The sequence below is a fragment of the Lontra canadensis genome, unplaced genomic scaffold (assembly GCF_010015895.1).
Source record: "Lontra canadensis isolate GAN:19392208 unplaced genomic scaffold, GSC_riverotter_1.0 scaffold178, whole genome shotgun sequence".
Taxonomy (NCBI): Eukaryota; Metazoa; Chordata; class Mammalia; order Carnivora; family Mustelidae; genus Lontra; species Lontra canadensis.
The window spans coordinates 483,172-544,885 of NW_022631172.1; the positions used below are offsets into that span (position 1 = coordinate 483,172).

The window sequence follows — 61,714 nt, forward strand, 5'->3', positions numbered from 1 at the left end:
CACTCTCTGATCTTTTTCTTAATTTGTGATCCAGCAAGACACTCAGGCTCATCTTGTACTTTCCTTAAAATCAGCTACTTCTTTAAGAAAACCTGATTCATCTTCGTGGGAAATGGTGTATAGAAACAAAGATCTGAGTGCTAGGCGTGTTCACTGCTACTGGAGAGTTTTTCTTCTTATATCCCTTTGATCAATGTACAGAGATAAGGGGAAATACATGCCTAAACATACGCATACATTTTAATCATGAGTTCAGAAGACTTCTGTGATAGAGGCTAGCAGACCAATATTCTAACAAGAAAACTAGAAAAGTCAGGTTTTAAAGAATATCTTTTGTGAAGGAATCAAAGGACCACTGAGGCAGCCAAGATTTGAGAAAGCAAATCCAGAAAGAAGAGAAGCTCATTAAGGTAAGCCTTACTTTCTGCATACTATTTTCCCCTCAGGCTCTTTTTGGCATAGGGCATAAGACAAACCAGAAGATCAGCTTTAGTTTGCCTCATGGGGCTCAGAAGTCTAAAAAAGTAAAGTTTGGAGTCGTCAAGGTAGCTAACAGTTGAGGGACCAAGATCCTAGAGAGAAAAGGAGGACACAAAATAGAACATAATACATGGAACCAATTTTCTTCTAGAGGTATTTACGGTTTAAGCTGCACAGAAAATAAGGGCAGAAAGCATCAGCAAAGCAGAGCAGGTTTGTGACAGGCTTACAGTGCTGAGAGAGCAAAAGAAGTTATAAAGTGCTACGTAGAAGAAGCCCTATCAAACAATCCTGATTTTTATTTGGAACTCCTAGAGGGCTACCCCCTAGAAATGGGAGTGAACCGGAGGCAAACCTGGACATTTAAGGACTGCAAACTACCCTAGAGTCAGCAAAGTCTATAGTTGAAATAAGGTGATCAGAATCTCTGCTTCCTGACAGAAGGGAGGGGTAAACCTCTCTGGAGGAAGATAACATGATCTGGAGCCCTTATAATTTTCACACATAATGTTGGGCATTCGATCAAAATTTACTGGCATACAAATAAACAAGACCAAGAGCAATAGAGAGAGGATAGAAACAGAAACATAGGTGATACTGAAGTTATCAGACACAGACTCTGGAATAATTGTGATGAATAGGTTCAAGAAAATAGATGGCAAGAGAGAAATTTTCACCAGAGAACTGGAAACTGTAATAAAAAGCCAAATGGAAAATCTGGAACAGAAAATAAAATAACTAAAACTAAGACCTCAACAGATGGATTTAACAGTAAATTGAGCAAAGTTGAAAACATGATTTGTGAACTAAAAGGTCAATAGATAATATCTAGAAAGAAGAATGGGGAGCAAAAGGGATGGAAATGAGACATATGAGAGACATATGAGATATGGTAAAGAGTGCATTTGGGAGACCCAGAAAAGTGAGAGAATGGGTCAGAAGCAGCCCTTGAAAAAGCAGACAAATTCCTTGAGAAACACAATTCAATAAAACTGACACAAGAAGAAAAGAGTCTTATATGAGTGTAAGAAATGAAACTTGTTATTAAAAAGTTAAATTGCAGACCTAAATGTCTTCACTGGTAAGTTCTTTCAAACACTTAAAGAAGAAATAACACTGATCTTTAACAAACACTTCCAAAGCTCAGAAAAAAGGGGATATTTGTTATCTTATTTTATGAAGCCAGCATAACCAAAACCTGAAAGAAATTATAAGAAATGAAAATCACATAATAATAATAATAAAAGGTGCAGGAAGGAAATTTGGGAGGTGATGGATATGTCTTTGGTCTTGATGGTGGTGATTGTTTCACAGGTATATACTTATCCCCAAACTCATCAAATTATATACATTAAATATGTACAGCTTTTAACATGTATGCTATAACTTAATAAAGTAGCTTAAAAAGAAATGAAAATTGTAAACAATGATATATATCTTTGAATCTAATCCAGTGACATTTAACAATGATTATACATCTCAACAAAGTGGGTTTATGGGAAGATCAATTAGTGTAATTAGGCATATTAACAAGAAAAGCTAGAAAATTATAGATGCAGAAAAGGCATTTAATAAATTGTCCTCCTACTTGATGTTAAAAAAAACTCATAGCCAAAAACAAACAAACAAACAAAAACAAAACAAACAAACTCATAGATAACTTGGAAGCAAAGGCAACTTTCTTAGTCTGAGTAAATAGTGGCTCCAAAAAATCATTAATTTTTTATTTAAATCATTATTTTTTAATTTCCCCTGAGATCATGAATAAGACAAGGATATCAGCTAGCAATGCATCTATTTAATGCTGTCCTGGAGGCCCTAGACAGTGTAATCAAGCAAGGAAAACATAGAAAAGGCAAAAGGAGTAAAAATGAAGAAAGAAAAACTATCATTTACAAAAGACATGATTATACATAAGAAATCCAAAAGAACCTACAAATAATGTGAACTAATAACTGTACTTAACAATATTGATATAAAGTTAAAATGTAAAAATCAATTTATATAGATCAGGACGAGTAAGTAAGAAAAATTTTTAATTTATAATACTACCTAAAAGACATCAAATAGTTAAGAAAAAATTTAACAAAAGATCTGTAAGATATTCACACTGAAAACTAGAAAATATTATTGAGAGAAATTAAAGAAAACCTAAATAAATATAGGGATATACCATGTTCATAGGCTAGAATCTCAATATTGTTAATACTGTTTTTTTTTATAGGAAGTAGGATTTATTGGTGGGCATGAATAGGGAGAGGGCAGTGCCAAAGTTCTCAAGAGTGCAGAACCCGCCATTTGTCCAAAGGGACATGATTTGACCCCATAACCATCTTGGATGAACCGATTTAAAAATTGTGTACTTTAATATCTTCAAATTCATCCACATCAAACTTAGTAAAGCCTCAATTCCTGGAAGTGTGGATCTTCTGGTGGCCAAGGAATTTGAACGTGGTCCTGCATAGGGCCTCAATCACATGCTCTTTGTTCTGTAGCTTGGCACTGATGGTCATGATGACTTGGCCAATATGGACCCTGGCCACTATGCCTTGGGCTTTGCAAAGGTATACTGCATACCTGTCTGGAGCCTAGTTTGGAGATAGCATAAGGTCAGACATCAATGTCCACTGGAAAGGGCTATCTCCAAGGGGAACCCATACAATCAACAAGCTGTTGTATAGGGCAACCCATACAATCAACAGGCTGCATAAACGATCAAGGAGGGTAGTGTTTGCTGCCATTGTACACTGGGACCCCATTGGGTACACTGTTAATATGCCAATTCCTCCTTGATTTATGGAGTCAATGAAATCCAAATAAAAACTGTAACTGGATTGTTATGAAAACTGACAAGCCAATATTGAAATTTATATGGATACACAAAAGGTCAAGAATAACTAAGGCAATTTTAAAGAATAAAGCTGAAGGAATTACACAACGAGGTATCAAGACCTACTATCCAGCTTTAACAAGACAGTGTGCTTTTGGGGTCAGCATAGATAAATACATCAGTGAAACAAAATAAAAAGTATAGGAACAAACCACAATTATATAATCTCCTGATTTTTTATATCTTTTTAAAACAGATTTTATTTATTTATTTGGCAGAGAGAGAGAGAGAGGGCACAAGCAGGGGGAGAAGCAGGCAGAAGGAGAGGGAGAAGCAGGCTCCCCACTAAGTGGGGAGCCCAATGTGAGGCTTGATCCCAGGACCCTGGGATCATGACCTGAGCCAAAGGCAGACACTTAACAAACTGAGCCACCCAGGTGCCCCTGATTTTTGTATATTTAGGTTATATACTACTGAGATTATTCAGAGTCAAAATTTACTTGAATTCTTTCTCTGTGATTAAGTTATCAATCTGATACACAAGATCATTTGTTTTTGTCTTTCTTCTGTGATCAAGTTATCAATCTGATACACAAGATCATTTGTTTTTGTATGCATTCAACTTAAGATTTGCTTTTCTTAAATCTTTTTTGGATATGTCAGATATGTACATGATTCAAAAGTCAAAACTATATTAAAAGAGTAGAAATTATTATTTTTTAAAGATTTTATTTATTTTAGAATGAGATAGAGAGTATGAGTTGAAGGAGGGGCAGAGGGAGAGGGAGAGAGAGAATTCCAAGAAACACACTCTCTGCCTTCTTGCCTATTACCATAGGTGAGTCTTCCTTGCTCCTGTCTAATGCCAGTTACATATCAGATCCCTCCATTCTCACCCACTGAAGCACATGATTCCAAAAAGTTTGCCTCTCTCTCCTGTATCATCAGTGTTTTATTCTGCACCAGGTCTTTCCCATCAGCATAAAAACATGCTGTTATTTCTCCCATGAGAGATACAGAGACTCCTTTAGGATGAAGATACTTGAGCAACATAGAGATGGGAAGGGAGATGGGGGAAAAAAATACACCTTCTCCTCTTAACGAAGAAATGGAGATATTCTCTGTTGATTATTTTGAAGTACACTCACCTGATAATGGTGCTTTCACCAGTGGTTCTCAAATTTTGGTGTGCAGCAGAACCACCTGAGGGCTTGTTAAGTAAAGATTTCTGATTCTGTAGGTCTTGGAGTTGTGTGTAGGTGCCAAGTTCTGCATTCCAACATATCCCCCAAGTGATACTAATCTTGCTGTCCCAGGAACTTCACTTTCAAAATTGCTGCTTAACTCCGTCTTTTTCCATTTGATATACCATGTCTTAACTCAACACAATCTGCATTAATTGAGCATTTGTAAGTAAACTTCAAATAGGAAAATGATCTCTTTCTTTTCCCATTATGAAATACACTATCTTAAGAAAACCACACTTCTCTTTATCTCAGTCCCCACCACCTACCAACTACTGCTTGATTTCTTTATTCCTCTCTGAAACACAGTCTCTCAAGAGTTGCCTATATCTGCTGTCTCTAATTCCTCTACTTAGTCTTCCTTAAACTCATGTGAAACAGACTTTGACTCCATCCACTCCACCACACTGCTCTCATCAAAGTCTACAATGACCTCAGTATTGATAAGCCTTCAAGTGTAAGCTCTCATCTTATTGACCTATTGGCAGTGTTTAGCCATGGATCACATCTTCTTCTTTTCCTCCAGATTTCCAGAACATCATACACTTTGGGTTTCCCTCCTACCTCACTTGACATTAGCTGTCTCCCTTGCTGGTTCTCTTTTTCCCTACATCAATTTTGGTATGCCCCCAAAGATTACTCCATGGTCTTCTTCTTTATCTTATTCATTCTATCCTGTAGTTTTCAATAACATCTATAGCTGACAATTCCCAAATCTTTATCTTGCAGCCCTGGATTCCTGACCCCTATATCCAATGACATAGTCAACATCTCCATTGAGCATCTAATAATTATGTCAAATTCAACATGGCTAATTCATGTTCATCCCTTCAAATCTGCTCCTCCTGCAGCCTTCCCTAGATCAGTACTGAGAAAAATTCTATCCTTCCAGCTCTTCCTGGATTCCTCTCTTTCTTTTATACCTCACATCCAATCTGTTAGGATATCCTATCAACACTTCCTTCAAAATATCCGCAGAATCAGACCTTCTTTTTTTTAAGATTTATTTATTTATTTGACAGAGATCACAAGTAGGCAGAGAGCCAGGCAGGGGGTGGGGAGCAGGCTCCCCACTAAGCAGAGAGCCCAAAGCAGGGCTCAATCCCAGGACTCTGATATCATGACCTAAGCCGAAGGCAGAGGCTTAACCCACTGAGCCACCCAGGTGCCCCAGAATCAGACCTTCTTAACATCACTTCTCACCTGATTCCACTCTGGTTTGACCTACCTACATTGCTGCAACAGGCTCATCACTGGTGCCACTGCTCCTCCTCTTGCCATTCTAAAGTTTATTCTCAACACAACAACCTAAGTGATTCTATTAAAACACAAGCCAGGTCCCACCTCTCTTCTGCTCAAAACCCCACACCAGCTCCCATCTCATACAGAGAAAGCCCAAGTCCTCACCATGGCCTAGAAGACCCTATCTATCCTCTGGCCCTGCCCACCCCTCTCACTCCTCACCTCCTACCCTTCCCCTGGCTCTCTGAATCAGCCTCCCAGGCCTCTTTGCTGTTCCACAAACATCAGGCACATTACTATCTTATGACCTTTGTTGTAGCTGTCCCCTCTGCTGGAATGCACTTCCCATGGATATCAGCTCAGCTAATGCCTTCACATCTTTCCTCAAACTGTCCTTGCTTAATGAATTCTATCTTGACTATTCAGTAAGTGCAATCCCTTCAGAGCCACCCTGAACTGCTCTCCTCCTACTCTACTTTTTAGTTTTTTCCATAGTATTTATGACATCCTAACATACCACATTATTTATTACGCCTATTGTTTCTTCTCTGTTTTATCCTTAACACATTCTACATTCCAAGGAGAAATAGAAAGAAAGCTCTTCTCTCCATAAGACTCTGCCTGGTCTATGGGGCCAATCACAGGAATAGGGACTCTACTCACTTATCCATCACTAAGATTCTGCCCCTAGCAGCCAGACTCAAACCTAACCAGGCCCCATGCCAGATGTAATGAACCTATGAAAATGGATGCCTAGTTATGTCTAAATCTTAGTTTTTACTCAGATACTAACTTCTACTACATATAAAAATGTTCCATGCTCATGGATTAGAAGAATAAATATTGTGAAAATGTCTATGCTACCTAAAGCAATCTACACATCTAATGCAATCCCTATCAAAATCCCATCTATTTTTTTAAAGAAATGGAACAAATAATCCTAAAATTTATATGGAACAAGAAAAGACCTTGAATAGCCAAAGGAATATTGAAAAAGAAAGCCAAAGTTGGTGGTATCACAATTCCGGACGTCAAGCTCTATTACAAAGCTGTCATCATCAAGACAGTATGGTACTGCCACAAAAACAGACACATAGATCAATGGAACAGAATAGTGAGCCCAGAAATGGACCCTCAACTCTATGGTCAACTAATCTTCAACAAAGCAGGTAAGAATGTCCAACAGAAAAAAGACAGCCTCTTCAACAAATGGTGTTGGGAAAATTGGACAGCCACATGCAGAAAAATGAAATTGGACCATTTCCTTACATGACACACAAAAATAGACTCAAAATGGATGAAGGACCTCAATGTGAGAAAGGAATCCATCAAAATCCTTGAGGAGAACACAGGCAGCAACCTCTCCGACCTCAGCCGCAGCAAATTCTTCCTAGGAATATTGCCAAGGCAAAGGAAACAAGGGCAAAAATGAACTATTGGGACTTCATCAAGATCAAAAGCTTTTGCACAGCAAAGGAAACAGTTAACAAAACCAAAAGACAACTGACAGAATGGGAGAAGATATTTGCAAACGACATATCAGATAAAAGGCTAGTATCCAAAATCTATAAAGAGCTTAGCAAACTCAACACCCAAAGAACAAATAATCCAATCAAGAAATGGGAAGAGGACATGAACAGACATTTCTACAAAGAAGACATCCAGATGGCCAACAGAAACATGAAAAAGTGCTCCACATCACTCGGCATCAGGGAAATACAAATCAAAACCACAGTTAAATACCACCTCACACAGGTCAGAATGGCTAAAATGAGCAAGTCAGGAAATGACAGACGCTGGCGAGGATGCAGAGAAAGGGGAATCCTCCTACACTGTTGGTGGGAATGCAAGCTGGTGCAACCACTCTGGAAAACAGCATGGAGGTTCCTCAAAAAGTTGAAAATAGAGTTACCTTATGACCCAGCAATTGCACTACTGGGTATTTACCCTAAGGATACAAACGTAGTGACCTGAAGGGGCACCCAAATGTTTATAGCAGCAATGTTCACAATAGCCAAACTATGGAAAGAACCTAGATGTCCATCAACAGATGAATGGATAAAGAAGAAGTATATATACAATGGAATACTATGCAGCCATCAAAAGAAATGAACTCTTTCCATTTGCGACAACGTGGATGGAACTAGAGGGTATTATGCTTAGCGAAATAAGTCAATCAGAGAAAGACAACTATCATATGATCTCCCTGATACGAGAAAGTGGAGATGCAACATGGGGGGTTTTGAGGGAAGGGAGGAAGATAAACCATAAGAGACTCTTAATCTCACACAAAAAAACTGAGGGTTGCCAGGGGTAGGGGAGTAGGGAGAGGGTGGTGGGGTTATGGACATTGGGGAGGGTATGTGCTATGGTGAGTGCTGTGAAGTGTGTAAACCTGGCAATTCACAGACCTGTACCCCTGGGGCTAATAATACATTATATGTTTATAAAAAAATAAATAAAATAAGGTGATTGGATTAGACAACTTTTGGTCTTTTCCAATTCTAAATATTCTTATTACATTTACATTTAGCTCAGATGGTTAAAGTCCATTTTCCAATGCACTAGTTATTGCTAATGCTTTTTCCAAGTATGACCCTCTACTTAAAAAAAAATGTAAGTCAAATTGTCTAAAAGCTATTCTGTAAGCTATTTTATCATGAACATGCATCCCAAGTCTGTCTATACTTGAGTGAAGGACTTAACATTCTGACTGATCAATCATTCAGTTCATTGGGTGATTTTTTCACCCTCCAGTGAATCAACTGGTCATTTGACTAAATAGTCTAAATAAACCAAATATGGAAGAATGTTCTGGAAGTCATCTCCTAACTGCAACAAGACACTGTGGCCTACATAAAAGTGAAAATGAACAAGTATTTTCAGGCTATATTTACCTATCCATTGTCTAACACATTACTTGGCAAGGCACACAAATGTCAGTCAGCCCAAAACTCTTTTCCCAGCCTTGTTGCTCAACTAAGACAAAGTAGACCGAATATTTGGGAGTTACAATGCTTTCCCTAGGTGATGCTAGTCTACATGACCTAATTTTTGGTGTTATTTTTTTTTTAAACTTTTATTTTGAAATAATTATAGATTCATAGGAAGTTGTAAAGATAGAACAGAGGGGTCCTACATATCCATCACCTAGTTTTACCCAATGGTTACATCTCACATACCCATAGTTCAATATCAAAACCAGGAAATTCACATCAGTACAATGTGAGTGCATATTTCTGTCATTTTATCACACGTGTATGTTCACTGTTACCATTACAGCAGTCCAGATACAGAACTACTTCCTCACCCCAAAGATCTCTTAGTGCTACTCCTTTATGGTTATAGTCGCCCCCTCCTCTCTACATTACCTGTGTTCAATTCTTGAAAGAATAAACTGCCCCAGGGGCACCCAAGTGCCTCAGTCGGTTAAGGTTAAGTGTCTGCCTTCAGCTCAGGTCATGATCCTGAGGTCCTGAGATGGAGACCTGTGTCAGACTCCCTGGTCAGCAAGGGGTTTCCTTCTCCCTCTCCCTCTGCTCTTCCTCTCTGCTTGTGCTCTCTCTCACACACATGTTCTCTCTTTCTCTCAAATAAATAAATAAAATCTTAAAAAAAAGAAGAAACTGCTGCAGATAGAATTTCCCTACTGTGACACACATATCTCTAAAAATTCCAAGAACAGATCTCCTTCATTATCAGAACCAAGAAACCCCTGACAACTCATCAAAGCTGCTTTGAACCGGAGCTCACAGCTATCAGTCTGTTTTATTGCCATTTAAAACAACAACAACAACAACCTGAAATGTATCAGAGCCTTTCTAGGAATATTTAACATTCAAATATATCTTAATTAACTTATTATATTCTTGTTCTGGTTGAAGCATGGATTTTACAAAATCCCCTTAGTAAGTGATTGTTTAAAATGCCTGCTCCAATGACCTAGTTACATGCTCAATAAGACAATGCAATCTGGATCCAGGGCTCTGAGGAATAACATTTGATCCCTTTTTCTCTCCAATGTGAAAGAAGAGTCATACAGTGTAAAAAAAGAGAAAGAGCTATGGGTCATAAGTATCTAAAATACAAACCATCTCATTACAATGAGAACATTCCCTCTGGGTTACATCTCCCAATCTCCACCAGTTTTCTTCTCTTCCCCTACTCTACATCCTTCCACTTTTCCAACCTATCAGATTTCTTTTCTCCCTTACCCACAATAATCTACCCCACTAAAGACACTAAAGTCAATTCTATCCACAGAAATTCTATTAGCTATCTCAAACATTTCAAAGATATGCATATATGATATTTATTTATAATAAAAATGATACTCAAGTATACATAGAGTTGTATCATCTTTTTCACACTACACGTGAATATTTTCCCATGTCATTAAACATTTCATTATTCTTAAAGATTTAATATGGAAAAATCTGTCAAAAGAGTAGATTGAGCTGAAGTAGACCCATGCCTTATGCTAAAAATATATAAGAATATTGGATAAAATACAATACTCAAATTTCAATACATAGATTAGTTTGAAAGGAAAGTAAATTTCCAGGGTTATAAGGGAAGAAAGAAATCAGATCCAGAGTTAGGGTAAATGCTTGGGTTTAGCAAGTCCTGCATCCAAGAAAACCCCTCTGTTCTGGACAACCAGGACAGTGGTTTTCCTTGCCTAGAGCAGTAAAGTTAAGGGAAGCTGATATACAATAGACTTGTTATAGACTCTAGGTGCTGGATATAACACTCTTAACTGTCTTATTAGTCCCAATTGTTTGTTAATTCCCTTGTATTTTCTATGCAAATGAAAATATTGTTTGCAAATGAGAGATTTCCTCTTTTAGTCTTTAAAGGATATTTGTTTCTCTTAAATGATTTCCTTGACTAGGTGCGCCAGTATTATGTTAAACAGCTGTGGGAGTGTCTGGTTGGCTCAGTTGATGGAGCATGCTACTCTTGATCTTGGGGTCTTGGGTTTGAGCCCCACATTGGGGATAGAGTTTAGTTAAACAAAACAAAACAAAAAGTATATAGTAGCTGCCGTACCAGCCTTCATTTCCCTGTTCCTGACCTTAAAGGGAACACCTCTAAGTTGTCTTCATTAATACTTACTCTTTATTTTCTTTTAAAAGGTTAAGGGAGTTTCTGTCTATTTCTAGTTTGCTAAGATTTCTTTAAATCATAAATTGGTGACAGGCATCTGGGTGGCTCAGTGTGTTAAGCATCTGCCTTCAGCTCAGGTCATGATCCCAGGGGTCTTGAGATGGAGCCCCAGGTTGGACTCCCTGCTCGGCGAGGAGTCTGCTTTTCCCTTGCCCTCTGCCTGCCATTCATTACCCACTGCTTGTTCTCTCCCTCTGTCTCTCTCTCTCTGTTAAATAAACAAATAAATAAATAAATAAAATCATATATGGATATTGATATTTATCAATTGCTTTCTTCTGAAAATCATGTAATTTTTCTCCTTCAGTTCATTAATGTAATTATATTCTTATGCATTCCACCATTGAAACATCCTTGTACTGCTGGAACAAAGCCTACTTAATACATAGTTGGCTTCAGTACACACACACACACACACACACACACACACGTGTAGGATTTTTGTCTCTATGCCCTTAAGTTAAATTGGCTTCTAATATTCTTAATATTCTTGTGTTATCTTCTGGTTGTGATCTCTATAGCACACCAACCTCATAAAGATGGACAGCTTTTCCTGTTATTCTACTTTCTGAAACAATTTGTGTAAGATTGGGATTATCTGTTCCTGAAATTTTGGTAATACTCCCCTTTTGAAAATGGGGCCTGACTCTGGGGGCAATAAGGGGAAAGTAAAAAGTGCAACTAGAAACCCTTACCCTAACCATCTGTAGGCCCTGGCCAACGTCTGCATTTCCCTTCATGTATTAACCTTGCCCTAAGGCTTTTGAAGATTTGACACTGAGTTCCATTAATTTCTCCATCACTTTGTTGGCATTGGCAGTGAGTAAGGGACAGGGGGACTAGGTAGGTAGAGATAGAGGGGCTACGTGATCACGCTCACAGAAATCCCAAAAATGCAGAGGTGTAAGGAAACCAGAGATAAGGGAACATACCAGACCACCTTGCCCCAGGTGTCTGAGAAGGGGAGTCTTATTTATGATGGTCTCCTGTGGTCAACAGAAAATAACCAGACCCTAAAAAAGAAGTAAGCCATCAAAAATGTTATCACTAGTCCTCAATCAATGGTGCAGCCAGTGGAGAAGTTAAAAAGATTTGAGTTCCCTGGTTAGCTTTCAATAAAAGACCAACACTACAAGTCCTCAGGGCAACCCCGTTGGGACCCCTCTCAACCTAACTTTTTCTGTATCCTTTCTTAATAAAATTCTATCATTTTATTCACTCCCTTTGGTCTGCGAGTTTCATTCTTCAACATCATGAGACAAGAAACTTGCTTTCCCTGCTTCATTTTGGAGCCAAAACCAAGGATCACTCCCACTGAAGGGTGAGTAAAAGCAGCCTCTTTCCTCAAAAGAAGGAAATGTTGGCCTAACCCTACCCAGTTCTCTTTTCTGTTCATTTGCTTTTCTTAAATGGCTCTCTCCCACCTCAGGGACTTTGCCTATAGTAGGGCCCTTCCAACCTTTGAGGATCAGTATTCCCTTTTAATCAGGGATTCATTTCAGGATTTAGAATCACTTTTTATCCTCCACAGTTCCTTTTCAAAGCACCTGGGAATTTTGTGGGTTCAATAGTTAAATAGGTCCTGCCAACTTCGTTATCTGGGAGAAGAATGTTGCCTAAGTAGATAAGACTTTCTCATTTAAAAGTGTCTTTGGCAAAAACTTAGTTCAAGAGGAAAATCTTTTCCTCATTTAGGTGGACTGGTAAGACATATGTTTTTCTGTTAGGTATAACTTAGGTTTAGTCACTACCAGGAATTATAACCCAAGTTATCAGCAAGCAGGATTAGAGCTCTTTATATGATCAATTGGAGGCATCCCAATATTTCCTGGGCATTTACTCTCCTTGGAATACTTTGGGCAGTTAAGGAAGGAATTAGAAACCCCAGCCAATGTTTTGATTGGTTGTATTAGCAGCTGGGGCTTTAATGGGTCATATAGATGAGTTTTTCTTGTTTCAACAACAAAAATATCAAAGTATGATGATGTTAAATCTCAGGGTCTGCAACCCTCAAACAGGGCCATGCTTACAAATGGGATCTCAGGTATAAGGACAGGAAAAGCCCTCGAGGGGTAAGGCAAGGACTCATAATTGAAATTGGCTTATAATTGGCCTGACTGCTGAGGTACCATCAAGCAAGTTTACATGACCAAACAGTGAGAACTCAATCACAGAGCTCTTTTTTTTTAAATTTTTATTTATTTTTTAAATTTCTTTTCAGTGTTCCATATGCACCACACCCAGTGCTCCATGCAATATGTGCCCTCCATAATACCCACCACCAGGCTCACCCAACCTCCTACCCCCCTCCTCTCCAAAACCCTCAGTTTGTTTCTCAGAGTCCACAGTCTCTCATGGTTCATCTTCCCCTCCACAAAGCTCTTAAGAAAAAGGTCTTTAAAAGGATTCCCTGCTTTGTGTTAAGGTTCACTGTGGGGGGGTGGCACACAGAAGGACTGGCATTCTAGCACTCTGAACCTGCTCTTTGGTTACCATTGGTGGCCTTGGGTGTCTCAGAGACACATAAAAGGATAGAGACCAGCTCTGGGGGGGGGGTGTCACACCCCAGGGAAGCCGCATCCATAAATAGCACATGCCTCCCACTGAGAGAATCTAGCTGTCTCATTCGCATTCTTAGCCTTCTAAAGAGATATTAAAGTTTAATCTCACGCCAAGCCCCTGGGGCAGAATCCTCAGGAGACAAGGAGGATCAGCTGACTGACTGGTAAGAGTGGCTATTCCCCAAAGATACAGATGTAGTGAAAAGAAGGGCCATCTGTACCCCAATGTTTATAGCAGCAATGGCCACAGTCGCCAAACTGTGGAAAGAACCAAGATGCCCTTCAACGGACGAATGGATAAGGAAGATGTGGTCCATATACACTATGGAGTATGATGCCTCCATCAGAAAGGATGAATACCCAACTTTTGTAGCAACATGGACGGGACTGGAAGAGATTATGCTGAGTGAAATAAGTCAAGCAGAGAGAGTCAATTATCATATGGTTTCACTGATTTGTGGAGCATAACAAATAGCATGGAGGACAAGGGGAGTTAGAGAGGAGAAGGGAGTTGAGGGAAATTGGAAGGGGAGGTGAACCATGAGAGACTATGGACTCTGGAAAACAATCTGAGGGTTTTGAAGGGGCGGGGGGTGGGAGGTTGGGGGGACCAGGTGGTGGGTATTAGAGAGGGCACGGATTGCATGGAGCACTGGGTGTGGTGCAAAAACAATGAATACTGTTATGCTGAAAATAAATTTAAAAAAATTTTTTTTAAAAAGTGGCTATTCCCACTGGTCTGATCCCTCCTCAACCCAAGACGTTAGGCCAGTCTTTCACCTTGGGTAGGCAAACCAGGGGATGACTTGGTTCACAGGGGAGAGCTAATATGTAAGGACACCTTCATAGTCACCTCTCTATAACAGGTACGGGGTAACACCTAGCGGGATCACAAGATGGGAAGCCATTCTACATCGGGATTCCTCTTTATTGGGTAGGGCAAAATTGGGTAATTTCCCCTTGTAAAACTTTTCTAGTGTTTTCCAGGGATTAAATACCACGGGTTCTTCAAGGCAAGGTAAAATAAAGTGTGACCTCCATGGCAAGGCATGGTCTCTTCTTCAATTCCCAAAGACTCTCCCTTGGGGTGCCTTTTAATCCACTGGAAACAATCTGGACTGCAAACTTTAGGAAAGGACCAAGCTCCTGTAACACTCACTGCATGGCCTTAATGGGATCTATCAGATCTCTTCTGTAGGAAAACAGGGTCACTAGATAGAGGTAACCTAAGTCCACCCAGGCTTTCAGGGCTCTAAATCAGGACCCAGACCTAGGGGCCTCTTGCAGAACATGTTTGGTCCTAACCAGACCAGTAAACTCCCTCCTGATGTATTGGATGATAATTACCTAAACAGGCCTTCTCTGAATAAACCCAGGTTGCTGGAGGAAACACAGGCTCTCCCTGGCAAAGGGGATGCCGACACTCTCTCACTGATCCTCCTAATAGATGTGGGGGCTTTTTCCTCATTCATTTACCAGGTTAATGGCTATAATTGGAGCCAGCTGTGGTTAGTCTACCTCAAGATGGGGAATTTAAGGAATATTCCCGAGTAGTCGTTTAAACTCTCTTTGTTTCCGGGAAGTTCTCTGTCTTCTCTGGCCTGACATGGACTGCCTAATGCCACTTGTTGGTGAAAAAAACATGGCTTTTGCTCATCTGTCCAAGTGGATGAGATTTAGAACCAGGAACACTTTTTCTCTGCCTTCCGGCTGCATTTTGCCTTTCTGTCTCTCCCACCCCCTCCTGGTTCTGTACCACCTTGGATAAGGCCTGCATACACCACTTACCTCAGATTTCCCCACCAGTGTCTCAGATAAAAATTGACAATGGGGAACAAACTGACTTTTAAAAGTGGACCCAGGTGAAACATATTCAGTATTTAAATTAATTTAAGTTTGTTGGTTTAATTGTGATAGACTTGTCTTTAAAGTTATTAGCATTAAATATGAAATTTTTATTCTATCGAGGTTTGCAAAAAGTCAAATAAGCAATATCTGTTGCAATGTGTTAGCAAAAAGATGACTTAAAATAATGGTTAATTGGCTGTCTCAAAGTTCATGGTTAATTGTTAAGATAGCTTTCAAAGTCTTTAGTAACCTGAAACCTAAAAGTTCTGTTTGGATGATAAGTGGGATTAAAGTCACTGGACATCTAGGTCTTTTCCAAATAGGGTAAAGTGGTAAAGCATTGATTGTTGGATGTAGGTTTGTGCTTTTGACTTCTTTTTGCAGAGAAACTAAGGATATTTGAGTCTGTTGGTAAACATGCTTTCTGCTTAACTGAATAAATTTGCCATCTAAAAATTCTGGTGTAATGCTCTGGTTTCACTTCAGATCGCATAAATCTTTTGCCTTTTAAAAATTCTGGTGTGGGGCGCCTGGGTGGCTCAGTGGGTTAAAGCCTCTGCCTTCAGCTCAGGTCATGATCCCAGAGTCCTGGGATCGAGCCCCACATTGAGCCCCACATCGGGCTCTCTGCTCCATGGGGAGCCTGCTTTCTCCTCTCTCTCTCTGCCTGCCTCTCTGCCTACTTGTGGTATCTGTCAAATAAATAAATAAAATCTTTAAAAAAAATTCTGGTGTAACAGTTCACAATTGGTTACTACTTAGCCTTCTTCACTGAAGACTAAATTTTCGAAGAGTTAAAATTCTGCTAAATGAAATTAATACTGATGGAAATAAGCAACACTACATGTAAGAAGATTAAGGAGCGGGAATGACTTTTTGTTAAAGGTAAAAGGAAGTAACTTTGTCCTAAATAAGACTGATTGTTTGGAGAGACATGGCTTGGGACAAATCTTAATGTAAAGAAAGTTATATAAGGTTTGTTTTAGGGACATTTTTGGAAAGGAATTTTACATGTGGTCAGGACAGACTAAGATTAAAATGAAGGGATTTTAAAAGTACACAGGTATAAGATTGAAAGTCTGCTTTCTCTCAGTCAAAAAGATAAAGTTTTCTTAAATGGTTGGTCTGTTTGTTCTGCTCTTGATAAGAAAATGTAAACACTTGTTTTCTCTTTGCCCAAAAAACCCAGTTTCTATGTTTTGCCTTCATCGGGTGTTTAATGATCCTAATCCTATTTAGGCATGTGCTTTAAAACTTTCTTTTTTTTTTTAATTTTTATTGTGTTATGTTAGTCAGCATAAAATACATCTTAGTTTTTGATGCAGTGTTCCAAGATTCATTCTTTATGTATAACACCCAGTGCTCCTTACAATGCTTTCTAAGGTTTTCATTAAATTATTATTTTTTATTTTATTTTTTATTAACATGTAATGTATTACTTGTTTTAGGGGTACAGGTCTGTGATTCATCAGTGTTACACAATTCACAATGCTCAGCATAGCACAACCCTCCCCAATGTCCATCACCCCGCCACCCCTAAGGTTTTAACAGAATTCCCAAGATTTGAATTATAAATGAAGTCTCTTTGACTCACTAGGCCTTTTATTTCCTATGGTGAGTTACTTGGAAAGCACTGTCAAATAATGATAAGCCTTGGGTTATGTTTGGGTAAATGATATTAATTTCTAGGTATACAATTCCTAAAGTTTTAGTATGTTTTAATATAAGGTCATCACTTGATATTTTGCTTATTGAAGTGTTATGTGTCACAGAAATAACCAGATTTCCTTGCCAGCTATATTGTAACCTCTCATCAGATCGTTGGTCATGTCCATTTTTAAGTCTTTTGTCATTTCTAATTGTTCTTATTCTCTTGCAAAATGAGTTTCATTTTCAAGGAGGTTCATAAAGAGGACTTTAGGACAAATACAGGTATTTAATATCTTTAAGATCAAAACTAAAATGGGTAAGAATTTTCAGAACTAACTAAAGTTGCATTCAAATTAGACAAGAATAGTAACATGGGACTAAATGAACTAAAAAGATGATTATAGTTCTGTGACTCTTGTTTGAAACATTGCTGGTTCTCTAATGTTTGCTCTCCCAGATAAAGGAAACTTCCTCTTAAGATATCTATGACTTACAGAAATATGATAAAGCATTCATTAGTGAACAAATTGAAGCATTTAATTTTTCTCTCTACCTGAAACCTCTGAAATTCATAGGGTCTCAATAAGTATTCTTTCTCCCATGGCAGTCACAGTCATTTGCATAAGTTCATTAAGAATCTGTTCTCCTTGTAACAGGACACTATTGGAAACATGGGTTATGTTACCAAGGCTTTTGAGAGAGACATGCATAGACTCAGATATGACCAAACAGCTTTGAGGAACTAGGGTTGACTTTATGAAACTGGGAACCATAAAGCCCCTTGGAAATGTTGGCCTGATACCTTGCTTAGATTCCCAGCAGCCTCACCAGGTGATAAAGAATGCCAAATCCTGGCAGGTGCAGCACCTCAGGATATATTGGGGACCTAATGAAGAGGAATCTGCCCACATCTGCAGGTATTGCAGGCATGTCTGATGGCAAGCACTTGGCTAGGCTTCTGGCCTGGAGGGACTACTAGGAGTTCAACCTAAAGATTCCTTATAAAAGTTGCAGCAAAGCATTCTGAAAGATTTATATGATCCATCATTATTCTTGCTGAGTTTATATAAATAATTAGGCCAAGTTTGTTAAAATTGGACTTGTTTGGTAAAACAAATTGGTCTTGATTTGACTATCTCTGGAAAAAAAAGGTGATTTCAGGGAGAAAAATTATGTTTCAATAACACTCCTTTGTGGCTGTTAAATCCTAGTTCTGATGGTCTTTGAATGATGTTTGCCTAAGCTAGACAACCTGAGGTAAACTTCAGAGAAATTGCCACAATAGCTCATGTATAAGCAATCTTCTTGCTTATTATTCTGTGGGTATAATAACAGAACCCCATGGGCATATGGTTATTTAAACAACTAGAAAAATGGGGTTGATTCCCGAACAATTGTATAATTCAACTAGCACCTTGACCAGTTCTGTGTGGCTGGGATGACAAATTCTTCCCTTTAAACCCAGAGCATACTCACCCCACTGCATGGTGTTGACTATAGACTTATGGAGGTAACGGATGACCCCACTTTCTTTATGATTGGATTGGATGATGCACTTGGGGATGACCTTATCTCTTGAGACAAGTTTTCTCCCACTTGCCAGTGATTCATTGTAATTAGGATATTGTTAAGGCTAGACCTCAAAGAAGACTTCTTGATGGTTTTATTCCTTAGTCATATTTATCCTAGAAGCCATTTCTACTGAGGTACAATTACAAATGAAGGCTTTAGCCAAGCACACAACAGCACTCCTGGAAAAAAAAAAAAAAAAGAAAGTCTGAAAGCTCACTATGGGTCTTCCAGGACTTAGCAAATAAGCAAAACAGTATGCTTGCTCAGCAGGACTCTAAAATGATACTTCCCAGGCACTAGATACACTAAGCCAAGAATTGAGTGAAGTTAAGGGACTTCTCAAGAACTGTGCCACAATTGACTGTCTACTATTGCTACACCATTTGAGGTGTGATGAGTTTCCTCACATGTATTGTTTTAACATCATAGTTAATTCCTGCAAGGTGTCTCAATAGGGGACCTTTGTGATCAATTACATAAGATCAAGATATTCACTGGTCTGTTTGACAGAATTGGTAACTGGGGATATTATCTGAGGGATGTGATCATAATTTTGGGCCCAATATTTGTTTTATATTTATCCTTATTCATGTGCTGATGTATGCACCATTTATTGTCCATCATGGCCCCCTGGAGCCATACCACAGGCCCTTGGACTGACCCCTGGATAGATTCTAACTGCCACACAGCCCACCACCCCATTTTAGCAGGGAGCAGCCAATGCAGCCATCATCCCATTCCCTAATGCCAGTTAGGGTTACTATTCCAGGTGGAAGGATGAGTAAGGGACAGGCAGGACTAGGTAGGGACAGATGATAGGGCACTATGTGATCAGGCTTACAGAAATCCCCAAAATGCAGAGGTGTAAAGAAACCAGAGATAAGGGAACACACTAGACCACCCTGCCCTAGGTGTCCGAGGTAGGGGGTGTTATTTATGACAGTCTCCTGTGGGCTAGTTTTATGGGCATGTAACTTATGCACTCATAAACAGGCCCAGCTATTCTCGTACAGAAGGGCCCTGTGCTTGGTTTAATGTTCTGCTGTCACCATCTTGAAATTCTTAACAATTGTAAAAATGCAGACCATATTTTCATTGTGTACTGGGCCCCATACATTATATAGCTAGTCTTGCTATTCCTAAATAATTTTCTATTTGAGTTTCATCTTCTTCTGTTCTTTCTACCCTGAAGTTAGAACCCATATACAAGTACATTTTTTTTGCCTGAGATCTGGGACAGGCAGCAGCTAACCCACATATTACAGCTTTGTCTGAGGCTTTAAATTCAGCCTGGCAATCCTATAGTAGGTATTATCAGTTTCCCTAGTCCTCCCAAGGGAAAGTTGTGCATCATTTAGATGATAAATAGACAAGAAATATTTACAAAATGCCATAATGAATAAAATGTGTCTTCTTACACTAAAGAGAAGCCCTTATTTTATGGAATATTTCCATTGTCCATGATGCTGATATCTAAGAGAGATCTTGTCCTCATTTTTAAACAACTGAACTTTACATCTATCCAGATTCTCTACCAGTGTCTGGTTGCCCAGGGGCTAATGTGGAAGAGCTTTGTTTTTGACCAATTGGTCATTCTTGGATTATTTTTCTTAAAGATTGTATTTGTTTGAGAAAGAGAAAGCACAACTGGGGAGAAGAGGCAGAGGGAGAGGGAGAAGCAGACTCCCTACTGAGCAGGGAGCCTGATGTATGTGGGACTCAATCCCAGGACCCCAGGACCATGACCTTAGTCAAAGGCAGATGCTTAACTGACTGAACCATCCCAGTGCCTTGTTTGTTTTTGGTTTAATGTCTCAATGTCTGTGTAGTTGGGGAGAATGCTCATAACCTCTGGTTTTAAAATGGTCACCTTAATCAGTTTAAGTTCAGGCTCCGCATCAGAGGTACTTCTTGTTTAGTGTCTTTTTATTTGGAACAGATACCGTAATGGCTTGAGGGAAATGACTCTGTGACTGTTAAAGTTTGCATTTTAGTGACACACTTATGATCTACCAATTTATCTCTTGCAGGACTTGGTCAGCCATATCAGACATGATTTAGTAGTGTATTAGGCACTGGTGTCAGGAACAGCTCTCTAAAAACACTTGTTTCCTTCCCACTCTTGTGAGGGTCTGTTTGGTTTTTAATCTTTAATAATAATAACCTTCAATTGCTTCACCTTTTCATCTCTGTCCCAACATTTGTTCTGCATCTCTAGTTGTTTGACTACCACTCCAAACTCACATTCTTTCCCCTCACATTATCACCTAATAGTAATCTCTGTCAGTGTCCCCTGCAACTTAGTTTCTAATCTGTTAGAGAACCTTTGCAGATGTTCCTATCTATTGCTTTCAAAGTACTGCATCAACCATACTTATAACCATAGACTGCCACAGTTTTTGATAAATTTCAATTTTATACTCTAAAATATCTGTTTCTTTTTGTAGTTATTTTATTACTTATTTCTACCCAGAGAACTTTTTTGTTTGTTCTTTTTCATTTAGTTTTGCCTGAATGCAGTTCTTAAAATTTAGAGCGGCAGTATCAGATTCTTGGTGAATAGCTTTGAAAACAACCACTTGTTTACTGAACTGGTTGGTGATCGTCTGTTGTACAGTTTGGCTTTTTTTTTCTAAGACTTCATTTTGCCTTGGAAGTGCCCATTAATCATAGAAAAAGTGAAGGATACCACAAAAATGTCTTTGTTTCCAACCCAATCATCCAATAGTTATTTTATTTGTTGAGCACCTTCTCTGTGCCAGACACTGTCCGAGGCACTTGGGATGTATCCCTGAACTGAACACAAAAAAGTCCCTCTGCTCTAGGAGAGCTTACATTCTGGCAGGGGAAGGCAAATAATAAATAAGCATAGTATGTTCACAAGTAATAAATGCTATGCAGTAAACAGAACACGGTAAGCTGGGGATCAGTAGGGCAGGCTGAAACTTCCCTACACCTCCAGCCTTTACACTCAAGGCTCCTTCTATTCCCTATCTTTAAAAAATTCTCCCAATTCTAAACTACCCATCAATTACTATACCTCTTCACAGCCAAACTTCTTCAACAAGCTTTCCACACTGATTTCGCTTTCTCACTTGCAAGTCACTCTGTAACTCAAGTTATCTAGTTTCTGCTCCCACATCATCACAAACTGTTACAGCCAAAGTCACCCTTTACTTCCATGTTACCAAACCCAATGGATTTGGTAACAGAATTTTGATGCTGTTGATCATTCCCTCCTCTTTGAAACATGCCATCCTTTTGGATTTCGTTCCATTGCTCCATAGGAGAACAAAACTTGCTACCCCAAAATGTGTCTCTTTGTCATGTGGATTATTTCAAGCTGATTCTTTTTAAGAAACAGAAAACTGAAGACTTTTTTTTGTGTTTGCTTTATTTTTGCTTTTTGTTTTTCATTTTTTGCCTTCCTCCTAACCGCCGAAAAGAATTCAGATAGAGGTCCTACTCCAGGAAGGGAATAATTAGCATAGATAACTACTGTATAATATGAACTAGGTATGGCAAACAGGAAGGAACCTAGCAAAGTTTGTTAAAATTTCTCTCTGTATCCCATTGTTTCTGTATGGCCCAGGAAACATTTGCTTACCAAAAATTTACTTTTTTTCATCTACCAGTGAATTTTCTTCCCTTTGAAGTCCCAGAGCCTTATCCCTTTTCTCCTTAGCTCTGAATGGCATATAAGCCTCAATTGCCTGACTGCCTATAGGCCTCAAATTCTTTATAGAACATCTGTATGAACATAATTAAATTTGATTTTCTCCTGTTCGTTTGTCTCATGTCAATTCTTAGACCAGCCAAAAGAATTTTGAAAGGTCTAGAAAAATTTTTCTTCCCCAATTCTCTCCTGCTTATTCTCATACTTCTCAGTCTCCACTGACAGCTACACCATTTCTGACCATCCCTTAAATGCTTGTGTTCTTCTGGATTCTATTCTAGAAGATTCTATTCCCTTCTTTTTTTCTGATTCTTCCTGGTTGATATCAGTCATTCACTAGGACTTCAATTATCATCTGTATATTGATGATTCCTAAGCTTTTAAACATAACCAGACCTTTCCCCTGAGCTCCAAACCCATACATCTAACTGCCTACTGGTCATTTCAACCTGGATGTTCCACAGGCACTTCAAACAGCCTATGCAAAAATGACTCATCTTCACCTGCCACACCTGTCGTTCTTCTCATTGTCCCATCTCACTGAATAGGAATAGGACCACTATCTTTCCAGTTGGTTCATCACTTAGAAACCTGAAATTTATACTGCCCTTTCAACCTCCTTATTCCTTCCCCACACAAATGAATAACCAAGTCCTATTAATGCTACATGCCAAACAGCTCTTAGATCTATTTACTTTTATCCACAGTCTCACTACCCTTGCCCAGGACACTGTATTTTCTCATATATGTTAATACAACAGCCTCATAAGTGATTCTCTTGACCCCAGTACTGCTCACTTCCAATTCTCCACACAATAGTTAGAGTGGCCTCTAAGGATATAGAGCTTACCATACCCTTCTTGTGCTTAATGCTCTTCATTGGTTCCCTTCTGTCTAAAAGATAAAGCCCATTTTTAAAATGTGGGTTATAATCAAAAAGAGGAAACCAACTAAAAACCAGACTCTTAACTATAGATAACTGGTGGTTATCAGAAGGGATGGGTGAAATAGGTGAAGGGGATTAAGTGAACACTTACCTTTGGAGCACAGAGTAATATATAGAAATGTTAAATCACTATATTATACACATGAAACTAATTTAATATTGTACATTAACTATACTGGAATTAAAATTTTAAAAAGGGCCTAAAAAATAAATAAATGTAGGTTATAAAGTTCTCATCAGAGCCACCTGGGTGACTCAGTCAGTTAAGCATCCTACTCTTGATTTCAGCTCAGGTCATGATCTCTGGCTCTGGACTCAGTATGGAGTCTACTTGTCCCTCTCCCAAAACTCCTCCCCCCACTTGTGCTCTTTCTCTTTCTCTCTCAAATAAATAAATAAATCTTTAAAAAATAAAGTTCTTTTAATCTAACATCTAAATTGAAGTTGCTGCCATCCTGAACTATTTGCCATATTCCAAATATTTCATGTACTTGGGCCTTCATATATGAAATGGTCCTCCCACCACACACTGATTGCATGGGAAACACCTGTTGGTCCTTCTTACCTTCCATTTTATGCCTCTTCCTGAAGTCTGGGCTAAGTGCCCCCTGCTGAATGCTCCCATAGAACTTGGTACGCCTTCTCTCATAGCCTTGTCATTACTTCTTTACCTGGCTTCATCTCTAGGTTTGTGAGCTCCATGAGGGAAAGGCTAGCTTTATCTTGCTTGTGACTACATCCCTAGCACATGGAAAGTGCATTGCCCATAGCAGGGGCTTAATTAATGCTTGTTGAATGAATGAGTAACAAGCCAACGTAAACTTGAACCCCATACATTTCAAAAAAGGAAAGTGAATAAGAAAGCCACTGATTTCTGTACGTTGACTTTGTGTCCTGCCATGTTACTGAATTGCTGTATGAGTTCTAGTAGTTTGGGGGTGGAGTCTTTTGGGTTTTCCATATAAAGAATCATGTCATCTGCGAAGAGAGAGAGTTTGACTTCTTCATTGCCAATTTGGATACTTTTTATTTCTCTTTGTTGTCTGATTGCTGTTGCTAGGACTTCTAATACTATGTTGAACAAGAGTGGTGAGAGTGGGCATCCTTGTCGTGTTCCTGATCTCAACGGGAAATAAGTCAAGCAGAGAAAGTCAATTATCATATGGTTTCACTTATTTGTGGAGCATAACAAATAGCATGGAGGACAAGGGGAGATGGAGAGGAGAAGGGAGTTGAGGGAAATTGGAAGGAGAGGTGAACCATGAGAGACTATGGACTCTGAAAAACAATCTGAGGGTTTTGAAGGGGGGGAGGGTGGGAAGTTGGGGGATCCAGGTGGTGGGTATTAGAGAGGGCACGGATTGCATGGAGCACTGGGTGTGGTGCAAAAACAATGAATACTGTTATACTGAAAAAATAAAAAATGTAAAAAAAATAAAAATTAAAAAAAAGGAAAGTGAATAATAAAGACAACTTTTTAAAAATCAGTTAATGGGGGTGCCTGGGTGGCTCAGTGGGTTAAAGCCTCTGCTTTTGGCTCAGGTCCTGATCCCAGAATCCTGGGATCCAGCCCCACATCAGGTTCTCTGCTCAGCGGGAAGCCTGCTTCCTCCTATCTCTCTCTGCCTGCCTCTCTGCCTACTTGTGATCTCTGTCAAATAAATAAATAAAATCTTTAAAAAAATAATAAAAAAATAAAAATCAGTTAATGTATGTCATAGAACACAGAACATAATTTAAAAAAAAACTAACAACAGTGTTCAGCTCTTGGTAGTAGGATTATGGATAATTTTTCCTTTCTTCTACATAACTTTATATATTAAATTTTCTATAGTGAGTGTGCCTTTTATGGTAGAAAATGTTATAAAATAAGAAGAAAAACCAATTACAAAATATTTTTATGTCTTTTCTTCAAAATAAAGACAGTATCAAATACAGTGAAATATGATCACTGGGTTCCCCCATCCCCAACCACTTTGCTGGAAGGTGAATAACACCATGAAATCTCTGCCTTATTTCACCCCAACAGAAGTATTATGCTGATAACATAACCGAAGTTGCAAAAATCACATTAGTACCTAAGACCTGAATTGTCACCAGTGTTTTTCATATATATTTTTTTAATTCTGTAGAAACTATTTTTAATAAGAAGAACTCAGATCCTGATTTGATGCACAGAAACATAACTATCAACTTTATTTTATATTTGGAAGTAAACATGACAAAAATAAGAACTCCATCAGGTTTAGATGACTGGAACAGGCTCTCCTCTGCTCTGAATGGTTTGTGTTCTTTTCAGCGGGAAAATAATGCTACAGGAGAAAAATAAAATAGAGTAAAACAACTTGAAAGGACTTGTATACATACATCACACTTTGTTAGAAGAGGAAATGATTGCAACAAAGTTCTCAAACTCTGCATATTCAGTGTTATGTTTAACTTACTATTTTCAGTTTGCCAGTGTATCATCTTATGTTACTGTGAGGCTAAGACAAAATACACTGTGGCAAATACATGACAATTTCTGAATAACAAGGTGAACTTCCATGCCCCAGTAAATGGCCCACAGAAATCATATTGTTAGTCTATTTATAAAGTCATATATGTGTGTCTGTGTGTGCATACATATGCACATGTATATATTGCATTAAACTTATATAAAGCAATGATATTTAGGTATGTATATACATGTATGATCATAATATATATTTATGTATTACCTTAGATAGTATTATATATATATACATATATATATATATATATATAAATAAATAAAATACCTTATATAAGAATTTTGTTTCTTCTGAGATAAGTCACATTTCTTATTCATCTAGTCCAAACTTCTTATTTTGCAGCTTGGTGAAATGAAGCCCAGGGAAATTAAGGGAATTGCCCAAGTTACCACTGTATATAATGGCAGAACTGAGACTAAAGCCAGAGTCTCCTGACACTAAGATCAATGGTCTGTTATTCCACTACTCTGCTTCTCTGTAACTGAGGCTAGAACTTAACAATTTAAATGTGAGTATTGCGGGGCACCTGGGTGGCTCAGTGGGTTAAGCCTCTGCCTTCGACTCAGGTCATGATCTCAGGGTCCTGGGATTGAGCCCCACGTCGGGCTCTCTGCTCAGCGGGGAGCCTGCTTCCTTCCTCTCTCTCTGCCTGCCTCTCTGCCTGCTTGTGATCTCCCTCTCTCTGTCAAATAAGTAAATTTTAAAAATCTTTAAAAAAAATAAAAAAAATAAATGTGAGTATTGCTCTGCAATTTTCAAAGCATTTTCACATACATTATATTGTTTAAGTGATATAAAAAATTTTTAGCTGATGGTATCAAGTTGCTGAAAGGTTAACTTGTCTGTGAAAATGCTGTAAGATGGGACGCCTGGGTGGCTCAGTTGGTTAAGCGGCTGCCTTCGGCTCAGGTCATGATCCCAGCTTCCAGGGATCGAGTCCCACATCGGGCTCCTTGCTCGGCAGGGAACCTGCTTCTCCCTCTGCCTCTGCCTGCCTCTCGGCCTACTTGTGATCTCTCTCTCTCTTTCTCTGACAAATAAATAAATAAAATCTTAAAAAAAAAAAAAGAAAATGCTGTAAGATAATGGCCTGAGTCTCCTGACCATCCCCCAGTCCAATACTCTATTCCCTGATACCTCTCTTCTAACTGACCATTTTATTCTTAGTTGGCTCTTCTTAATTATTATTCCAAGCCTAGGAGATCTGTAAGCCTGAGGTCCAGGTGGTCCCTGCTGTATGATTCTGGGATTCCTCAACCACTCATAATACTAAATTATTTAAGTCTGGGGAGCACGTAGCTGAAACTAACAGCTAAGATCCAGGATTGGATTGCAGATCTGTCAGATTCCTGAAGCTACCCTCTTTCGCCTGCCTATCTGGCACGGTCAGTACATATGGGGAACCACGCCATTAGTATTTAGCGAAGGTCTCTTTCATGGAGTTGCAGAGTCAGAGCAGACAGATTCCACTTATTTCTTCTAAAGGGCTGGACTATGGATACCAAACAGTGTGGTACCCAAACAACTTGGCACCTTTCTTGTCCACCTTCGTAGAACCCAAATATCCGCAGTGATAATACTGTTTCAGAAGCTCATATCCTGTGGTCCAAACATTTGTGGGATAAAAACAAAAACAAAAACAAACAAACAAACAAACAAAACCAACCAACCAATGAAGCACATCAATTGAACCAAGATAATGGTAAAAGAATCAAACATTAAATACTTCAATTTTATACCCTACCGCTAATTACCTTTGGTCTCCTGCTCTTTTTCATCACCTAAATCTTCCTCCTCTTCTGCTGCTGTCCATAACATTTCAGCATCCCTCTTTATTTTCTTTCTTTGTTTCTTCAAACCCTTTAAAATTCTGTTGACTCTCCTTCGTAAAGGATTGGCCCATTTGCTGTAATATTAAAAATTCAAAGTGAAACCTTATTTTTCAACAGTGATAGAACAATAACAATTAGGGTTATAAAAAATGATGGGTTGTAAGGAAAAGGCTATTTACCCACATAACTCTTTATACATTCCCACCTGATTATTTAACTCATCATATTTAGCAAATCTGATAGAAAATACTGCACTTGGCTCATTCATATTTATCATTGTAACCATTACTATCACTCTACATAGTGTCATTTTGATAACTCGATCTTCTTCCACAATAGTAATGCTGTCATACCCCCCTCTGCTGACATCAATGTTACTCACACTTCAAGACCCAGCTTATATATTATTTGCCTAGGAAACCTTCCCTTTTACTCCTAGCCTATAGAGATTCTTCTCTCCTATTAATTTAAAAACTAAATGGTAATAGTTCACATTACATTATCATCTTTAATTTTACAAGCTTACACTTTCACTGACTATTGCTATCATTTGGAATTCAGGTGCCCCAAGATCTCTCACTTTCTAAAGATCTAAGCACAAGCCAAGGAGAAAAACTAGAAATGCTCAAAGCAAAAGGACGGAAACCCAAAAGAGAAAGGAAGATTTCCATATGATGTTATGAAGAAGTAATCACAGATACATAATCCTAGCCTCAGCTCAAAGCAAGGTAGTGTACAGAAGAGGACACCTGGCTCCTGACAGTGCTACTTATGTATACAGAGCAACCAGGTTCTTAGCATGTGGGGCCCAGAGATTGATAAGCCTGCCCTTGAAATGATGACTTTGAAGGTAATATTCACTTTTCTCCCCTCAAACTGCATTACTGAGTTGTCACTGAGCTCCACCAAGTAAGACATATATGGAGCAAATAAATACTTTTTCCTCAGTTAATCATAAAAAAGTCTCCAGGCATAAATGAAATAGTGGGTGAAGGCCAAAAATATATTTATGATTTACCTATGGCCTCTTTATGTTTTAGTGCTATTAACTTCAGTCTCAAAAAAATAATAACTGAAACAACTATATAGTTCTCAGTCTCTTGGGGCCAGATGTGGTCCAGAGTGCAGAATATTTTGGGTTTTAGAAAGGTAATATGACATGATATACTGAATATTACATGGCACTTCCATAAGGTCTGAAGCAACATCTCATGATCAAACACAATAATATTTCTATGACAAAATATATGATTGTTCATTTTAAGCATTAACTAATGACTAGAAAATGTCTCAGGTCAGGTCAGCTCAGGTTTTGTTGCCAAATGAGTTTTAAAAAAGTTTTAGGTTTGTAGAACTTTTTGAACTTCAGAATTTTAGATAAGAAATTGGGGATTTATTCTGTTTTTCTAATATGACTTCAATATATTTTATTTTACATAATTAAAATGACTATTTTTTTAATCCATAGATTTTACTTTAAATTTAATGGAATACATTTCACCTTAGTTGACAAAGAAAAATGCAACATGGCCTTATTATTTTGAAATGCACTGCACTAGTCTAGTCTGCAGAGAACTAGGTTTTAGGTTCAGCCTTAACATTCATTACTGAGATCCAAAGTTAGATATTCTACCCAATATCTACTGAGAATGCCCAAGAGGGAAAGTAGGGGTGAAATGATTTGTCCAAAATCCTAGAGGTGATTTTCTTCTTTTTATGTAAAATATCATATTGTGACCAGCATACTTGCACTTGAAACGTACAGATCAACTTGTCTAATACTCATTCACTCACTGACACATTTTCTCATTTATGAAATAAATACCATTCTAAATACTAGAGACATAAGATGAATAATATATATGTCCTGCCCTCAAGAAGCTTAAAATTTAGAAGGGAAGACAGCTATATAAGCTGAATTATATCACATTGAGACAATCCAAACAGCAGTAAGCAGAGATTGGTAGGAGACAAAAAGGAAGAAGCCTGACCCAGTCTAGGTTGGTGGTCTGGGGTAAGCTTCCTAGAATAAGTAACATCTAAGCTGAGGCCTGCATCCAGGGTAGGGAGAGCCAGATAAAGAAGAGTGTTGATGGAAAGATGTACAAGAGCTTTTCAATCAGTGGGTGGTACATTGTGTGAAAAGATCAGAGTGGCAAAGAAGTATGTTGTTTGTAAACATCAAGTAGAGTGGTGTGGCTGGAAACACTAATTGGCTCACTGGGAATTTCTTGTTATACAGATCTATACAGTTGTGAGATTGTTTTTCTCTAAGAATTCCCAGGAACCTATAGATCTAGGAGCAGAGAAGTAGTGTGGATTCTATTTCAAAGAAACAAAGGAGCTGGAAAGAATGGACTCATGTATCAGACGATAGGATCCAGGCTAGATAAAGAAATCAGATAATATTAAAAGATAGAAAACAGAAGATAGGGGAAAACAGAGTTAAAGACCCTAGAGGTCCCAATGAGAATAGGTGTAGCAAGAGTAAAAGAAAAGAAAAACCTAGAGGACAAAGCACCTATAATCAAAGAGTAGTTTGAGGTTCGAAGTTTAAGATTTCAGAGACTCAGAGTTCAATTTGTGATGAATGACAAGATTTAGGATATGAGCATGAAAGTGGGTGGCCAATACAGAATACGGGAGAGATTCCTCAGAATTGAGTGCATCAGGGAACTCTGAAGCTATGGGCTTAGATGGCTCATAACATAGACAGTGAAGCTTCCCAGGTAGATGACCAGATGGAGAAGAACAACTGCCCAGACCAAAGTAAGAGCTCGATAAATAAGGAATAAAAATAAATAATAAATAAATAATTAATAATAAATAAAAGGTCTGGAATCCAGATATTCTTTTTTTTTAAATAAAAAGAGCTGGAATACAAGCAGGGAAAGTAGGAGAGGGAGAAGCAGGCTTCCGCCTGATGCTGGAGTTGATCCCAGGACCCTGGGATCATGACCTGAGCCCAAAGCAGATGCTTAACGACTGAGCCACCCAGGCGCCCCTGGAATCCAGATATTCTTGAATGCTTTAGAAGATCTTGAATAATATAATAAAATGAAATAATACTATCTTTGGAAGATTAATCTGGCAGGACATTACAGGATGGAATAGAAGGAACATAGATTAGGAACCCAGGTATATGTCCAAATTGGCTTGGTAAGCATCCTTAATAACTCTCTCCTTCTTAAGGGCACAGCCATATATTCCTATCAAAGTGCCAGGAACCTTCTCCAGGACTCAACTCCTAGCCATCTTCCAAACCCCAATTACAGTTCCAACCTAGTTATATTCTCTTGTGTATAAACTCTTTGGATTAAACACCTTATTCCAGTGCCCTCTGCAGTTCTCAATCCTTTCTTTGCCCTTGGATGCTAGCTAGCCTTTTGTTGTAGGACTGAATGCTTGTGTCCTTAAAACTCATATATTAAGCCCTAACTTCCACTATGGTTATATTTGCAGACTGGGGTCTCTAAGTAATTAAGTTTAAATGAGGCCATAAGGGTGGGGCCCCAATCAGTAAAACGAATATCATTATAAAAACTATTTTTTCAGTTATTTATTTATTTATATTTTTAAAAGATTTTATTTATTTATTTGAGAAAGAGAGAGAGCACACAAGCAGGGGGAAGAGCAGAGGGTGAGGAAGAAGCAGACTCCCCACTGAGCAGGGAGCCAGCCCAGGGCTGGATCCCAGGACCGGATCCCAGGACCGTGAGATCATGACCTGAACCAAAGTCAGACACTTAACCAACTGAGCCACCTGGGTGCCACAATTTTTCATTTTTTTAAACTGAAAACCAGAGATTTTGGTTTTTTCTCTCTCTTCCCCTTCTCTCATGCATCAAGGAAAGGCCATCTGAGTACACAGTGAGAAGATGGCCATGTGCAGGAAGAGAGCCCTCACCAGAAATCAAATCCTCTGGCATCATGATCATGGACTTCTAGCCTGCAGAATTGTGAGAAAATAAATGTCTGTTGGTTAAATCCCCTGGTCTCTGGTGTTTTGTTATGGTAACCCTAAAAGACTAATACACCTTGGCTCCTTTTTGCTCCTCTCCTGAAACCACGTAACTGGGACAGAAGTTGACAGCATACAAGACCTGGACCAAGCTGTATAAATAGATAAATTTGAGAAGAGGCAAATCTCAGACTCATTCCAAAGGAAAGCAAAAAAAAAAGACAATGGATTAAGAGAATAGATTACATATTGCAAATAAAGGAAAGTAGTCACAGATGACTCTAAGGTTTCCAGTTTAGGAGACTAAAGAAGTTATTGATAGAAATGGACAGATGTCAAGGGGAGATGATTTGAGAGAAAAAAAGATAAGTTCAGTTTTCCACAGGTTGCTTTTAAGGTACTAACAGAACACCTAATTCATGAAGGCAATTAGAAATTTGGAAGAGGTAGAGGTAAGGATTTCAGGATTCAGATTTTTTTAAGATTTTTATTTATTTATTTGACAGAGAGAGAGAGAGAGAGAGATCACAAGTAGGCAGAGAGGCAGGCAGAGAGAGGGGGAAAGCAGGCTCCCCACTGAGCAGAGAGCCCGATGCGGTCCTCGATCCCAGGACCCTGAGACCATGACCTAAGCCCGAAGGCAGAGGCTTAACCCACTGAGCCACCCAGGCACCCCAGGATTCAGATTAAAAAAAAAAAGATTTATTTAATTGTTTATTTATTTGGGGGAAGAGAGAGCATGAGAAGGGGGAGGGGTAAAAGGAGAGGGGGAAGCAGACAGCCCACTGAGCAGGAAGCCAGATGTGGGGGCTTGATCCCAGGACCCTGGAATTAGGACCTGAGCCAAAGAAAGATACTTAACTGATCGAACCACTCAGTCACCCTCCCCAGGATTCAGATTTAAAAGAGTTAATCACCCAGAGAAAACCAGAATATTACTATCAGAAAGGACCTCGGGAATTATCTAACTCAATTCTCTACTGTAACTTCAAGAGAAAACCAGTACCAAAAGAAGTTAAACTCACTATAAGACTGGTAGAGAAGACAGAACTAGAATACAGATCTTTTCAAATGTTCTTTCTGATACATACTTGTAATATTCTCTGGTAGATAAGAATAAGACTTTGGAAAACAACCACGGCTAGGAGAACAAAGAAAAGCAAACTGCGATGGATCAGAATGTAAGGGGAACAAGGAAATCCAAGGAAGGAAATTTTCAAGAAAGGAGCAGTCAATAATGTACTACTATGTGACAAAAAGTTCAAGTTGGATGGGAACTGAGAAAAGGCCACTGCATTTTGCAATGAGGTTATTAGTTACTTGACAACAAAATGTTCTTTTTAATAGTACCTACTATTCCAGAATTCTCTAAAATGCTGCCCTTGGAGTCTTTGCAATGGGAACACCTCAGACATATCATCTGCATATAATGAGATTCTCTTATTATTTCAGTAACTAAATTACTTTGAACAGGGTCCAAGAAGAACTGGCTTTATGTGAGTTTCAAATCTATAGTGACTCATGTCAGAGCAGGGTTCCAGTTTGCTCACATTCTCATCTGATCATGTTTTATCAAAGTTCTTAGAGACTAGCCATACTTTTAAATTTTATAGACTTTATTTCCTTTCTCCGAATTCATATGTACATAATCCAGGAACTTCAAACCTTTCAGCAGTTGGTTAATTACTACATAAAGCTTTTCAAAATAACATTACTAATTACATTGTACAGTATAATGAAACACACAAACATGGGGATATGAAAATGTAAATGCCTATTTTTAAAATTCAATGGGTGATGATTTTTAGGCAATTTTTGACACATTTATTCCCAATTCTTTACCTCCCTTTCTAAGAAACTAAGCGGTATTAAGACTCTCTGCATAATGAAAACCACATTATAAATACAGAGAATCACGCAGCAGGATTTGTCTAAATGTAGAAATTTTCAGTAACAGCCATCTGGCAAGAAGCAACATTGGAAGTGTATGGGGGATGTTCTATTTACATCATCTGTGTATCAGATGATCTACAATCTTTAAAAAATGGCTTTTTATTAGTTGAGAGAAAACATAGTTTTGTCATTTGCAGACTGAGTTCTGAATTTTTTCTTAATTCAAAGTTGCAAAAAAAAGAAAACAAAAAAATGCACTCCATCTGAGTTTAATAGGCGTGGTATTATAATATTTGAATTTTCCACCTTACCAAAGCTATGTACATACTCAAGTATCATATCACTATATAATACACAGATGTTTAACTGGCCTATGCATAGAGATTAAACTTTATCTAAAAACAGATAAAGATTAGAAACTTAATTTGACACTTGAGACTACTATTATTGGCATTCTATTACTGTAACAGGAACAATTCAGACACCGCTCTTCTCCTCTCTCCACTAGAGCCCTCCTCCCCTGCTTCCTTTTGTCCTCATCCACCTGATCTTTTCCTTTCTTCATCTCATATATAAGTCTTAAGCCAGCCAGTAACACTTAAACCTAATGAGGCTTCTGATCCCTATTAATGAGAATAAAAATAGATCTTACATAACCTTGAAGATGTAATGAATTTCAAAACTCATATGCAAGTTTAATAAGGTTATTAGTAGCAAATTCTTAGAAAGTGTTTCACTAATGCTTTCTGCTCCCTTTTGTATATGTGCAACCAGCTCAAGCGGTCTCAAGTTCTCTGTGTACCTGGTTCGTACCACACCTGAACTCAAGTCAAGTAGAAGTAAACTAGAGATTCCATTATAGATTACTCCAGGGGCAAATTTCAATCACCTCTGCTTACAAGTGATGAGCAGTTAAGGGGGAGACTCCATCTGGATGTACTGGATTCTGTGGGAGCACCCTTCAACCTAAATCTTGTCCTCCCTTCAAAACTCAGCTCAAATAGCACCACCACTGTGGAACCCGCTCTGCTCTCTCCCACTTATCCTGATCCCCACTGCCTCAGAACTTCAACAAGTTATTGCCACCACTCTTTTAGTCCTTAATTATATTCCATCTCGTACTGTTATTTAATATATCATGCTTGGGACTTATTTTAAGGTAGATTTAAACTTCTTGAAAGTCGGGCCTATGTCTTGGACATTTCTGTATCCTCCCTAGCACAAGCAGTGACTAAATATGGTCAATTATGGAAAGCATGAATTAGGCACCAAAAGAATGAAATACATTTGGCTCTGGAAAGTGATTATCGTCTTCCTTTAAACTGCTTTCATTTCTCCCACCTGCTCATATTACTTCTCATTTTTACTTCCTCCGACTCTTGCCTGAGGCAATCTGTAAATAAAACTCACTGTCCAAATTGCAGGAGCTGGGGAATGTCAAGACATCACTTGTTGGCTTACAACTAATGGCTGAGAGGGGAGAGGTACAACATCTGAAGGTGTGTATATTTAATGTAGAGGACAGGATCCAGCAGGAGGAGGAGGCTAAGAGTATCTTTCAGTGTCTCAAGAGTTCTTCTAACAAATAGGTCCAGATCATGTTACTGCAGATCTGCTTTTGGCTTTTAGCCCCTCTGATTTAGACAAACAACTGTGTTTGGCTACTTTCTTTTCTTTTTAAAACCACTACATATTGATTTTACTGCTGCATCTACTTCCCTTTTATGTGGTCATTTATTTTACCTACTGCAATATTTTATCTATCTCTTTATTCTTTGAAATGAACAGGAAGTGAGTTAAGGGGATAGTTCTAAAGAGATATCTTGACCCCCAAAAGGCAGAGGGATGGTTAGCAGGCTTTGGCTTCCATTTAAGCTCCTTGTTTGGTATCAAGGATAGGATCTTTATTCTATCACAATTACTAACCTTGCCTCTAACATCAGCTTACCAGGAAAAGCTTGACAGTGCCACATCCACCCTTGAACATTCATTGTTCCTGGAAATTAAGCTAAGCGGCAAGCTGCCCCCACATAATCCAGGGTTGCAACAAACAACCCAGGACGTCTGAAGGAACATGCCACTCTTACACAAAATTGTAAAAAAAAATTTAAAAATAAACAAATAAATAAATCATAGTAAACCAAAATTTTTGGTGTTCAATAAACATACTATTCACATTGTTCAAGTCTCAAGCAGTTTATACTATGTAGGAAGAAGAAAATATATTCTTATCAAGGAATAATTCTTTGAATTTCATTTTAAAGAAAAATCCAGTGTACCTGAATATCCCCACAAAACTCCTTGGCAGAGACACAATACAGAGGCTATAATTAAATTATTGTACCAGGCCTGTTACACCAGGCTCCAGATTGCATGGCATAATCCTAGCCACAATTTTCTAGTAAATATTATTTCATTTTTATTCAGAGTTATCTTTTATCTGAAATCAAACTTTGAAGAAGGAAAGGTCAAAAATCCCACTCCTATTCCCAATCATCTGTGGAAAGAAAGAAAATGAGAGAGGCCTAGGGATTACACACTCAGTACTGGAAACTAAGTAAAAATGGAAAGAATTGTCAGCAAACTGGAGGAGTTGAAATGCTGTGACTCCATGTGTCTTCAAAATGGTCTGAGAAAATGATATAAGCGATGAGAAACTTTAAATTACTGTAAGACTGTCTTCCAGGCTATCCAATGCCAGCTACTATATATTTCTTTATTCATTCAACCACTCATTTACTCAACAAAAATATATTAAGCACCTTAATATATATAATATATATTAATATATATTTTAATATTAATATATAATATATAATAATATATAAATATATATTTTAATATTAATATATATAATATATAATAATATATATAATATAGCACCCTGCTATGGACTGAAAATACAGTGTTGAATATGACACACTCATCAAACACAAGCAAAATGTACAAAAAAGAAAAAAAACACTTAATGACCTTTATGGAAAATAAGGTAACTTGTGTATAGTATAGTGTCAATCTTCCAGTGAAATCTAAACAATTTTTTGGTACCTCAAATACCATTTTCTCATTAACTTGAATAAAAACATCAGAGAAGCTTGATCTTCAGTAGGTGACTTTGCTTTTTCTTTTCTTTTCTTTTTTTTAAGATTTATCCAGTCATTTGAGAGAGAGAGAGCACACATGCATGGTGCAGGAGTGAGGTGGGGGTGGGAGGTGGTGAGGGAGAGGGAGAGAACCAGACTCCCCACTGAGCATGGAGGCTGAGGCCGAACTCCATCTCAGGACCCCGAGATCCTGACCTGAGCCGAAATCAAGAGGCGGACAACCAGCCGAGCCACCCAGGCACCCCAGGTACCTTTTCTTTCCCTGAGAACTGAAGAAAATTCCTACGTGCATGGTCATGCTAGTGCCCTTATACAAACCTGAGAGTGAGTGCCTCCTTAAATTTTGTGCTCCAACTGTCTCACTCATCCTGGCCCTGCTCTTTATCTCCACATCCACTGTTCCAGTAGGTAGAGAGGTATTTTTTAAAGCCTTAGAAACATCATGCCAATAGGCCACTGGGATTTTTTATAAGATGGTAAGAAGAAATCTGATACAAATTGGCTTGAAGACAGACCAAGGCTTTTAAGACCCAATAGTAGATGACCAGCTACTAGATGGAGACAACACTTCTGGGAACTCTTCTGACTTGCAGTTAATAACCACTTCCACTCACACACTCCCAGCTCACTGATGTATTTTTCCTTCCAATTGTCTGATGAGGGAAGGTACAGACTATGCAAGAGAATGTCTAAATTTATGGAAAAATAAAATAACATGCATTTAAGAATATTATGGGAACTCTATTTTGGGTTTTTCTTAAGCTACCTTCTTTTAAACAAAAGGGACCCAAACATAATCCTTGTGTTTCTAGTGCATACGAATAAATGTGTCTACACAGAAATATCCAAATACACTAAGCAATCAGCAAATAAAAGTTTATGTTTGCCTACCTCCTCCGGCAAAGAGCGCAGCAATAAATGGGCAGACATCCCAGGATGATCATGCTGATCACACCAAGCCCAAACATCCGGAACATCTGTGTAGGCTCTGTTGGTTTAATTATATCCTGTTACTTTTATGACTTAAGCAAGAGAAGCAAATCTGAGCTCTTTCATAAAGTTTTTATTTAAAAAACTACCAGTGAATAAAGCAAAATAAGGAGGTATTCTTATATGACAGGTAAATATCTTTGCTACTCTATCAGAAGCAGGAGTTTATGAAATGTTCTTGAAAGACAATTAAACACTACACTTGAAATACATGCTTCCCAAAGGAAACCTTAGCAAAATGATCCTACTGTTTTTGCTAATAGACTTGTAAGACTCATACTATATATTTCTTCCTATAGCTTAAGCGTGTTTTTTCCCTTGGCCATGTTATACATTCTCAAGCAGTCAAGGAGTGAATTGATCTATGAATAATTTGTTAAAGGAATGGCTTCTTAAATGTTTACTTCAAATTATAAAACATTGAACAAGAAATTAAGAATTTGCAGGTGACTAAGCATATTTTATTCATTTTTAAGATTTTATTTATTTATTTATTTATTTGCTTTAGAGAGAGACTAGAGGGAAGGACACAGGGAATGGGACAAGCAGACTCCACACTGAATACAGAACCTGCTGAGAGCTTGATCTCACACCCCTGAGATTAGGACCTGAGCTGAAACCAAGAGTTGGACACTCAACCAACTGAGCCAGCTAGGTGCCCCAAGCATATTTTATTCTTATATTCATTTGGAAATGCATTCTAATATGATTGGGGAATTATAAGTCACGGTTCAATTTTCCCCTCTATAAAGACCAAATGTCTCTTCACACATAATATAAAAACTAAACTGATGAATGAATTATAAACAACATGTGACAGTGTTGAAATTGTAATACTATATTCATGATCAGGTTTCAGTTTCCATTATTAATACTAGATGTTCAACAAAAAGCTGTAAATTGAATAGGGACTATATTAATCTAAGACATTGTTTTGCATGCATCCTCTTTGTAGTATTTGTTAGTGTTTAGTCATATCTAATATGCCCTCATGGGACCAACTGGTAATATGTCCCTACTGTCCAAATGCAGGAGCAAAAACAGATGGTCTAGTTCTTAAAACTTTGTAAAGAAAAAAAAAAAACCTTAAGAACCTGATTCAAAAATAATAGAACAAAAAGAAACTAATAAACAAACCTTAACAAGGAACATTTGAGTCTATTGTTACATACTGAGATGTTGAAGAAAAGATAAATGGGAAGAATTCTACTCAAGTAGGAAGAGAAGTTAAGATGAGGAAAAATAAGCTAAGGCATGACTGATTGGTATCTCTTCTCCCAGGCACTGAGGGTCATGTATCATAAAGTCTGAAACCTTTTGAAGAAGGCAGAGAGTGGCCAAAGCAAAAGAAAAAGATAAGACTAATTCTGAACTGCCAAAGTCACATCCAAGGGCTAAGCAGAAACTGTTCATGAATAGATGCCTAACAACCTCAGGGCTTTCACAGAGTGTTGCTCTAGAGCTGGGAGCCCCCTTTAGGTGTGAAGCAGGGAGATCGAAATTTAAATTTATGCCATTGTGACCTATTTATTTGATATTTTTTAAAAAGAAATAAAATAAATGTAAGAGGATGAACTTACTGTCTTTTAATGGGGCAAAACAGCTGAAGTTACTGGTCCTGAAGGATGTATAACAGCATTTGTATCCCAAACATTCACTCTTGTTATAATCTTGCAGCTCATTGCAAGCCTTCACCACCTGATTCACCTTTGGAATGCATGCTTTCAGAAACAAAATCCAAGAGAAAGAACTCAGTACGGTTAATAAGCATTTTCCCTAATTAAATAATGACTGCAAAACAAAAAAAAAAATCATTCAAACTGGTGCGTTTAAAGACTGAATAACATATGCAAAGTGATGAATGCTGAAAAAAATAAGAGTTAAGCTAAAAATTATCACAAAGTTAAAATATAAAAAATATAAATTGTTAACAGGTCATTAGTAAGGTAGTTTTAAAAGGACTATAGATCATAAACTGAGTAGTAGGATACATATATAAAACAGAAGGAGTTAAATAACAAGAAATATGAAATATCTTTAAAACCGACACCTTGTTAAAATAATACCATTGATATCCTCTCACTCAATTTTTCCAAGCTACAGAAATTCATTAAATATGTCAATGAAAATGAATATAAGTAAAATTCAGTTAATTGCTAGAGTATAAGGTAAGTGGTACTACTGATATTGACCTACTTTCTGTGAACACTTACCATATTAGCACTACAGTATGTTTTAAGATTCTTCCTTTTGGCCTTAAATTATGTCTCCATAATTTTGAATAGGCAATGATTTATAGCATGAACACCAAGGTTCATGCAACTGCAATAAATCCATACATATCTGAATCTATAAGATTTGCAAGCTCATGAATAGATAAATAAATAAAGATGCACAAGCTCAAATACCTGATTTTTAAAAATCCTGTTTTATAAGCAAATGACGTATAAAAACAAATGACAACCAAATAGACATACATCATGTTTTATATTCAAAAAGAAAACTTCCACAGTATGGCTTAAGGCCAACATAAATTCAGTTCACTCTCCAATACGATCAACAACTACAGACTTAGAAAAGTAATAACTGAGGGGCGCCTGGGTGGCTCAGTGGGTTAAGCCGCTGCCTTCGGCTCAGGTCATGATCTCAGGGTCCTGGGATCGAGCCCCACATCGGGCTCTCTGCTCAGCAGGGAGCCTGCTTCCCTTCCTCTCTCTCTGCCTGCCTCTCCGCCTACTTGTGATCTCTGTCTGTCAAATAAATAAATAAAATCTTTAAAAAAAAAAAAAAGAAAAGTAATAACTGATATTTCATGATCGCTCCAAAGAACTTTAATGTCAACAAAGAACAATATCATGGTTACAGGCATACATACTTTTTTATCTCTTAGTATATATATACTAAGAGATAAAAAATTATAAGAAATGAATATATGTATGTATATATACATACATATATTCATTCTCCTTTTTAAAGATTGGCAATTCCTAAAACTAAAGTAAAAGTAATAATAGCTACCATTCACTAGGTATCTATTTGGGCCAGGTTCCTTGCTTTACACACATTTCTAATTTTCACAACAAACTCTCAAAATGAGTTTCAAAACCCGCATTCTAGAAATAAAGAATCAAAGTAATCTGCAAGGCCATAAATTTAATGCATTTCTAGCTGACTTGGATATTCATTTCCCACACATTTAATACATGTGAGAGTTTGGTCTACTTTCTTTTTATCTGACAGAGAGAGAGAGAGAGAGAGAGACCACAAGTAGGCAGAGAGGCAGGCACAGAGAGCAGAAGCAGGCTCCGCAGTGAGCAGAGAGTCCGATGTGGGCCTCCATCCCAGGACCCTGAGACCATGACCTGAGCCAAAAGCAGAGGCTTAACCCACTGAGCCACCCAGGCACCTGGTCTACTTTCTTGCTATATCTACTGGGCAATCTATTCTCCAATTCTGCCAGGCCCACAGTGATTTCCGCCCCCAGGCTGGACTGCATTGGGAATACCATGTTCATTCCTAGGCAGCAGACACTCAAAAAAGGGTGACTAGAGTCAGGGCCTGGTCAGAGATGGTATGAACTTACTGCGTGTTGAATTTACTACTGGCATTGCTCAAAGACCAATTTCCAGGAATGGAAGTCAAAGAAGAGATTTTAAATCACAGAAGAGACTGGACTGTATGATCTCTAAGATCCCATCTAATGTTGAACTTCTGTTATTTTATACTGAAATTGCATCTGATGGACTTTATGGCAGATACTAAAATTAGCTTTCAGACTTAAATTACCAAGACACCTATATTTTGAAGAATAAAAAGGGTAGACTAATTTTTATCAGGTTTCTGTATTTAATTTTGTCCAAAGAGAGAACGATCATGTGACCTCTCGAGCTTCCCTGCCAGTCTGTCTCAAGGTTATCACTTTAATGAGCAAGAGATAAATCTTTGATGAACAACAGCCTGATGACAAAACGGCAGGCTTTTTTTTTTTAGTGCTTATGTGGGGAGAGTGTTCCTTTTCAATTATACACGGGAGGAAATAAATTGGTTAAAAGTACTTCCCATCTTATGAACTCGTAGTTATTCTTTTCAAAGAGAAAGCATATACATTTCATAAATATTTAATTCCTGTTTTTGAAAGATTTGAATCAACCTGGGCCCAAAGTTTCTTTTAAAATGAACAGTCTGATTTTGTTGGGCGTCTCATACCAGGTTGAAGGAATATTTTGAAATGCAGATATTCATATTTAAGCTATTTTTAAAGGTGGCTTCAGTGTTTGTATAATGTTATTAGAGGTAATTATGGGACAGTGTATGTCTGTTATCTCCATAAGCTCTAAAGCTTAAATCATCATCTGTTGTTGTTTATGAACAACTTTGGCACTCAGTAACCAATTTTTAAGTTTCACAACATACCACCTTCTCAAATTTCTTTCTTTTTTTTTAAGTTTTTATTTCTATTTTTTTAAAGATTTATTTATTTGTTTTAAAGAGAGTGTGTGTGAGCTGGGGTGCAGGGCAGAGAGAGAGGGAGAGAAGCAAACTCCCGGCTGAGTGTGGAGCACCATGAAAGGCTCAATCTCATGACCCTGAGATCATAACCTGACTTGAAATCAAGAATTGGATGCTTAACTGACTGAGCCACCGAGGCACCCTGATTTTTATTTTTATTTTTTTACAGTAAACTCTATGCCCAACATGGGGCTTAAACTTACAACCCCAAGACTGAGATGCTCTACAGACTGAGCCAGCCAGGCAACCCCTCAAATTTCTCTTTGTTCACTCAACTTGACCATGGCCATTTTTAAAGTTTATTTAAGGTCCTCATTTATTTTGTTATTCTCATTAGTAGTAGGTGTTATTATGCCTGTTTTGTACTGGATGAAACCAATATAGAGAACTGTGAAGAGATTTATGCAAGATCACAGAAAAATTAAGTGGTAGACCCTGAAATTAAACAATGGATACAATTTTGTGCTTATATATGTACATCAAATTTTGTTAGAATAAATTCTCATGATTTTTAATAAAAGCTTCATCCTTGTAATTCACGTATCAATTTATTTAAAGATTCTCCTTGAAAGGGCACCACATGCTGTAGAAAATGACACATGTTTATTTGTGGTTAATAATTCTCAGGGGTCATCATGTGCTTGATAAACACATTATATACAGAATCACAAAAATATGATGTGACTTGAAACCTGAACTTTTTATCATTAAAACAGATGGGTGAACATCTGGTATAATCTATAACATCAGAGCCACACAGTTCCCTGATTAATGCTAAAGAAGATATTGATTTCACAATATTGGGTCAGTGACTAAATTTCGGGCAATGCCAGTAAGATAAACTATGAAAGGTTTAGATATTTGTGAAGGAGAAGCATTTCCATAAAGAGTTAACATTTATGGAATGTCTTAAAAGTACAGTTTCAGGTCATCCTCACAATTCTTTGTGGTATTTTCATTTTAAAGATGAGGACACTGAAGTTCAGAGATGTTACCTCGCCTAAGGCAAAGGGCAGAATTTCAGCATTAAAACTCAGGTCTGGCTCTCCCCAGTGCCAGTAGACCACACTGCCTCCTAAACATGTAATTACTCTTCAAAAAGAGAACAGTGGGAGGGAAAAAAAAAAAACAAAGAACTTACTTGTTGGAAAGAAAAAATTTAACAGAGCTTCCCAAATGGAAGTTTTTTCCAGAGACCGTCCATTAGCATTTTCACCGCTCCACAGAATACGTTCACTTGGAGACACAGAATTCGAGAACCCTTAAGAAACAGTGAAATTATTAATCCCAAAGTATAAAGCATTGATCTCTTCTTATGACCCTTTAGTAGTAATTACCTTTTGCTTAGTTAAATTAATTATGGAAAGTCTAAGGACTAACAGGTATTATACTTACATCTCGTAACAGCTTAGGTACTATTAATCAGAATGTGATTCTGCTGAAAACTGAAAAACTAAGTATTAATATTTTAAAAATTTGTAATTAAAAATAATTAATTTTAAAATGCTTAAGCCATAGGCTAACACATCTTATTATTGTGCTATAAACTGAATTAAAATACTGAATTTGCCAGTGACAAACAACATTAACATTCAGAGGCCCAACCAATTAAAAACTTGGAAAGAGTATGTATCCCAACTAAATCAGACCCCATCACAGAAACTCTTGGCATATACTGATGGCTTCTTTATTTACTGATAAAAATGAAGCCATTAGACATTGTAAAACTCTCCTTATCCTTCTTCCTCAACACTTCAAACAGACTGCTGTTAATTTTATTTGCATCATTCCCTCTGATACAAGAGGAATGTATATCTGTCTTTGTTCCTGTAGCATGGATTTGTCCATATCATTCAATATTTTTCAAGACAATCTTTAATAATTTCACAGTATTCCATTATATGGCCCTATTACAACTAAGTTAACCATTCCCCCAATAGAAAGACATTTAAGTTATTCACAAGATATTGATATTATAAAGAATACTGCATAGAACTCATAGATACAAAAACAAAACAAAACTCATAGACAAAGAAGAGATTGGTGGTTGCCAGAGACAGGTGGTAGGGGTAGGTGAAATGGGTTAAAGGAATCAAAAGGTACAAAATTCCAGGTATAAAATAAATAAGTTCTGAGGATGTAATGTACAACACGGTGACTGTAGTTAATAATACCGTATTGCATATTTAAAGTTGCTAATAATACTGTATTGCATATTTAAAGTTGCTAAGAGAGTAGATCTCAAAAGTTTCCATCACAAGAAAAAATCATTTGTAACTATGTACGATAATAGATGTTAACTAGAATTATTGTGATCATTTTGCAATATATACAAATATCTAATCATTATGTTGTACACCTGAAACTAATGTAATGTTATATGTCAATTATACATCAGTGAGAAAAAAAGAAAGAACACTGTAATGATAACCACTGGAACTATATATTTGCCAATAGCTATGAAAAATACCTTAGGATAAATTAGTAAAGAATGGCTCTTGATTTTGGTGACACTACCCTCTAGCAAGCCTGCCCAAAAGTACACTCCTACCAGTAGTGCAGGTAAATACCAGTTTTCTCGCACCCTAGACTTTTTGTTGCTGTTTGCCAGTTTGATGGCGAAATTAATGGTATTTCTTTTGTTTTAATTGCACCTTCAGTCATCAGTGAGCTTACATCTTTCATACATTTGTTGTGTAATAGAGAACTTAAGCTTTAGTCTGTCACATATGTTACAGATATTTTTCAAGGTAGTCAGCTATCTTTATATTTTTTATGATGTTTTGGGAAGTTCAAAAGTTTCAAGTGTTTTATGTAATCAAATGTATCAATCTCTTCCTTTACTATTTCTGCCTTTTGGGTCATGTTTAGAAAGATATTCTAAATTCCAATATTTCCTTCTACCACTTTTTAAAAAAGATTTTATTTATTTATTTGAAAGACAGAGAGTGAGTGAGAGAGAGCACAAGCCAGGGGAGACACAGAGAGAGAGGAAGGAGCAGACTCCTTGCTGAGCAGGGAGCCAGATGTGGGACTCCAGCCCAGGACCCTGGGATCATGACCTGAGCTAAAGGCAGGCACTTAACTGAATGAGTGACCCAGGTGCCCTCCTTCTAACACTTTTGAAATTCATATCTTTAATCCATCTGGAATATATTATGAAGTAGGGATGCTTTTTTTTCTAGTTGTTCAAATACATAAAGTCCATCCTTTCCTACTTATGATACTGCCATCATATTCTAGGTCATTAAAGAGTTATAAATCTGATTCTTGAATTTTCTACTCTGTTCCATGACTCTATGTGTTCATGAACCAATAGCACCACCGTTATAATTTATCTTACACTGTTATATGTTTTAATAACTGATCTGGGAGTAAGGTTTATTGTTAGATTCATGCAGGTCCCATGCCTTATTCTTACTATGTTTACTCCCTTATATCATATATATTTTGCTATGTGAATATAATCTATTTCATTACATTTTCTAGTTGATTTATTGCTGGTATGTAAGAAAGCTATTGATTTGGGTTCATGTATATTCTGATTTACTACCTTATTTGATGCTCTTTAGCTCTCCACTGTTCTCCAGTTTCATTCCAGATCTATACAATCATATTATCACTAAATATAGATGGTTTTGCCTCCTTTCTTTCCAATACTAACAGCTCATTTCTTTTTATTCTCTCACTTCATTGCTAGAACTTCTGAAACTATGGTGAAAAACAGCTATGATAATGGGCATACTATAGTCGATCCTGACTCTAATGAGAATGCACTAGTGTTTCAACATTAAGTATAACTGGCTGCTGACTTAATGTGTGTGTGTGTATGTGTGTGTGTATATATATACATGTATATATATATATATGAATGATAGGATATCAAAATTACCAACGACACCAAAAAAAGTTGACATAACTCACCATACAGCAAACCTTTATAAAATCCCCGTTAACATCTCTGTTCTTTCATCCCAGGGAGCAGTTAAACTGTCCTTTCCTCTCTCCAAAATCTCCCCTCATCCCTCATCTAAGTCTTCTCAGATCTTCCTCTTCACCTTATTAGGCTCCAGACTCTTTTTCCTCTGGCATTGTATTTCGTAGGCAGAATAACTCCATCCTCTCTGCCTCTAATTTGCATGTGTACACTCATTATGCTCAGCAAACAAAAGATTAGGCACCAACTTCCTTAAAAGGCAGGAAGAAATGGTAAAAAAAAATTATGTTTCCCCGTCACAAAGAATTTTATTTTTTAATTTCCCTGTTCCAAAAAAAAGACTGAAAATCTAACTACATTTAAAAAAGAAAAAACAGACTCAAAGCTGCAGGATCCATGGGTATGAGACCTGTGCAATCTACAGAGTCTGGCTCTTAGAAGGACCCTACTCTTGGGGTCCTAGTTCTGCTATCATCTTGAAATGTGTAATAAATTTTGAACAAGGGACCTTGTATTTTTGTTATGCAAATTATGTTGCCAGCCCTACTTAGCAGGAAAGTCTCTCAGATGAGGAACTGTATTAAAGAGTGAGGAGACAGAATGGGAGTAGTGGCTAATGGTATCACATTGGAGAAGATTTGGTTGGGACTTTCTGGGCTTTGGTCTCAAATAGACCTGAATTTGCATTCTGGCTCTGCTACATAATCGTTGGTGAACTTCAAATCAGTAAACTTCTCTTTGCCTCAATTTATTCATCTGTAAAATGGAGATAATGTTTATTTTGAAGGATTGTAAGGAGTAAATGAAGTAAAAAATGAAGTGCTTAGTACAATGTAAAACAGGTAAATATTTTGTCATACATCCTCCATTGTTTAATTTTATTGCTTATAATTTTAAATTTAATAACATTACTTTGTTTTCAGGATATTTATTTTTTATAAATAATTGTCATAGTAGCAAATGTGACCAGTTTTCAATTTATAATTGTGCTACAGTTTCCTTTTAAAATAAATATATTTATGTAAAAAAAGTGGGGCAGTTCAACAAAAGATGAAAAACTGGTAACATTAAGATAATCAAGAACTATGCAGGTGTTATACAAATGACTGAGGCAGGAGAAACACTTATCTAGTGAAATCTCAATTTTTAGACAAGATAACAGAAACCTAAAGAGGTAAGGTGACTCATCAAAGGTCACACAGCATGTCAGTGGCAGAATCAAGATAACTTAGGTCTCCTAACTCCTAATGCAGAGCTCCTCCAAACACACCACATGCACAAATGGTTAAAACAAGAGCAAGCATGGTGCTTAATGAGGTACATGGCAAGCAGCCAGACCTTCTTTTAATATGCATTGCCTCGTTCATTCCCCAAGGAGAGCAGGTAAGTGAAGTATTCTAATATAATAATACAGAAACTAGTCACATGGTTTTGTCAATGGAGCTGAAGTATTTTGAAAATACTACCTATTAGTAAATCTTTATTTCTTGTTTTATGTTTTAAATCTCCCTGAAAAAGATGTGCAATGAAGACTGATTCAATAGGTTACAGAAAATTGGTAAAATAGGTGGGATCAAATTCTCAGTCCCCAATCTGCTAGTCTCCTCATCCTGTATGTCACCAGTCTTTATGTCTTCTACATAAATATAACCTGAAAAGCAAAGTGGCTTGGGAACCCAAATGAAAATATGAAACTAGAAATATCCCGGAGCTACCTCAAGTCCTTCAACTTCAAATTCCATTGGTGACATTAAGTCTAAAAGAACTCAGAAGTGTCTGTCCAGGAAAGAGAAGGGGAAATTTAGCTCTAGGACCATGTAACTTGCTTTCACCATAATCCTCCAGGCCATGGCCACACTATTTTACTCTTCAGTGTGTCTTAGTTTGCTAAGGTTGTTGAAACAAAGAACCATAAACTGGGTGACTTAAACAATAGAAACTGATTGTCTTACAATTCTGGAGGCTAGAAGTCCCAAAATCAAGATTGTCAATAGGATTGGTTCCTTCTGAGGGCTGGGAAGAAAAACCTCTCTCCTTGGCTTATATACAGCGGTCTTCTTCCTGTGTCTATTCATTTGGTCTTTTCTCTATGAATGTCTAACTCTGTGTCCAAATTCCCCCTTTCTATAAGGACACCAGTCCTATTGGATTAGGGCTCACTTCATTTTAATTTGATTACCTCTATAAAGACCTTTTCCCCAAATAAAGTCACATTCTGAGGTACTTTGGTTTAAAATTCTAACTTTTTTTCTGGAAGGGACACAATTCAACCCATAACACACTGCATTTAGTTAAATTAATTAAGTTAAATCATTTAAAATGCAAAATGATACTTAATCCATCCAGTCACATATCACCTCCTGGGAATCTGGGAAATCTGACAATATAAAGAATGAATCATGGATTATTTTAGGAGAAAACATGTTAAACCTATATTGGAAAAAGTCCCCAAGGAAATAAAGAAATCACACTGAATAACAGTATTCTTTTTTTGTAAGAGTTCCACTCAAAATAGAAATAGAAAATGAAGAAATCATGGACTAAGAAAAAAATGATGTACAATTTATAGTTTTGTTTTTTAACTTACTTTTTCAGAGAATGAAAAAGCTCTCAGTTTGTAAGGCTCTCAAATGTATTTGTAACTAACATTTACAAATACAGTAAAAGTAATTCAGAAATACTTTGGTATTTTAGATGAATAGAAGAAAAAATAAATATGAATAATTTGAAGTAATATGATTTGCAAGCAATCATTTAAAAAGTATCTTAAGATAAATTTGTGAAAGAGCAAAAATTATATTTTCCCAACTTATGTAAAATAGCTGATAGAAGAATGAACAGCATATACTTTATTTAACTTTGAATTTCATCCCCCACCAAAAGTTACAAACCCACAAAGTTATGACATAGTATACAGAGGTCTGTTCCATTTACTTACAATGCCTCTGCTCAATTTTTGCCTCCTTCTTTGACTGTAGGAGGACCTTGGTTGGGGGGATGGAAGGTCCTGGAGCAGGCAGGGAAAGAGAAGTCCTTGAGCTTAGAGGTGGAGGGATAAGGTTGGAGCTTGAGTGAGGGAGAAAGACTGTGGGAAAGCCAAGGCCTTTATGCAGATGAGGAGACAGAATACCATTGAGAGGGAGCTGTGAGGGAGGGCAGGCCAGGGGTTAAGGTAGAGAAGGTACTTTTGAGAAGGCCAACTTGGAGCTAAGGAGAGAAGGCTGCGGGGAAAGGAAAAGTATTTGAGTGAGGGACAAGAAATATTTGAAGAAGGAGGTGGGAAAGACCTTGAGGAAAATGAGGCAGCAAGACCATTGAGTAGACGGAAAAGAAGGCTCTGGGGCAGAAGAAGAGAGTACCTTTGAGCAGTGAAGGAGGAAAAACTTAAGGGTACAGAGAAGGAGGGCCTTTGGAGGGCTGAAAGAGGCCTCTAAAAGGATAGTGAGCAAAGAAGGCCTGAAGGAGGGTAAATAAGGAGGTAAGAAGGATTCTGAGCAAGGGGAGGAAGGACTTCGTGACATTAAGTTAGAGAGAGGACGGCATGAAGTTAGTGAATGAAGGCATTTTTCCAAGGGAGGTCTGGAGTGAAGACCTGGAGCGAGGGGAATCAAGGGCTTTGTGAGATAAAGAAGAAAGGCTTTTGAGGAAGGGGAGAGGAGGCCCGTAAGGTGAGCAAAGGAAAGTCATCCTGGGGAGGTGAAGAATGAAAAGACCTTGACTGAAAGTTTGAGCAGTGAGGGAGGGAATACATCTACCAGGTAAGGTGACAGAGAGAAGGCCTTTAGGAGTATAAGTAAAGAACACGTTTTTAAGAAAGGGAGGAAATCGCAATTCTGCTCCTAGTTATATGCCCAAGAGGGCTGAAATCACATTGACACAAACACTGTACACAAATATTCACAGCAATATTAGTCATAATAACCGACAATCAGAAATAACCCAAATGCCCAGAACATAATCAGTGGATACACAAAATGCAGGATATTCATGCAATGGAATATTATTCATCCATTAAGATGAAATGAAGTATTGATACGTGCTACAACAGGTGTATATCTCAAAAAACGTCATGCTAAGTAGAAGAAGCTGGATTTTCACCTGGGTGGATGAAAACATTTTGGAACCAAGTAACGGCAGTGGCTTTGCAACAGTGAAATAGACTATAAAACGGGTCATTTTCTGGGAGGGAAATTCACCTCCGTTTTTCTAAAAAAAAAAAAAAAAAAAAAAAGCAGGGGGCTGAGGGAGATTAGAATTTTAGAATTTTGTAGGTTGGAAGTCGGCAAAGGGAGGTCGCGATGAAAGGCCCTGGGAGGAAAGGGCTTTGGGAGGGGCTCTGAGGGGCGCAAAAGGGGAGAGATTAGGGGGAGCAGAAGCGGGGAGGTGGAGAGGCGCGCGGGGGGGTGTTGGAAAAGCGGGGGGGGGCGGGGTGGAGCAGGGGCGGGAGGTAGAGACGCAACTGCGTGGCTCGGCAGAGGCTGGCCACGGCCACTCACCAGTGTTCAGGTAGTAGCACAGCAAAAGCAACATCCAGACGGCAAGCAAGAGCAGCCCGAAGCACTTGTGGGCCCACATCTTCAGCAGAGAATGGCGCGTCTCCGCCCGCAGGCCTCGCAGAGACGCTTGCCAGCCGGGCTGAGGCGTGGCTGCCATGAGGGCCTGGTGCCCGGGGATGCTGCCGCCTGGGTGCGACCCGATGGCTGCATTATCCGCACTACACCCCGCCTCACAACCTAGCAGCCTGGAGCGAGCCCCTCGCAGGACCCTGGGCTTTGATCTAGTCCTCCCCCGCATCAACCTCCCCTCGGAATCCATGGCTCTGGGTCGCTGCCTCACCGAAGTGACGCATCAGTGCCACGGACCTATGACCCAAAAGCCCCCACGGTGATGACGTAGACGTGGCCCCCCTCAGTCTCACGTGCCAGGCCCCGCCTCTTTTTAACGGCCGTCCTATTGTCTTGTGCCCCCTCCCCCACCCAAGGCGGGCCCTTCTGCTGCTTTGCTTGTGAAATGCCCTTGAATGAATGACTGCAGCCTGGAGCCTGGTCCTGTGACGTGACTGCTTGTCATGGATCCACCAGATATTTCGAGGGAATTCAGACCCCAGCCTTGGCTGCTCATTCTTCCCCAGATTCAGCACTGTGACGCATGCCATACTCTGCGGCCACTACCATTAAGTTAGTCCCCGCAGTAGCCACTAGGCAACTATGGCGGTTTAAATGGCAATTCTAACTAATTAAAATTAAACAGTGTTAAGGAACCAGTTCCTCGGTCACAACAGCCATGTATCAAGTGCTCAGTGGCCAGACATATCTCGTAGTGACCATATAGGTCGGTGCCAGTTTGGAGCGTTTGCATCATGGTGGAAAGCTGGATTGGGCAGCGCTGGATTGCATAGTGACTAGCGAATATGGTAGATAATTTAGTACGTTGTTACCCCATAGGAGGAGCTTTTAAGTGGAACGACATGATATTTGCCTTCAGAGATTTTAAGGTTTAGTTACCAATAAATGAAACAAGACAACATGAGGACAAAGAATGCGTGAGGAACACTAAAGAGCGGCTCAGAGCGCTTAGATTTTATTACCGTCATTTGCCACCAACGAATGGGGTAGCCCTAAATGTCTTCCTACTTGGCCTCAGTGCGGCAATGTGTACATCCAGAGTTATCATCGTCTCTAAGCCCCCTTTTGACTCTAAAGTCTGACCTGTGGGCAAAATCCCAGTAGCTTGCATGGTTTGGGCGTGTCTGCAAAAGGAACATGTAGTTGAGGCTGGCTTACCTATAGCCTACCTCATCCCAGTTTTCAAAAGATGTGAAAACTGCCCCTCACAACTGCATTTCCATCCTTGTTTTTATAGCATTTTACTCTGGCTTTCCAAATAGTTTTCTACTGATTTTATTCTATTGTTCTTATTGTTCTTTCCAATGTTAATAGGCATTCCATAAGGGGAAGGAGGGAGGAAGGTTTCTATGCAAATAATTCTTGACGCTTAGCCCACTAGACCCCACCCCCACATCCAGCAGCAATTCATAATGCTCTTTAGTTTCTTAAAGGATATGACAAGAAAAGAACCCGCTTCCCTCTCTTTGTATTTTTTATAATTTTTTTTGCCTCAACTTTTCCCAAACTAATTTAACCAGAGGACACCGGTCACACTTAACAACTTCTGAAACCGCTGCTTGCAACTCTGAGAAACTGAATTTACCTGACTTTACCCCACTTGCGAGTAACAAGATAAGCTACTGCAGTTTCAAGGATGCTGGCAGAAGATGCAAGACAACTGGGGCAGAGGCAAAAGATGAAAGCTCCCCTGAGACATGCAGAAACTTGAGAGACCCATGAACAATTGCCTACCAACAGCAACCTTGTTCATGTCATAGCACACATTGAAAATGATCCTGTGACCAGGCACCATGCAACCACCCTGAGGGCTCAGGGGATTAAGCTAGAGCACATGGGTTAGGCACTCAGCTCTTTACCACTTCACAGTTTATGCTCTCTGAGACTTAGTTTCCCCTTCTGCAAATTATGGGCTATGGGCAGCCTGATTATGAAGATCCCTTCCTGCTCTGCTTGCTGTGACTTGTCCTGGACAATAGCATTTGGGGTTGCTGTAAACAGGCAAGGCATGGCAGTTCTCCAACAATGCAGTACTCCTAAGCAAGCCACATTCTGCCATTTAAAACCCAAATTACTAACTGGAACTCAAAGGGACAAAAATCCCTAAGATTATGCCTGAGCAATCCCTGGATTACATAATGCTAATTCAAGATTGGAGACACAAAAAGCCATGTGAACTGTCCATTTTGAAGATTATCAGATGGTGATTTAAAATTCTGCACTGGCGTTCCTCTTTCATTCTATATTCTCGGGGTAGCTAAATTTGATACTAGACCCAGACCTAATTAGGGAGGAAAATCTGTTGTATGGGCATGAATCCAAGAACTGCCTCATGAGGTGGTACATACCACTGCTCAGAATGCCACTACTGTTCTTGTGGAAAATTGAGAATTGATACTATTTTTTAAATATTGCCATAGACAGACAGGAAAAGATGCTCAACCTCTGGTAATCAGGGGAATGCAAATTAATCAACAATGAGATCATTTTATGCTCATCAGATTGGCAAAAATTAAATATTCATAAGAATATGCAAAAATAGAAATTCAGTCATTGCTGGTGGAGATGTAAGTGGGTACAAACCATGTTGGAGTGCAATTTGACAACACTTTGTAAAGTTAAATATCCATGTAGTTTGTGATGCAGATGCAGAAATTCTACTTTAGGGATCTATCCTGTCATCCATGTGTAAAAGGAGACATGTACAAAGACATTCATTGTTCTAGTGAAAGCAGTGTAAAGGACGTCTCAGTAGGGAAATGGAAACACAGTGTAGTCCCATCATATAACGTAGTATACTACTAGTATATAGTACTTATTGGCAATCAAGATCAATCACCCTAGCCAACATACCAACATAGTAATTCTCTCTCTCTCTCTCTCTCTCTTTTTTTTTTTTTTTTGTTGTTGTTGTTGCTTTGCCTAGTGGCATGAAGTGGCAGTCTCAGCTTCTAGTTCAGTGGAAGCATTGTTGTGTTCCCTGAAAGAAATTGTCCTCTCCTAGATAATAAACTTCCAAAAGAACAGAAGCCTGAGTTGTGGGAATGAGAAGCAAAGTGCAAAATTTTTGCAAGTGGGTCATTAGGTATTTCTCACCACTACCCCTTAATTCTTAGCCTCATGGGTCCTGTTATGGGAGAAACCACCATGTATGTTGATGGGCCTTAGTTCAGAGTGTTGAGAGAGAGCACCTCAAACTCATGGAGTGCTTTCTCCTAGGTGGTGTCATACTAGGTTTTCAAGAGGTAATTTCATTGTTCTATTAGGCCAACCTCTTTTTGTCAGCTTTATTAAGGTATAATTGCTAAAAAAAAAAGTGTAAGATATTTAAAATCTACACTTAGTGGTTTGATACACATATACACTGTGAAAGGATTCCCTCTATCTAGTTAATTAAGATAGCCATTACCTCACATATTTAGCTCTTTTACTTTTGCTCTCTTTTTTCTTTTCTTTCTTTCTTTCTTTCTTTCTTTCTTTCTTTCTTTCTTTCTTTTTGGTGAGAACACTTAATTTCTCAGCAAATTTAAATGATATAATGCAGTGTTATCAACTATGGTCACCATGTGTCACATTAGATCCTCAGACTTTATTCATCTTATAGCTGAAAGTCTATACCCTTTTTACCAACCTCTCTCTATTTCCCCCACGTTCCAGCTCCTGACAATCACTTTCCTTTCTATCTTTTTTAAAAATTAACATATAATGTATTACTTGCTTCAGGGATGCAGGTCTGTGAATCATCAATCTTACACAATTCACAACCCTTACCGTAGCACATACCCTCCCATTGTCCATCACCCAGCCACCCTATCCCTGCCCCCCACCCCAGCAGCTCTCAGTTTGTTTCATGAGATTTAGAGTCTCTGTGGTTTGTCTCCCTCCCTGGTCCCATCTTGTTTCATTTTTTTTTCCCTCCCTACCCCCGCAACCCCCCCATCCTGTCTCTCAAATTCCCCATATCAGAGAGATCATATGATAATTGTCTTTGTCTGATTGACTTATTTCGCTAAGCATAATACCCTCTAGTTCCATCCATGTCATTGTAAATGGCAAGATTTGGGGGGTTTTTTGGTGGCTACATAGTATTCCATTGTATATATATACCACATCTTCTTTATCCATTCATCTGTTGATGGACATCTAGGCTCTTTCCATATTTTGGCTATTGTGGACATTGCCGCTATAAACATTCAGGTGCACATCTGGCAGTCACTTTTCTAATCTCTGTTTCTATTTCTATGAGTTTGACTTTTTTAAAAAGTTAAGATTCCACATACAAAAGATACCACAAAGTATGTGATTTCTCTGCCTAGCTTATATTCTGAAAAAAAAATTCATTGGACTATGTTCTAACAAATTGCTGTGACTACTGTTGAGTTGTAATGATACATATATAAGCTTCAATTCAGAACATTTTAATTGCATATTCTTTAATCCACACTGTATTTACATGGAAGTAAATCCATCCCAAGGGCCTACTACTACTAAATTCTATTCTCTACTTCTCTTCTACTTCTTCTTCTTTACATCTCAATTCTCGGCCATTATCCTTGCAATGAAACTGGCTACATGGTTCTTTCACCTTCCAATTTTCATTGGAATTACTGGAGTAATTCCAGTTTTAGAAAACTTCCAGTTGAGCAATGCCTAGCACCTGTTGGATCCAACAACATATGGTCATTTTGTTTTTGTTTTTTTAAAGATTTGATTTGATTTGATTTGATTTCAGTGTTCTGAGTTTCATTGTTTGTGCACCACACCCAGTGCTCCATGCAATACGTGCCCTCCATAATACCCACCACCAGGCTCACCCATCCCCCCACCCTCCTCCCCTCCAAAACCCTCAGTTTGTTTCTCAGTGTCCACAGTCTCTCATGTTTTGTCTCCCCCTCTGATTTACTCCCACTCACTTCTCTTCTCCATCTCCCAATGTCTTCCGTGTTATTCCTTATGCTCCACAAGTAAGTGAAACCATATGATAATTGACTCTCTCTGCTTGACTTATTTCACTCGGCATAATCTCCTCCAGTCCCGTCCATGTTGATACAAAACTTGGGTATTCATCCTTTCTGATGGAGGCATAATACTCCATTGTATATATGGGCCATGTCTTCTTTATCCATTCGTATAGACCGACTTTTGAACGACCTGCACTTTGAATTGTCTACTGCACATCTAAATCAGACCAGCAATTTTAAACTATGTATCTAAAAAATAAATTTGTACTTGATTGGATCCTGTTTTAAAAACCAGCTATAGATAAGTCACTAGTTGTCAGTAAACACCTTAGATCACTTGGCCCCAGGCCATAGTTTCACCGCCTGTGGTGTATGTCTTCTGTTTGGGAACTCACATTATCTGATTATACCATCTGTTTCATTTTTCTACATCCCAAGGGCCTACTACTACTAAATTCTATTCTCTACTTCTCTTCTACTTCTTCTTCTTTACATCTCAATTCTCGGCCATTATCCTTGCAATGAAACTGGCTACATGGCTCTTTCACCTTCCAATTTTCAAATCAGAAGGGCACTGAAGTATCTATCCTCCTCAAACACTTTGCTGCATTTGAAACCGTTAACTTTCCTCCTTCAGTGAGGGAAGTTGTGTCCCTACAGTGTGGTAAGTTCTATGGGAGCAGGGATCTTGCTTATTTATTTATGTATTTTTAGTGCCTACACAGTGAGTGGCACATAGTAGCCACTGAATATGTTTTAATGGTAATTGCTATGACAGAGTACAATTCTCACATCCTTCTAATCCCTAGCTCATCAGCTAAATGTAGGTATTCCCTGAGATTTAGCCCTCTGCTACCTATTTGTGCTGTCTTTTTTTTTCCCTGAGTGACATACTTATTTTCTTTTCTTTGGTGGTCACTCTGTGTCAACCATGCTTTCATTTTTATATATCTAGCCTCAGTCCTGTCCTGAGCTCCAAACTGGAGGTCAACAAAGCAAGTTCAATGATGTTGCTTCTGGGGAGAAGCAGATGGAATAAGTCAGAGGCCCTGGGCTCTGGGAGTTGCACTCTAGTGTGGGAAGCAGGCATGTAAAATGCAATTGTAACAGAGTATGATGAATGCTCTTAAAAACAAAGGTATGAACAGAGTGTTGTAGGAACACAGAGGAGAGGGCAAATAATTCAGTTTAGAGTTGTCAGTGAAAGCTACTGAAAAGTGACATTTAATTTAAGTTTTGAAGATTGAATAGAAAATGTTCAGGCCAACAAGATGGGAAAGACTTTTTTTCATGGAGGAGGCCGAACAGAGACCCAGAGGAATGGAAGGACATGATAGATATGGTATGTTGGGGAGTCAGGGATAAATATTCTGCCATACTTCAAAGTATGTACAAACCTGAGCTTTTGAACTTTTTTTCCTCAAACCAATATCTGCTCCTGACTTCTTTTTTTCCTGTGGATGTTCCCATCCTTCTGATCCCTTTGATTGACAACCTCATGTCCAATTAGATGCCTGTTGATTTTGCTTCAAAATACTCCTCAGTTCCATTCCTCCTTTCTAGTTCTACCTAAAGAGTCCTAGCTTAGACCTACATTACTTCTTCCCTTGACCAGCAAAGGTTTCCTGAGAGATCTCTACAAGTAGGGTTTCACAGTTCTAATGCACCCTACTCACTGCAAACAATTCTTCCTACTAAAATAACCTCTGCCAGATCCCTAAAGGCTACAGTATAAATGATAACAATCAATCTGCTCCCTCCTTCAGGAAGCAGTCTCTCTCTTTGGTGCTGGGCCCACTGTTAGGCCTTCTTCTCTTTGCTTCCTCACTCTACCCTGTCCCTGCAAAGGATCACGTACACTCCTGCAGCTGACTTGCCATTACGTCCGGATTATTCACAGTTCCAAATTGAATGATTATCTACCACAAATCTGCCTTTCCTCCGCTGTCCACTATCTCAGTCGGAGGTACTACCTTTTGTCCAGTGGCTCAAGTGGGAAATCTGGGAGTCCTCACTGAGTCCTCCATAGTTTTCAATCCCCATCAGTCAATCAACAAAAGCTCTCTATTCTACCTCTGAAATTAAGTGTGATGGTTAGTTTTCTGTGTGAACTCGGCCAGGCTATAGAACCTAGTCATTCCATCAAACACTAGTCTAGGTGTCACTGTGGAAGTATTTTATAGCTGTGGCTTAGCATTTACAATCAGTTGACTTTAAGTAAGGGACATTTCCCTCAGTAATCTGGGTGGACCTTATCAAATTAGTTGAGAGACCCCGAGAGCAAAATTGAAATGTCCCCGAAGAAGAAATTGTGCCTCAAGATGGCAGTATCAGTTTTGGCCTGCATTTTCATCCTGCCCGCCTGCTCTAGGAATTCTGAACTTGCTGGCTTCCACAGTTGTACAAGCCAGTTCCTCAAATTAAATCAATATCTATTTTATAAATTTTGTGGGTTCTGTTTCTCTGGAGAACCTTGACGGATACACAATGCCTCTATTCCATCCACTGCTCTTGTTTCCAGGTCACTCTCCTTTTCTGTAAACCTCGAAGACAGCTGGTTATGGCCCTAATGCCTTTCCTTGGTTCCTGGCTCATGAGCATTCACCTACTCTGCATTTGTCTTAACCCCCTGGCCTCAGCTCCTGTCCCTCTTCCATGACGGCCGCACATGACTTGCCCAGACTCGTGCTTGAATGTGAAAAGCCGAATTCATAGTGAATTCAGAGAAAGAAAGATCTGCTCTGTATTTATCACCTCCTCCACTCATTGTTGGGGTTTTTTGCAAGACAGGATGACTTTTCTTTGTTTACACTGATTTGTTTACACTGAGTTTGAATTCCTCTGTTAAACACACATACTTCTAAATCTTCCATCCATTTTTTTTTTTTATCACCCTATCAACAAGGTGGGAGACTGAAGAATGCCTATTTTCCCCAGCTGGAACTGGCACGAGACACCAAAGTGTCTAAAAAAGTCTCCGATTCTTCAGGGTTTATAAGGGTGGGCTAAAGATGATAAATAAAATGCCAAAGTCTTAGTACCTTAACACAATAAAAGGTTATCGTTTGCTCATGCTACATGCCCCACAGAGGTGGGCAGGGGCACTCTGCTCATCGTTGTCCCTGTTACCCAGATCGATGGAGGTGACGCTGTCTTATGATGCTGCCATCTCAACTTGAGCTTCCAAATTTCTGTGTCTGGGTTAGAGAGTGTGGAGAATAACAGCATCCTGGTTTGTCATCTCGTTGGCCCAGAAATGATGTGCATCCTTTTTGCTTTCACCTCATTGGCTACAGGAAATTACAGGGCCAGGCTTCAGTCAAGGGAGGCATGTGCCTGGGAGGAAAGAAGAATCAGGAACCATGGTGAGCCCTAGAAATATGTAACACTAGCATTAATACGAACAGCAATCCTTTAGTGGGGAGGAGCCATGTACAGCGCACTGTGCTAAGCACATTACATTAATCCTTCTAACAGGCCTGAGGCAAGTGGTAATATCTCCATATTTGGGGGGAAACTCAGGTTCAGGGAGATTGTGTAATTTGTTGGAGGCTGTGGGTGATATTTAAGCTGGGATCTGAACCTGCCAGCCGCTGCTCACTCCCGACGCTGTACCCTCATTCTTAATGCCCTTTCCAGAACTCTGTGCTTTTGCACCCATGATGCCCTGGGCCTGAACAAAGTAGGAAAAGTGCATTCTTGGCAAACTCCTGTTTACCCCTGCTGATCCATTTCAAATCAGAAGTCCTCTGTGAAACTTCTCCTGACTTCCTCCTGCAGAGCTCATTGCCCCAGGCTCAGCCGCACTCAGCTCAAAGCCCTAGCAGAACCCTTATCATATGGTTTTGTTATTATCTGTTAACCTGATTTTTTCCCACTAGATGGTGGATCCTTGAACAAGGGAGCCATGTCCCATTTCTCTCTGTATTTCCAGGCCAGAGGCAGAAGAGCTGATATCCAGCCAGCGCTGGTTAAGCAGACATGCCAGACATGGGTCTAAGTGCTCTTTACACATGCCAGTTTCACTCTCATGCCATCTCGATGAGTTAGGTGCTGTTATTAGCATCATCCATTTTACCAGTGAGGAAACTTACACTAAAGAATGTTTAAATAACTTTCCCAAAGCCTCATAGGTAGTAAATAACTGTGGTGGGATTAGAACTCCCGCAGTCTAACTCCAGAGCCTAAGCATGCTTAGCCACTATGCTACTGCTAGAAAGTTCTTCCAGCTCATATCTTAGCCCTTTCCTCTTAAATACTTCATGTATTTCTTAAAATCGGGAATATTCTCATATAATCATAGTACAGTTATCAAAAATGGGAAATTAGCATTGTCCTATTATGTAATCTATAGACCATATTCATAGTCAAATTTCCCAATAATGCCTACTGTAGTAGAAGACAACAATATTTTCTGGTTCAGGATCCAGGGCAGGGCCACATGTTGTATTTAACTGTCATGCCTTTTTAGTATGCTTCAACTGGCAACAGTTCCTCGGTGTTTCTTTGTCTTTTATGACCTCAATAATTGTGATGAATACAAGCCTTTAATTTTGTAAAATGTCCATCGATTTGAACTTGTCTGATGTTTCTGCATTATTAGATTAAGCTTATTAATTTTTCTAACAAGAACACTGCTGAGTGAGCTGTGCCCTTCTCAGTGCGTCATATGAAGAGACATGATTATCTCTTTGTCCCCGTAATTATCTATTATCTTATGTTAATTTTTCTGTTTCCCAGTGTCATTTTCTTTTGCATCTCCACATCAAATACACTGACTCATGGTGTATTTTTTTAAAGATTTTATTTATTTATTTGACAGAGAGAGACAGAGAGAGAGAGAGAGAGAGAGAGAGAGGAAGGGAACACAAGCAGGGGGAGTGGGAGAGGGAGAAGAACCCAAAACGGGACTCCATCCCAGGAACCTGGGTCATGACCTGAGTCAAAGGCAGATGCTTAACAACTGAGCCACCCAGGCACTACATGGTGTATGTTTAATAAACATTAGTTGTATGAATAAATCCTCATTCCTCTAAAAGAAAACTATTAATCAAGCCCAAACTATGTGAATCATAACCCTAGTTTCTTCCCCTTTTCTGTCCCCACATAATAATCACCAAGTCCAACTGATTCTCTCTCCTAAATATCATAGTGATCCCACCATCTCCATTCTCGATGCCATTGCATTGGCTCGTTATTCAAACAACCTGGCCTCCCTGCCTCTAGTCTTGCTCCCTTTAATGTATCTCTGGAAGGTGAGTGAAATAAAACACCAGTCCTGTATAATGGACACAAGAATAGGTTTAATTGTTAAGTGTTAGTAAGATGAGGCACACGGTCTCATGTTCTGTCATTATCCCACAGTGAAACCTGTCTTCTCATTGGGACCAGAAATTAACTGGATTTGTCAGTGGGATTTCTAGAAGTGGTGACAATGGCAAAGAAGGCATTATAAAATGAGGATCCCAAATGAGATACAAAGTTCATCATGAAAACTGTAGGGCTTCGGTAGGAGGTGGTTGAGAGCCATGCGGCTAACTCCTATAGTTGATGTTAGATAGTGCCTCTTGCAGTGAGGTATTCAAGCAGAAACAGCAGGAGCTGTTGGCCACAGTGCATACTGCCTAGTCAGTAAATGAGCCAAAGCTATGCAGTTATCCAACAAAGCAGAGGTAGGGAATCAAGAATATCTTTGGTAGTGAGACCTTAACTATCTCATTGGTAATCTCGTGGAGTCAGCCTTAGAAACATCTCCTGATGGGAGGAAAACCCATATAAAATGGTGATAAACTGTGTCCCTCATGACCTCAGGTAGATCTTGCTAATGGGGCCAGAATCTGGGGATATATAGTCTGTGCCCACTGGCTCTTTGGCTACGAAAGAGTTGTATGGCTGTTCTTAGGAAGCGGGTAAACTTATATCTAAGTAGGAGGCAGGGGAGACAAGGGAGGTGGTCCCACTACATAGAAAAACTAGCCCTGGAAGTGGGTGAGAAGAGCACAAAGGCTGCTTTGAATTGGGTCCAAGGTGAATCTCTGTACCCGTCTGGCATGGACATCACAGGTGATGGATACATGAATGTAGAAAATCAAGGCAGAGTGGTTGAGTCCCCTGCCTGGTAGAAGCAATATCAGAGGTCTTGTATGATAGTGCAGTGCTGATAAGATTCCC

The 61,714-nt window shown here is 38.7% G+C and overlaps 1 protein-coding gene and 1 pseudogene across 1 annotated transcript; both read right to left on the bottom strand.

The window, feature by feature from the left end:
- Positions 1 to 3,137: 3,137 nt before the first annotated feature.
- LOC116860565 lies at positions 3,138 to 3,248 on the bottom strand (annotated as a pseudogene).
- Positions 3,249 to 25,399: 22,151 nt separating this feature from the next.
- On the bottom strand, positions 25,400 to 50,823 carry FMR1NB (FMR1 neighbor). The gene is made up of 6 exons (XM_032846611.1): positions 50,454 to 50,823; positions 43,162 to 43,281; positions 39,092 to 39,232; positions 37,413 to 37,509; positions 27,486 to 27,637; positions 25,400 to 25,530 (listed from the first exon to the last, which is right to left on the bottom strand). Exons 1-6 carry the CDS (start codon positions 50,770 to 50,772, stop codon positions 25,514 to 25,516), a joined length of 846 nt encoding a protein of 281 aa, XP_032702502.1. The 5' UTR covers positions 50,773 to 50,823; the 3' UTR covers positions 25,400 to 25,513.
- Positions 50,824 to 61,714: the final 10,891 nt, after the last annotated feature.

Excerpts from the sequence above, each read along its gene's own strand:
- FMR1NB (XM_032846611.1), bottom strand. The coding sequence starts at position 50,772 with ATGGATTCCGAGGGGAGGTTGATGCGGGGGAGGACTAGATCAAAGCCC. Across the intron at positions 43,282-50,453 it reads GTGCTACTACCTGAACACTG|GGTTCTCGAATTCTGTGTCT; the intron begins GTGAGTGGCCGT and ends CTGTTTCTTAAG. Across the intron at positions 37,510-39,091 it reads TTTTGCCCCATTAAAAGACA|AGCCTACACAGATGTTCCGG; the intron begins GTAAGTTCATCC and ends TTAAACCAACAG.